This window comes from Aotus nancymaae, unplaced genomic scaffold, assembly GCF_030222135.1.
Source record: "Aotus nancymaae isolate 86718 unplaced genomic scaffold, 86718_ANA_hifiasm-v0.15.2.pri h1tg000076l, whole genome shotgun sequence".
NCBI classification, from domain to species: domain Eukaryota; kingdom Metazoa; phylum Chordata; class Mammalia; order Primates; family Aotidae; genus Aotus; species Aotus nancymaae.
In genome coordinates, this window is record NW_026988491.1 from 6,768,273 (window position 1) to 6,840,361 (window position 72,089).

The 72,089-nt window shown below is 40.0% G+C and overlaps 2 protein-coding genes across 2 annotated transcripts in view; both read right to left on the bottom strand.

The window, feature by feature from the left end:
* Positions 1–7,897: 7,897 nt before the first annotated feature.
* Positions 7,898–44,583, bottom strand: LOC135271229 (RNA binding protein fox-1 homolog 2-like; the record flags this gene model as incomplete). The annotated part of the gene is made up of 9 exons (XM_064367860.1): positions 7,898–15,872; positions 19,585–19,717; positions 20,914–21,006; positions 21,128–21,181; positions 25,173–25,233; positions 28,015–28,107; positions 38,276–38,329; positions 40,745–40,891; positions 44,479–44,583. Coding segments are annotated over 9 exons (993 nt in total), but the record flags the coding sequence as incomplete, so codon positions are not given.
* A 23,433-nt stretch (positions 44,584–68,016) lies between these two features.
* Positions 68,017–72,089, bottom strand: part of LOC135271237 (apolipoprotein L6-like) — a 16,793-nt gene continuing 12,720 nt past the window's right edge. The window contains 3 exon segments of the mRNA XM_064367945.1: positions 68,017–68,995; positions 68,998–69,313; positions 71,769–71,877. Of these exon segments, the coding sequence (XP_064224015.1) occupies positions 68,315–68,995; positions 68,998–69,313; positions 71,769–71,877 (1,106 nt within the window). The 3' untranslated portion in view covers positions 68,017–68,314.

Sequence of the window (72,089 nt, forward strand, 5' to 3'; positions counted from 1 at the left end):
TTATTTTCTGTTACCTTGTTTAGTTTATTTAAGAGAGTGTGTGTGTTTGTGTGTGTGTGTGTGTGTGTATGCGCGCTCACACTCGCTGATGTTGGGTAGTCAAAGGCTTTGTAGACATTGGTTATTCTTTTTGCCCAGTAAACACTTTCCCTCCATTTGGGGGCGCTGTCTGCTCTATAGCTCTTGGTGGGACGTGGCGTTAGCCTCTGACTACAGAAATCAGATACTCATTACCAGCCTCTCTTGATGCAGAGATGCAGCCAAACAGATGCACTCATATTAGACTTCAAATCATGAGCTCCCTCCAGAATCTATTCTGGGGATAATGGCAGCAGTTACATCCTGTTTCCAGAGCCAACAGTATAAGAGGTTCTAGTCATGTATCCAGCATCAGTCACGTTGGTGACAATGGTGCCGCAGTCAGAGCCGTCTGTGCTTAGCGGCGCTTCCCACTAAACCGCTTTTCAATGTGATTGTGGGTGCTGTTCCTGGGTATGTTGCTTCTGGACACAGCTTGTATATAGACCATTCCTCCTTCTCTCCTAGAGAGCTTCAGAGTTACCTAATATTCTGTCATACACTGCTTTTCTGATTGGGTTTGGGTTCATTTTTGTTTGCAGCTAGGAATGCTGATTGGTTCCGGAATGAATTGGCTCATATAACTGAAAAGTCCAGTGATGGCCCTGCTTCAGGTAGGGTTGGTTCTAGGTGCTCAACTATATACTAGGACTCTTTCTTTTTTTTCGGACAGAGTCTCACTCTGTTGCTCAGGCTAAAGTGCAGTGGCGTGATCTCAGCTCATTGCAACCTCCACCTCCCAGGTTCAAGTGATTCCTACCTCAGCCTCCCAAGTAGCAGGATTACAGGTAACTGCCACCACGCCCGGCTAATTTTTGTATTTTCAGTAGAGACTGGGTTCTGCCATGTTGGCCAGGCAAGTCTCAAATTCCTGACCTCAGGTGATCTGTCCACCTTGACCTCCCAAACTGCTGGGATTACAGGTGTGAGTGAGCCACGGCGCCTGGCCTAGGACTCCCGTCTCTTCAGATCTGCTTTCCTCCACGTGGGTTTCTTTCCCAGGAAAGACCTTGGTACGTCAATAAATGAACTTATTCTTTCTCCCTCTTCCCGCCACCCAAGATGCTGAAAGGAAAGAAGGCCAAGGGGAAGAAGGGGCTCCAGCCCCTGCTGTCGTGAAGAAGCAGGAGGCCAAGAAAGTGGTGAATCCCCTGTTTGAGAAAAGGCCAAAGAATTTTGGCATTGGACAGGGCATCCAACTGAAAAGAGACCTCACCCGCTTTGTGAAATGGCCCCACTGTATCAGGGTGCAGCGGCAGAGAGCCATCCTTTATAAGCGACTGAAAGTGCCTCCTGCCATTAAGCAGTTCACCCAGGTGCTGGACCGCCAAACAGCTATTGAGCTGCTTAAGCTGGCCCAGAAGTATCGGCCAGAGACACAGCAAGAGAAGAAGCAGAGAATAAAGCTGCTGACAAAGGGGACGTCCCCGCTAAGAGACCACCTGTCCTTCGAGCAGGAGTTAACACTGTCACCACCTTGGTAGAGGAGAAGAAAGCTCAGCTGGTGGTGACTGCACACGACACGGATTCCATCGAGCTGGCTGGCTTCTTGCCTGCCCTGTGTCGGAAAACGGGAGTCCCTTACTGTATTACCAAGGGGAAGGCAAGACTAGGGAGGACCTGCACCACCGTCGCCTTCACCCAGGTTAATGCGGAAGACAAAGGCGCTTTGGCTAAGCTGGTGGAAGCTATCAGGACAAATTACAGTGAGAGATATCATGAGATCCACCGTCACTGGGGAGGCAACATCCTGGGTCCCAAGTCTGTGGCTCGCATCGCCAAGCCTCGAAAAAGCAAAGGCTAAAGAACTTGCCACTGAACTGGGCACTGTAGAGTTTCGTGTAAATAAAAATACTTAAAACGATTTTAAAAAATGAACTTGTTCTTTTATATCGAACAGCTGCATAGGATAGGGATTAATACAGAGTTACTCGCAAAAGGCAAGAAGGCTTTGAAGAAACTTAGTCTTTAAAAGAGACTATCATTTCTAACATTTTTTTAATAAGAAAAAGAAACTTAAAAACTTTTTACTTTCTACAAATGTTATCATTTATCGTTCTAGTTGTTATCTTAAAATGTTATGTATCATATGATTAACGCAGTTTTCCTATGAAAATTCAGATGAACTCTCGTGAGATCTTTAACACGGTCTTTTCATTCCCTCATTCTCAGGCAGTTACTGTTCACTCTGCTGCTTTCCTGGAAGTGCTGGCAAACCGCTATGATACAGAGTTGCAAGAGATTCATAAAAAAAGCCTCAAGCACAGGTATCTGACAACTTTTACATCACACTGCTGGACCCATTAAACTGGGGTTGTTCTTAGTCCTACAGCCCTGCAAAAGGAAGCTGGATGACTTGATAGAGACTTCAGAGAAACTGCTGCGACAGTTTATACCTGGACGACCTTGGTGTCTGATGCTGTGTTGGCCGCACAGAAAGGTCACCAGAAACCTGATGATATCACCAGAGACGTCCAAGCTGCAAACCAGGAAAAGCCATCAGATTGAAACTGCTGCATCAGGAGAAGAAAAAAACCTGCTATTTTTATGTCAATAGACGCCCAAATCTTGGCCCTTTAGAGATGTAAAGATCAAGTCCAGGTACTCCACTAGATGTGGGAAACACCATCAACTGATCTATTTCAATCAAGAGATTAAATCTTGGCTCTTGGGGACCTTGGTTTCAGGATATTTTCCAGTCTCTTGGCATGACCCTCTCACTAGTCCTACTGATGACGTCCCCTGTGTGTTGATTCTCTCAGGAGGATGGAGCAACAAAAACTGCTTCAATTGGAATTGTCAAAACAAAAAACCGACTGAAACCCTGCTTCATGATCTTCAGAGGCCATGTGGAAGCTGAGTGTAGTGCTAAGCAGTGGGTCACACCCTGAGTCCGACTGAGAGAAGGACCCAAAGTGGGCAACTGTTAAAAAGAAAAAGGAAAACAGACGACCTGGTGCAGTGGCTCACGCCTGCAATCCCAGCACTTTGGGAGGCCAAGGCAGGTGGGTCACTTGAGCCCAGGAGTTCAAGACCAGCCTGGCCAATATGGCAAAATGCCGTCTCTAGAAAAAATATTTAAAAATTAGCCTTGTGTGTTGGTGTGCGCCTGTAATCCCAGCTACTTGGGAGGCTGAGGCATGAGATTCACTGTAACCCAGGAGGCAGAGGTTGCAATGAGCTGAGATCACGCCACTGCACTCCAGCCTGGGCAACAGAGCAAGAAGACCCTGTCTCAAAAAAAAAAAAAAAAAAAAAATGAAAGCCATGGGCCAACTAGCCATGGTCATGTACCTGAACCTGAGTTGATCCTGATTTCCCCTCAAATGCTGTTTCTAACCACACATAAAAATTAAGCTTTTCTTCCTTGCCAACCTGAAAACATTGTCAGTACAAATAGGCTTGCACAGCTCTGTTTGCACGCTAGAGATGAACACGCCTCCTCATTCACGCCTTGTAACTGCTGGGTCTCCTCTTGCTGTGCTCAGTTAGAGGTCTCCTCGTTCACAAGTGATTCTTTTGCATGCACAATAAACCTTAAAAATTCTTAAATTGCATCTGACTTTATTTTTGACAAAGTATGATTTTGCTGTTGGTTTCTGGTAGTTGGCTTTGATGTGATAGTTACTGCTTGTATTTCTAGCTTAATGGACGTTTTATTTGGATTTTATTAAATGACTTTAAATATTTGTGCTATAGAGGTTCATGGCTAGGCGGGCACCATGCAGAAGGGAAGGGAGGAAGGGAAGGGAGCTCTGGAGGAGAAGGGGAGGGAAGAGAGGCTAATGTGTCTAGTGGTGTCTCCCAGGGTCTCTGGGTCGGAGAGCTCCCAAGGGTGGCAGCAGCTTGGGGGCCTTAGAATTTCGAGGCTCCGGCTCATCCATAAGTAACACCTGTCCTGTGAGTTCTCACAGGGTATGCAAAGCAGGCAGGCTCTAAATGGCTAACAGTTTGATTGTTGGGACTATTTTTAAAATAACTGGATTTGTACAAATTTCAGTTTGGCAGCAGTGGGCTTTTGAGCTAACAGATGTGAATCTGTAGTGAAGAAATAAACAACTCCAGGCCACTGTTGGCTCATTTTATAGAATGGCAGCTCAGAGACAGCCCAGGCTTGAAGATTCTAATAAATTAAGGTGGTAAAGGCTCCTTATTACTACAGCGTGCACTGGATTGCAGAGAGGTCACGTGTTTGAGGTTGGAGGAAGTGGAGGTGAAGCCACATGGCCTAGAGCAGCACGAAGAGTTGATGGAGGGCGTGGTGGTGCTCACCTGTAGTTCCAGCTTTGTGGGAGGCTGAGGCAGGAGGATGGCTTGCCACGATCTCATCACTGCATTCCAGCCTGGGCAACAGAGCGAGACCCCATCTTTTAGACATAAAAACGAGCTGATGGAAGTGATGAAGGGCATTGCACCACACGGGGTTATGGACACATGAGCAAGTGGTGGCTGAATGATGCTGATAGTGCAAGTTCCCAGCGTGCGATTTCCTTCTGTGAAACCCCAGTGGAAGAGGCAGGGTTCAGGAGAAAGGCTCAGAATTGGCAATAAAACAGCAACCATGACCAAAACAAGACAGATGCCATCACACAATTACATTGTAGTTTACCTGTGTCAACTCATTTAGCCCTCAAATTGCTGAGGCATCTTTTCCCATTGTGAAGCTGAGCGTGAGCAAGTGGACCATCCCTTCCAGAACCGAGGCTTTGCAGCTTGGGTAGCCAGGGGCGCGGCCCCGTGTCTGGCTGTAGCGAGCCTCTGCTTGGGTGCTTGGCCCTGCCAAGGCGGTGGCGCCAGATGGTGAGCACAGCTGCACACGGGCTGCCCCCAGTGTCCACCTTGCTATTCTTCTCTGTGTGTATCCTAGGCCCACCATGGAGGCCACTTCACCATCCACTGGGCCCTGGGTGGCAGCACCAACGAGTCCTCCCACTGCACTGTGGCTGCTCACAGGTGTCCCAGGAACAGCCACCTCATAGAGCAGTTGGGCTCCCATGATCCACTGCCCGGCAGTCATGGAGAACAACCCCTTGCCCTCAACCTGGAGAGGGTCCAGCATTGGATTGGCTGTGGGGCCCATCTCTCAAAGCCTATGGAAAATCTTCCGGGTCTTTCTGGCTTTTCTCCCTGCATTCCATGATGACCACAGATGTAGAGAGACTGCAGAGAAAACAGGCACACGATGCCCTCTTAGCTTCTCAGAAAACAGATACAGAGGCCATAGAAGCACGAGTGAGTTCACTTCAGCAGGCGGAGCAGTGGGAACAAGACCGAGGACTTCTCAAAACGCCTGTGCAGGGATCTTACTTGTGTTGGATGTAGAGGTAGATAAATGGAGTTTTCTGAGTCACCCGTGCTCTTCTGGCCTGGCCTGAGCAAGGTCCAGGGCAAGATGTATTTTTGTCTGACACAGAGTTGGGTCTTGGTGCTAATGACCTTTCTCAGGCTTTGACTCGGGAAAAACAGCGGCCGTGAGGAGGATTGGACTTTTGGGTTGGGCCCTGGGTCTCTCGGACAAATTTACAATCTATTGCCTTCCAAGACTTTCTTCTTCAAAGCTCCCAGCCAGACTGTCCATGGCCCCTCCAAATCTTTCTGTAACGTTCATGGACATCCCACAACCCCAAGGACAGCTACCTTGCTTATTGATTTTGTAACTGGAAACTATATTGTTTTGCTTAACACGTGTTCTTAAATTTACAAAGGTAGACTTGTTATGAAAATTACTTTGGGGCTGTAAAAACCTACCTTTCAAGAATGAGAAACTTGGCCAGGTGCAATGGCTCACACCTGTAAATCCAGCACTAGGGTAGGCCAAGGTGGAGGATTGCTTGAGCCTAGGAGTTCGAGATCAGCCTGGGCAGTGTAGTGAAACCCTAGCTCTACCAAAAAAAAAATACAAAAATCAGCTGAGTATGGTGGTGCACGCCTGTGGTCCCAGCTACCCAGGAGGCTGAGGCAGGAGGATCACTTGAGTTCGGGAGGTTGAGGCTGCTGTGAACCAAGATCATACCACTGCACTCCAGCCTGGGTGATAGAGCGAGAGTGAGACCCTGTCTCAAAAAAAAAAAAAGAATGAGAAGCTGGAAGAAAACTAATATTGCAAAGCACTTACATAGATCCTAGGACTTTTATATGGAAGGTTATTAGTGAGGATTATAAGGTATCACGAAGGCAGGTAGGGTTAGCTCCATTTCACAGATGGAGAAGCTGAGGCTTAGAGGTGGAACCCTGCCCAGCAATACAGGATTCAGACCCCGATAGGCCTACGTGGAAAGCCCTTCCCCACATATTATGTTGTCTGTAGAGGGAAAATGATAAGCAACGAATGGGGACTTTTCAAGAATTCACTTAGAATGTCAATGATAGAATCATGTGTGGGTATCTTGGGTCTGGCAATATAAATGTGCAGAAGCAAAATATCGCATGACCTGCTCCTGCAGAACTGCCCGGTTCTCCAACCACAAGCATGACTCACACGGCCAGAGTGCACACTCCGGATAACATAGATTTCAAACTCCGGCATATGATGAAGATACGGGAATTTTTTTATTTGAGACAGGGTCTCGCTCTATTACCCAGGCTGGGTTGCAACGTCATGATCTCTGATCTCACTGCAACCTCCACCTCCCAGTTCAACAGCGTGATCTCGGCTCACTACAACCTCTGCCTCCCGGGTTCAAGCGATTCTCCTGTCTCAGCCTCCTGAGTAGCTGGGACTACAGGTGTGCACCATCATGCCTGGCTAATTTTTGTATTTTGGGTAGAGACAGGGTTTCACCATGTTGGCCAGGCTGGTCTCGAACTCCTGATCTCAGGTGATCCACCCGCCTTGGCCTCCCAAAGTGCTGGCATGAGCTACTGTGCCTGGCCTGGTGTCCACATGCATTTAGGAGACAGCTGTTCATGGATGGATAGAATAGTAAGCCACCACTCTAGGCCTGCATAGGGGTAGTTCAAACTGTGCTCCTGCTAAAAACACATGGCCACCTCCACTCAGGGCTCCAGGCCAGAGTGGACCTTCTGTCTGTCTGTCTGCTGCCTACATTGTAACCACCCAATGGGTTTATTTTGCCCTCTGCCAAGATAGAGTTGATTTATCAAGACAGGGGAATAGCAATAAAGAGTTTAATTCACACAGAGCTGGCTGAACAGGAGTCTGGAGTCTTATTATTACTCAAATCAGTTTCTCTAAAAATTCGAGGACTGGGTTTTTTTTTTTTTTGAGATGGAGTTTCGCTCTTGTTACCCAGGCTGGAGTGCAATGGCACGATCTCGGCTCACCGCAACCTCCGCCTCCCGGGTTCAGGCAATTCTCCTGCCTCAGCCTCCCGAGTAGCTGGGATTACAGGCACGCGCCACCATGCCCAGCTAATTTTTTGTATTTTTAGTAGAGACGGGGTTTCACCATGTTGACCAGGATGGTCTCGATCTCTTGACCTCGTGATCCACCCGCCTCGGCCTCCCAAAGTGCTGGGATTACAGGCTTGAGCCACCGCGCCTGGCCGGACTGGGTTTTTTTTAAAGGATCATTTGGTGGATAGAGGTCCAGGGAGTGAGGGGTATTGATTGCTCATGTTGGAGATGAAATCAGAGGAAGTCGAAGTTATCCTCTTGTGCTGAGCCGGTTCCTGGGTAGAGGCCACAAGACCAGATGAGCCAGTTTATCAGTCTGGCTGGTGACAGCTGAGCCACTGTGTCGCTCTTGTCCGTCCCAGTATCCCCAGCGCCCAGCAGTGCTTGGCACATAGCAGGTGTGCTGGAAATACATGTTGAATGACGTGAATGTGGCATTGCGTGGTAAAAATAACACTCCAGATGAGTTGGGAAAGGATTTTTATTTGAAAAACAGTTTCCATTTTCTAGACTCTTCTATGTAGAGAAATTAAATTCCTAGATGTAAAAACTGAAACAAGAAAACTGCTACCAAAAAATAAAGGAGAATTTCAAGATTGATCTTTAATGGAATGATGGGGTAGCAGGGTCACAGCCTGAAACCTGGGAAAGGGCCACATAAGCCTTTGCAGAAGATGTGAAAGCTCAAAAATTCATTCACTCATTGTTCATTCAACAGATTTTCATTAAACGGGGCCTGTGATAGGACCTGACCAATTAGAACTGGGAGGTCAAGGGGATGTTGGGACGTAAGGCTCAGAACCCGTGTCATTGCCCTGTCTTTGGAGCCTTGGACAGTTGTCCAGAGCACTTGTGGATCACACAGTTAATAATAAGACATTTTCTGAGTGAATACTATGTGCCATGCATTTCTAAGCATTTTACATATATGGACTTTTAAAATCCTTACATCAACCCTCTCAAGTAGAGACTAATACTCTCTCCATTTGACAGAGGGAAACGCTGAGGCACGCTAAGCAACTCCTGCAAGGACGCACATCCAGGAAGTGGCAGAGTCAGATTTCAAGTTTAGACAGCTGGGCTCTGGAGCCCATGCTTTACTTCCTAAAAGGATACAGCTTTCTCATGCTGAGTGTATAATGGACTATACTGTTTGCTGAGAGCGACGGTGAGGAAAACCGAGCTGGCCCCCCAAGCAGAAAGCTGCTCAGGGTGTTCTAAAGTAGTAGGCAGTATGTGTACATCATACACCAGTGAAACTAGTTCCACGGGATATGTGACCCTGCCCCCGTGGCTCCCTCGGGGAGAACACTAGTTTGCCTTTGATCACTGGTAAGTAGGCACCAGCTGTTTGCCTGGTTTAGTTTTGTTCTATGAGAAAACACAGAACAGCTGTTTGTTAATAATAATCACCTGTTCAGAGAGAATAAATACATGGGTCAGGGTCTGCTCGAGGCTCTCAGCCCAGAATGCTGTCAGCCCCTGAGGCTGTTGGCTCAGAAGGCTGTTAGCCCTCTGATAGTCCCATTTTGCTGTTCTAGCTTTGTGTCCGTTTCTTCATTCCTTCAGCGCCACCTGGGTGGGGGTCTCTACGACTGAGCTGCTCTCGGTATTCTCAGAGGGAGGAGCAGACCCTCTAGACGTGCTTTCTCAGGCACATCCCTCACCTTTTCTGGGTTCGTGAGCTGTCTTCTGTGGAGCGAGCAGATCTACAGTCACGCTAGCATGTGGTAAGAACCACACGAGGCTCTGCTCAGATCCATCCTAGTCCTCGCGCCCACAGCAGGCCTGGCAGGTCCCACGGACACTGAGGGATGCCTGGCAGCTCCAGGGCTCTGGTACTGAAGACGGAGAGCTGAATACAAAAATAGTCCCAGCCTCAGAGAATTCAAAATAATGCAGCACAGAGCCAAGTATGGCAAGAGTAAAGTCACGCTGCAGAGAGCTCAGAGGGAAGCGAGGCGATGGGGCCGGAACGTGCCGGAAATGGTCAGAGAAATGGTCTTGAGGGAAAATGGGGTGAATGGACAGCCTGTGTGGGAGAAAAGAAAGGGGATTTCTGGCCAGGCGTGGTGGCTCACACGTGTATCCCAGCACTTTGGGAGGCTGAGGCGGGCAGATCACTTGAGGTCAGGAGTTTGAGATCAGCCTGGCCAACATGCTGAAACCCTGTTTCTACTAAAAATACAAATATTAGCCAGGGGTGGTGGTGGGCACCAGTAATCCCAGCTACTCGGGAGGCTGAGGCAGGAGAACTGCTTGAACCCAGAAGGCAGAGGTTGCAGTGAGCTAAGATGGCACCACTGCACTCCAGCCTGGGCAACAGAGCGAGACTCCATCTCAAAAAAAAAAAAAGTGGAATTCAATGGCTGGTGGCTGGACCAGGGCATGCACACCTGCCTCAAGCCAGACCTGCGTGTAGGTCCCTGCCCTTCAGACCTTGGCCATGTCCTAAGTCCTTGTGGCAAATAGACAAGGAAGGCCCCTGCCCTTGTGAGACTTACGGTCTGGTGGGGATGGTCTCTGAGGTCCCTTTCAGTTAGGGCCCCTCATTCATTAGTGATTCTAAGCCTGAAGAGATGGTTTGAGCCAGGACGGGAAGGTGCCTTCAATGCCTGGTGAAGAAGTTTAGAATTTTGCCCACAGACAACAGAAGTCTTCCACAGAGTTGGAGCAGGAGCTCATCTGAGGTGTCTAGGGGTGTCTAGGAAGAGAGAGCTGGCTGAGAGGCACAGAACCATGATCCTTGAATATTTCCATTGACTCCATCATATCCTGGGGCTGCCTCTTCCCTGTATTTAAATCAACGGGCTTTAAGATTAATAGACTTGGCTGGATGCGGTGGCTCGCGCCTGTAATCCCAGCACTTTGGGAGACCGAGGCGGGCAGATCACGAGGTCAAGAGATTGAGATCATCCTGGCCAACATGGTGAAACCCCATCTCTACTAAAAATACAAAAAAAAAAAAAAAATTAGCTGGGTGTGGTGGTGCGCGTCTGTAGTTCCAGCTACTGGGGAGACTGAGGCAGGAGAATTGCTTGAACCCAGGAGGCGGAGGTTGCAGTGAGCTGAGGTCGCATCATTGCACTCCAGCCTGGCGCCTGGCGATGGAGTGAGACTCTGTCTCAAAAAATAAATAAATAAATAAACAAATAAAATTAACAGACTTCATGTTTTCGAGTAAATTTGAGTGGAAAGCACAGAGTGTTCCCCCACATCCTCTCCCCTTACTGTAGACCATCACCATCCAGCACCATGTGGTAACACTTGGTGTTACCTTTATAGAGACGTCAATCTCAGCCTTTTTAAAAACAAGCTTTTCGGCTGGGAATGGTGACTCACACTTGTAATGCCAGTCACTTAGGAGTTTCAGACTAGCCTGACTAACATGGTGAAACTCCTCCTCTAGTTTAAAAAAAAAAAAAAAGCCAGGTGTGGTGGCGCACACCTGTAATCCCAGCTACTTGGGAGGCTGAGGCAGGAGAATCACTTGAACCCAGGAGGCGAAGGTTGCAGTGAGCCAAGATCGTGCCATTGTACTCCATCCTGGGCAACAAGAGCAAAACTCAGTCTCAAAAATAAATAAATAAATAAAAAGCTCTTCTGTTCTCTGTCTCTTGGCACTCTGAGAAGATGACAAGAACAAAAATGCTGTAGTGGTGCACTCCAGCCAGGGTGCACATTAGGACCATGTCTGGCCTCTTCACAAAATCCAGATGCTCAGACCCCACCTGGACTGAATGAGTTGGAACCTTCGGGCTTGCAGCCTGGCTGTGTAAATGGGGTTCTGATTCACTCCTTCATTGAGAACCTCCAATATATGATCTAGAACTGGGTCGGGTAGCCTCAAAAATGGAGGCACCATTTTCCTGACATACTGCTGTGTGGTGCCAGCTTTTGTGACCACTTGGTCAAAATTGCTCCTGTGCAGTTTCTGATCGGACTTAGTGAATGCACAGGCATTTTACGAGAACTGTGTTCCCACAGGAAGGCGGAGTGCTCAGATGGGAGTGCACGACTGGATCAGCCCCATGCCTGGGACTGAGTGAGCATTTGTTTCGGTTTGATTTCCACTGGGAGAGACAAGTTCTGTTATTTAAAACTGGGGTTAAGGGAAAAAACTGCTATGATCAACTTGATATATTCCTATTATTTCTACGGTAGACGAGAGACGATTTTCAATAAATCAAACCTTTCAAACATTATTATTCCACATCTCTCCAAATATTTCCAAAATCTTGCTAGGTAGTCACATAAATAAACTGAATTGTGAAAAGCCATCGACTATTTTCTCTCTCCTAGCATCCGGCTATCAGCAATCTTTCTAACAAGTGTACTATTATCCAAACTCACTGATCTTCTCAGGTGAAAGGAGAAGAGGGCAGGGAAATGCATGTCTCAATTTTTGAGTCCCATAAGTCTAGATTTTTTCCTTTTTTTTTTTTTTTTTTTTTTTTGAGACGGAGTTTCGCTCTTGTTACCCAGGCTGGAGTGCAATGGCGCGATCTCGGCTCACCACAACCTCCACCTCCTGGGTTCAGGCAATTCTCCTGCCTCAGCCTCCTGAATAGCTGGGATTACAGGCACACGCCACCATGCCCAGCTAATTTTTTGTATTAGTAGAGACGGGGTTTCACCATGTTGACCAGGATGGTCTCGATCTCTTGACCTCGTGATCCACCCACCTCGGCCGCCCAAAGTGCTGGGATTACAGGCTTGAGCCACCGCGCCCGGCCAAGTCTAGATTTTTAAGGCAGCTTTAAACTTACGTAGCAGCACAGCCTAATTACTACTGATACTTCACTATAGGGCCCAAAGTGGGATTCAGAAATCCTATTTGTACAGTTCAACTTCCTCTTTTTTCTCTTTTCTAAATTTATAGTCGTAAGAAAATGTCCCCAACTGCTAAGATATAAATATTAAAAAAACAGTTTAACACAGGTAAATGTGACTGACAAAAGAGGTGGCAGTGATGGGACAGTGCATATTACACACCTGGCTGGGATATGTGTCAAGAGGAGAGGAGCACTTAATTTTGGAGGAAGGGCCATTATGTACGGAATGTGACTGTGTGCACTGCTGAGGTAGCAGGGCTTAGATCACACGCTCACAAGTCTTGATTGTCCAAAAAAGCCTCTGTTCCCATCTCTAACGTGGAGCTGGAATGGTTAGTATAATTCAATTTTTTCACTGCAATCCACAATCTGATTGATTGGCAGGTCACACTGGCACTCCTACCTGAGGTATTTTAGCGCTAATGATTGGTTCCTGTAAGACTATTCTATAACAGAACACAGGAAGAGCAGTTCAAAAAACACAGCTGTGGAAGGAAAACAATCATACAAAAAGCCCGCTAAGGGGCCCACCAGCCTTTTCTTTCCTTTGGATGCAAGCATGCTTTTCACAGGAGGTGAATTAGGAGCAGTTTGTTATCCCATTTAAAAAGTGAATTAGGGTGAACTATGCCTTTTCTATTGATCAGAAAGGAAGAGGGAGTGGTGGATACATAATCTAGCCGCCACACTCCCAGATCCTATCACGGTAGGTCTCTTTACAAACTAGGAACACAATTGCTAGATCAGTTCTCCAGAGAGGAAAGTGTCATAAAAGAAACAGAAAGAAAATGGCTAGCAGGAATCACTGTCTAAGGATGGAACAGTGAAAGGGATTACAAAAACCTTGCAAAATTAATAGCCTAAATTAATTTTACTTAAGCAAAAACAGCAATTTAAAATCTTCTCCCTCGTGTCTTCTCTTCAAGCTCCGATTTGGTGCACTTTTTATGCTAAACTCTCTATTCCTTCTGTTTCTAATATGCCTTTCAGAGGAAGGAAGAACTAAATGTATACTGACAGATTTCCACAGATGGGAAAGTTTAAGGAGAGAAGCAGAACAAACTCAAGGCAAAATAAAAGCTTTTTGTTGTTTGTGTGTTTCTGAAGAAGTATCCTTTGCTCCCTCACATGTGGAATAGAGAACACACAGGTTTAAAAGCAACTTATATTAGGCCTAACTCAGCAGTTACCTCATAATGTATTCTTGCTTTTCATGTTTAGGCGTGGATATTATTTCAGCACTAGTGACCAACTTTTTTCTCTAAATAACTCTGCTTTAAGATAGGAATTAAGAAATAATAACATTACTCTTAATTACTTTCATTAACAAGGGGACACTGGTCCAAAAAAATTACTTTAGCAAGAAACACTCAATTACTTGTGTTTAGCTCAGTAAGGTAATCTAGTTAGTAGAGTTAAAAAAAAAAAAAAAATCAAGAGTATTTCATTAACAGGTACAGAAAAATCATGTCTCAATAAAATCTTACATTGTAAAGTAAGGAAATGAGAGAACTATTTAAAAAAATTGCTTGGCTGACTTAACAAGGTTGAAGTGGACAACTCTTTTTTTCTGAGACGGAGTCTAGCTCTGTTTCCCAGGCTGGAGTGCAGTGGTGCAGTCTCGGCTCACTGCAACCTCTGCCTCCAGGGTTCAAGTGATTCTCCTGCCTTGGTCCAAGCAGCTGAAACTACAAGTATATGCCACCACACCTGGCTAATTTTTGTATTTTTAGTAGAGATGGGGTTTTACCATGTTGGCCAGGCTGGTCTAGAGCTCCTGACCTCAACTGCCTGCCTTGGCTGCCCAAATTGCTGGGATTACACACATGAGCCACCATGCCTGGCCAAAGTAGGCAAGTCTTAGTAAAATATAAACAGGTTGTATTTAAGAAAAAAAATCTCCAAATAAGAAAGATATTAGAGAAAAAAACTTGATTTAAGAAATAATTCAAATGGAAAATCTTGCTTTAATAGACCAGATTTCAAGAAAACAAGTTAAATAACATAAAGATGAGTTTCATGAGAATATGGACACTAATGTACATGGGAGAATGTACATGCTAACATTGTATGTAAGTATGTGTACTTAGAAATGTATAATCTGGTATAAAAGCAGGATAGATTCCCCAGTTCTCAAGCTTCACTGTGAATGTAGGAAAAAAGGTATCTTTCATTACTTGTTGAAAATATTTTGAGGAAAGAGGTGGATTTTAATTAAAGTACAAAGAGAGGTAATGAAATATGGATTAGCTGGTTTTTAGGCCTGACTGTATTAATAATTTACGTAATTCTGGGTAAGCCTCTGAGAAATATATCTATACATGAAGGTTGGACCAAATCATGGCTAAGGTTCCTTCAAGGAGTTATTAAATTAAGGCATTCCTTTATAGGCCTACACTAAGTAGTATGGGTAAGTCACCTGTACCTCGAAGAACTGTATTATTCCATCTCTACTTCCTGCAAAACACAAAACCTCTGAGTGCATTCTGCAAGTGCATTAACTTTTTTAGGTTGCTTGAGAATCAACTGGTAGACTGTGAAAACAGTTCACTAAAAAGGTTCTCTTACTGATTTTGGAAAGTGAGGGTGGAGAAAGCATTTCTAGACAATTTTAATCCATCCCCACAGAATCATTTCATGCTGACAAGTTTTTCTTACAAAAATTCTCTCCTGATGACTTGAGTGATTAGATCAAGCTTGCATTCAGAAAAAGTCCATCTGAAGAGGTCATAATAAAAGACTTTAAAACTCAAAAACTTCGACTTTGTCAATTACTTTGTCCACATTTCAAATAACATGTGACAAACAATCATGGAACTTAAGTGATAGCTAGACAGTTTAAATAATGGGTTATATATTCATATTGCTAGTAGAATCAGCAAATCTATGATAGTCAAATGGCTGTAAGAAGAGTCTGGGTTGCTGATTATGCTACTCATCTCCCCCAGTGGCTCTTAAGAACTAAATGTCTGGCGTTTTCTCATTACTACACACTCTTCGCTGGCATCGGTTCCTTATTTCACTATCACAAGGACATGTTCTCTCCAAGTATGTAAAAGAGGAAAATGTACAGATCAGAAAGTTTATTAACCTCTACATAAATCAAAGCTCTAATGATCTAAAGAGGGATGTGAAATGAGAAGAAAAGCAGAAAAAGGAAAGAGCTGGTTTAAGGCTAAGCTAGTCCTGTTATTTTTGTATGCAAATAACACGACAATAATAAAAGACTTTAAACCTGCTGATCATCTCACAAGTAAATTAATGATCCACAGAACATCTGTGGGGTATAGGGAAGGGAAAAGAATATGTCCAGTAGACTGACACTAGCAATGATCAGGAAACCCAAAGGCTTAGTTTTTGCACCCAGGGCAAGTGCAGTGGCAGAGAAGCATGCTTGCATTCTTAAATATATAAATATTTATATATATATATCCACAAGGAAAAATAAAATAAAAATTAAATAAATTAAAAGGAAAAAAAAACCAAACCAAACCAAAGAAACAGAAAAAAAAGGCTGGCTTGTCAGGGGATGGGGTCGAGAAGGCCCCAGTGTGTGTACTTACATAGAGGTCAGCACCGTAAAATCCGTCCTGGTAAACCACACTGCAGAAAATCCACACAAAAACAAAAACAAAAAAAACAAAAGAACAGAAACACATTCCGGTTATTGAGGACGGCAGCATGCACATGCGCTCTACACAGGCAGGTGATGTATGAATACATAACCCGGGCTTGGGGCCTCAGCAAGTTGGTGAGAAAAATGTGAAAATGCACACAAATGTTACACAGCTCCAGGACATGCGAGGAGAGGGAAAGCTGTGCAAAACTGGAATATGCAATCTGGATATTCGGTAATTAAAGTAAGATTAACATAGTAAAAAACATTCCTAAAAGAACCTATTATACCTATCTAAAATCTGCTGGCTTGGAAACAACTTTTTGTATGTGGAGTATTTTTTTTTTTTTTTAAAAAGCTTGCCCTAGGAGGAAGTTTCCTTTTAAAGAGCTTACAAAGTAGGGTAGGGATGAAGAGGGGTTTAACATGAAAAAACAGAACCCAAAGAATTCTACTAGAACAGGGCCTGTATGCAAAGTATGTTTTAAAATTATGTTTAAGTATTTTGTTTTCAGTATTGTAATAATATGTAAATGTTTTTCTGATATCCATACATCACCTGCTTTTTACCCTGCACATTAGACATGCGATAAGATTTGGCTGATCACACAAGCATGCAAAGTATTATTATTCAGCATTTTAAGAACCAATGCAACACCTCAGAAAAACAAGTCAATCAATTCTGACCAAAGTAAACAGAGAAATGTAATTAAAAAAAAAACACAACCAAAAATACCCACAATGCATTGCTTTCACAAGCAGAGATAATGAGCTAAAGGTTAAGGTGATTGGTCCAAGGTCCAAGAATTGAAAGGTGCAGTGGGGATCCCAGATAGTAACAATATAATCCAGAGTGGGAAGGAGTAACTGGAAGATTTTAAGGGTTCTTTTTTGACTATAAGAGTATTCATGGAATTCTGAAAAATACAATTGATAACTGAAGTTCTGGGCTTGACCAAAGATCATCCTATCTTATTTAAAAGAATAAAACTGAGAAGGTAGCTGGTTAAGAATAGAAGGGTTTATTTTCCTGTTTAGATAATGAATTTGTAGCAAACAGACAATCCATGGCTTTTTAAAAAAAAAAAAAAAAACCTAAGCAACACTATATTCTTAAACATAGATTTCCAAACTTTTGAGGTATTTTTGTGCACACAGACTTTCCCCAAAACATTATTTTGGGAACAAAAGACATGGAAGAACAGTAGAGACAAAAGAGAAAACTTTCTTCTTCATATTTGTTAAGTCAAGATCAGGTTGTTCTAATTTAGATAATCTGTTTATTGATTGTTAACTAAACAAGCCGGAAATTTTCACCACTACCTTCTGTGTTACAATAAACAAGCTGGCAAGTAAAGTCATCAAATCATGTTTTTAACTTGAATATGAAATAACTTGTTTCTTATAGGTAACTAGAATGTTTCTTAATTCTATTTCCAATGACATTTGGTTATATTTACAGGATAGTGTGGTCACATTTTGGAACGCCCCAAATACGCTATGCCCTTGTATCACACAACAGGCAAATCAGACTCATCTCTGATGTTTATTTTGCTAAGTCCCTTCCGTTTTCATAGTCTGATATTAGAAAGTAATATGCCTCCTAATTGCATTTTAGTGAAAAAAGACTTGCTCAAAATGAGAAGGCTGATAAAATGGAAAGCATTGAGACCAAGTGGTGATTAATTACACTTCAAAGATCTTAGTAAGGGGATATAGGCAAAGATTTACAAACATGCCTTCTATAAAGAAGTGCTGGCATTAAAAACACGAATATATTTACCCTAAGTCAAATCACTTACTGGGAATATTCATCTAAATTCTAGAAGAATTCTAATATTCCCTGTATCAAATGCCACAAGGAGGCTAGAACATAATGATTAATGATGAAATTAGTTTACTAAGCTGAAAAGCAATTCTGGCCATTCCCATGAAATACTGGACTTATTCCTTGCCATCTTCCATGTAAACAGGTGCTTTAGTTAATAAAAAGAAAACATGGGAAATTAGTGTTCAATGTAATGCACAGAAGTTGACATGATTAGACATAAAGATAAAATGTCTTTGAGTAAATATATATCTGACACAGACTTGGTAGAGAATGGGTTCTCAAGTTTGGCCAATATACTGAAATGACTATACTGAACAGGACTTAATTCAACCACTTTATAAAGTAATTCAGCAATGCTGCAAAATAAAGAAGTCCCATGTTTCTGGTGAGTAGACTCTCTTTGCAAATATGACAATAAACTCTCTTGGATTACAATGGAAGACATTTCACAAACAATTTTCCTAGCGTGTAAAGCTTCCAAAAGTTCGGTTTAATGTTTCATTTGAATATTTCTTAATAAAAATAATACTGCATATTCACTTCTTTAAAGAGATGTCAGAGGTTGAAGGTCAAAGGTCAAGTTGAGAGAAAAAAGGATTAAAATAAAAGTAACTAATGGCATAAGATGGAGACGATGGAATGCATGTGATTTAAATGTCTACAAACTCCATACAGAAGTAAATTTCTGAAGCAGTTCCCTTCCAGTGTCTTTTGGAGCCTGCCTACTTCAACATATTGTGTCTAATAAAAATGTTTTAACTCTGTGGAACAGAGAACTTCTAATGGTACATCCATTTGGTCTATTAATCAATGAATGAATGCTAAATTAGTACATCTCAAGGCTAAGCCAATTTTGCTGTCAGAAAAGGACATACAAAGGAGGCTCCTTCCCTTTATATTTTAACTAAGTAGCAGCCAATAAACTTCTCTGCTGCTACTTATTCCTCCACAAGAATACAAAAAAAAAAAAAAAAAATCTGTCATAGGCAGAGAAAAGATAGAGAGAAATGTCGCATCTGTGATGAGGAAGTCCTTGGTACAACTGACTTCTGAAAGACCACTCTTCATAAAAATTTGCATTTTAGGCTGACACTGAGAAACCACTAAAAGCAAAACCTGCCATCTTCACTCCTTTTCCCCATTCAGTAACAAAGGATTTATTTGTTGCTATGGAATCATTCCACTGCATGAGACACCCTCCATAAAAAAATCAAATGGTGAAGGATGCTCAGCTACAGTCGTCGTTTTACCATCATTCAGAAGCCAACTGCAGTTTAACTCTTCCTACTTCTCCCTCTCTCCCTTGATTCAATTGGACTTGGTTCATCTTAGAATTAACCTCTTTTAATCCGTTTCCTACAAAGAAAGCAAATCCATTGTGGGTAACTAGTTCTGCTGCTCACCACCCGGGCAGTGAAACCAAAGGGGAGGACATATGTGACAGCCTCCGCCCCAACATGGGGTGGTGATAAGGGGGTGAACACAGCAGATGCAGGCTTGTACTACAATCTCGAGCTCCTCTTTTGGTTCTCTGCAGTAATGTTAATCCATATTCGTGCGCTGTTGAGTGAACTTCATGCCAACACACTGCTAGTAAACACAAGACGGTTCTGGCTACTGTCTTAAGCCATTAACATGAGGGCTTAAGGTGGCCAAAATGAAGACTTATATAATGAATTGACATTTCGTTACATTCTGATGATGGTATATTTTGGTTCCTGTCATCAAATCTGTTAATTTGCAAATATTCACTAAATGTCTACTATGTAACACGGCAACATCCCAGAAGTTATGAGAGGGCCATGGTATTCTTTTTTGGTTCAACTGTTTATTTTAGAAACATACTGATTTTGGAATCTAACGCTTACCCTGGATAGGTGGGGATGGCTGTTGGAGGCACTGCTCGGACTGCACCATATACTGTCCGCCCTCTGCCCCTCAAATGGGCTCCTCTGAAAGCAGCTGCCGTGGTGGCTGCAGTAGGGTAAGGGAAGCCAGGAACTAAAGGGAGACCCAAAATACGACAGAAATTTCAACTTGCATTCCTATTGAATACAGGTATACAGTCACAACTTTCTATGAACCAATTATAGAAAAGATGAAAAGATATGAACCACATCTTTCTTGAAAAGGTGGCATGCATTAAATAAACCTCCTACCCTGGGTCTCTCAGTGGGCAAGAAATGGAAAGAGAGACCCAACGTGCAAAAGCAAAAGATTCCATGCCTCATTCATCACAAATCTTGAGTGAGCATTCCCCGTTCTTCTCAATTTCGGCTTTACAAGGCAAGTGAGAAACAGGTCAAGAAGCTCTGGGAATGACTGCCATAACAAGAGACTTTTAATTACTGTGGGCAGTCTAAATCAGATTGACATAAACTCTTCAACCGGTCAGTTATTATTAACCTTGCTTCCAAACGTTAGTATGTGCACATAATAATTATTACTAAAAAAGAACATTATTTTTGTATTTTTACATGGTAACAACCTCCAAAGCACACAATAGTCTTTAGACATTTCATTTCATTAGTCAATTTCATTCTTTTATCTAAAACATTTTAATCCACAAATGTAAGGTGAGGGAAACCACTCCTCCCCTGTCCTTTAAAGAGGCAGACAGTTTCTAAGGGCCTCATATCCAAAGAGGCAGACAATTTCTAAGAGCGTATTTTAAGTGTGCCGTCCTCTGGAAAGCATGCAGAGACACTGATTCCATGTCCACTGAATCCTGTTTTATTATACCTCTTGCTGGAGTAAAATGGCTCAGGTCAAAATGACTTCAGAGAGATCATGAGAGCTGAGAATAATCAATAATACTGGAGGTATTTCTAAGTGATCCTCTGCTGGAGAACCTGTGGCTGACGCAGAGGAAATGTATAATATACTCTACACAGAATTGCTTCTTCTGTTTTCTTTATCATCAAGTACAGACTAAAATATTCTTCATATGACCTTACCCCCTCTACCTATTGCAACTGTTTTTGCTTTGTGGCAATCTTAATATTTGGTCAGGAAAACTCTAGCACAGGTTAAGCAGGACAGGGCACTGGGATAGTATTTAATATTCCTCTCAAGAAATTTTCATTTCAGTTATGTATTGTACTAGGAAAAAAGCAAACGAACAAACAAAAAAAACAGCACATGACGGTTCATTCACAACACTCAAAATCCATGCCAGACCAACATAGGCTACTTACTGATTAAAGGAATGTAAGTGTTGATACCCCCTCTTCCTGATAGGGGCACTGCTGCATCATTGCCTAGAGATACATCTGCTTGAAAGCTGGATGCTGATTGCATTAAAAAAAAATTTAAAAACGCAAAAAGATTAAAAAAGGAATAGCAAATTGAAAAACAACAGATGCTATTACAACCAAATAGCACAAATGGAAACATTAACTTAAATACTACCTGCATATAACTCCGGACCATATACAGCTCCAACTACTGGGCTTAATTTCCAACCTGAAACACACAAAAAGGAAAGTGAGCATTTAAGACTACTTGAGGAAAGGAATGATCAATGCATGGCAAGCTGGCTTCAGCCATGGCTGGGGTTGCCTATTACCGACTTATCTTTAGATTTCCAGCTTGGGGTTTATATGAGAGAGTAACAATAGTAGAACTAGCACACAGTGAAGAGATAATGAGGGGCTGGGTGTGGGGGCTTGGCAGGAGTCATGATGTTGGGAGGGAGGATGATGGAGAGGGAATGAGAGGAGAAAAAATAAATATAAATAAATCCTAGAGTTTGGTACAGTGTTCTCACAGAATTACCCCAGATTACCTATTCTTCATTCAGAAAAAAGAAAGAAGACAGACTATATGTTACTCTGTACCACACTGTGATGCACTTTCCTAACCCTGTTGATTACTCTAGTTGTTTAATAAAGGTATCCTTGGGGGGAACTAAAATTTAACGTAGAGCTTTGACTCCATGTTCAATTATACAATGCTGGTATCCCGGGTAAACTGAAATTCACTTTCACTGAGATTTACTATTGGGATTTTATTGGCGTTCACCAACTAAAAAATGAAAGACAGGAAATAATAAAATTCGAGGTACATTCTCAATTTCTATGCATGTTTTCTGAGGTTTTAATGTTGATAATCACCTTTAAGTTAATCAGACTTTTTAGTTAAAAAAACACCAGAATGCTGTGGAACGTTAGCTTAAATATTTATAAATATTAAGAGTTTCCAAATAACATTATGTTTAATGTCAACTTTATTTCTTCTTTCCCTTTTTTATATTTATAGGAATATGGCAAGTATTTTTAAAAAATAAATAATATATTACTGCCTACTGAGAGTGAATAAAGGTAGAATTCCACATGAAAACTTTAATAACTATTAATTGAATTTTACATATAATAAGCAAAAATATTCTATATTATTTTTCTGACTCATTTGTTTTCTTTTATAAGTCCCTAGCATTGTGCCACGCTACTAGTCTATAAATACACAAATGAAAGGAAAAAAAGGCCAGAATTGGCCTTCTCTCTCTCTCTCTCTTTTTTTTTTTTGGAGACAGAGTCTTGCTCTGTTGCCCAGACTAGAATGTGCTGGCACAATTTCAGCTCACCACAACCTCTGCCTCCTGGGTTCAAGTGATTCTTGTGCCTCAGCCTCCCGAGTAGCTGGGACTACAGGCATGCGCCACCATGCTCAGCTAGTTTTTACTTTTAGAAGAGATGGGGTTTCACCATGTTGGCCAGGCTGGTCTCAAACTCCTGACCTCAGGTGATCCACCCACCTCGGCCTCCCAAAGTGCTGGGGATTACAGGCGTGAGCCACTGTGCCTAGCCAGAATTGGCCTTTTCATTAGAATTATTGACATTACCAGATTTAAATGACTATAAGCAAAGACATGACTCAAGTGAAAACTCATTCAGTCTGATTCAATCCAATTTCCTATTCATCATTTTATGTGCTCATAAAATGCGATGTCTTTTCAATATTCTACATAAAATTTTGGCAAAATCTAGGTTCAAATCCTACTTGAATTGTAAGAGCGAATATTCTGCAATATCAAATTACACTAATACTGTGCAACATTCCTGCACAAATTAAGAGATTCCAACCAACCCAAATGAGACTGCTCACTGAGAATTCATTAGGAGGAACCCAGCACATTCTTCTCAGGACTTTTAACACAGTAGCAGCAGCAGGTTTCTTGACTACTAGGCCTGAATGCTAATTTAGAATAATATTTTAAAAAATAACTTTTCTTTCCTACCAATGGCACTATTTCCTGAGCATTCACTTTAAATCCACAGAATTGGGTGGCACTGTGGCTCAAGCCTGTAATCCCAGCACTTTGGGAGCCTGAGGCAGGCAGATCACTTGAGTCTAGGAGTTTGAGACCAGCCTGGCCAACATGGCAAAACATTATCTCTACTAAAAATACAAAAATTAGCTGGATGTGGTGGTGCACACCTGTAATCCCAGCTGCTCAAGAGGCTGAGGCACGAGAATCACTTGAACCCAGAAAGTGGAGGTTGCAGTGAGCAGAGATTGTGCCATTGTACTCCAGCCTGGGTAAGACTCTGTCTCAAAACAAAAACAAAAACAAAAATTCATATAATAAATATATATTGATATGTTGTTAGTAATACTTTGAGTATATCTAGTTTTAGACAATTTATAATGTATTTTCACAGATGTCCTTTGACCTTCACACACCCAAAGAGGAAGGTAAAATAGATATCACACCTGCAACCTTAGGTCAATACTATACTTTTCTGGGTCTCGTTTTCTAATAATAAGCTGGGAGGGATGAGTTGCAATAATTTCTAAAAAAATAAAAATAAAAACAAACAAAAACCAAAGACAAAACATATGGTCTCAATTTATAAATATGAAAACAGAATTAGGTTAAAAAAAAAAAAACAAAACTGGTCTACTGTCACAGAGTAAATAGAGTCAAACCTAGAAGCAGAATTTCTGTTTTCTGAATTCCAGTCAGAGGGTCTTTCTACCACAGTATTTTCCCTAGATGTACAGAAAATTTGACATTCTTTGCCTCTCCTTTCTATTTTGTTTACTTTGAGTTTCTATCAAAATTGTAGAGACTTGTTTTTGTAAGAGCAGTGAAAAGAAAACAAGAGATAAAGTGGGAGGCAGTGGTAGCATATTTATAAAAGGGGTAGGAAAAATGCAAACTATGCTGATAAATATGCATGATCTATGTGAAAAGCTGGGCTAAATGTATTTATTGAAGACTATGGGGTACAGTTAATACTAATACTTTTCTCCTTGATTTAAGACATTATTGGCACATATAGCCACACTCTAGCAGTAAGTGTAAACTTTTTTTAAAAAATAGCAGAAACTCCCCCCTTTTTTCTAGATATTAATAAAATCTTATGAAGAACCCTAAATTGCTCAGACTAGAAAGTATAGCTGAGACCTTAGGATTCAATCCCTTTGGTTTCCTTTTTCTCCCTCAAACTGGCTCTGCAGAGCACAGTCTGCAAAACCACCACTGGGCTACAGACTAAATTTATATTCCATTTTATTCAGAGACCACAAGTCTAGATTAAATTTGGCAATGATGTAACAAATTATTCATAGAAAATTCCTTCTCGGCCGGGCGCGGTGGCTCAAGCCTGTAATCCCAGCACTTTGGGAGGCCGAGGCGGGTGGATCACGAGGTCAAGAGATCGAGACCATCCTGGTCAACATGGTGAAACCCCGTCTCTACTAATACAAAAAATTAGCTGGGCACGGTGGCGCGTGCCTGTAATCCCAGCTACTCAGGAGGCTGAGGCAGGAGAATTGCCTGAACCCAGGAGGCGGAGGTTGCGGTGAGCCGAGATCACGCCATTGCACTCCAGCCTGGGTAACAAGAGCGAAACTCCGTCTCAAAAAAAAAAAAAAAAGAAAATTCCTTCTCAATGAGAAACACTTATAAAGCTTACTTTATGATACATAATCATGAAATAGAAAATGATGCACACATAACCATACTCATGGCTGTTACCTCTGGGCCTAAGGAGAGCAATGGGTCCATAATTATAAAGTGATTAAAATAACCCACTAACTTATTCCACTTATGCTCAGATGAATGAGAGTCAGTAGTAAAAGTGAGAGTCAGTGGACATCCCGGGGAATTATGGACAAGTCTAACATTATAAAGAACTATTGCAACTGAAAAAGAAGGTGCTCAGGTGAGATCCAATTTGGGTTAATAGGCAACTAGATAGCATGTCTGCACTGTGTAAAAGATGAACTTTACTTAGAACATAACACCTTAATAACTAAAAAACTTAGTTCAATTATAATGACAATGTTATTTTGTAAACATAAAATACTCTCCTAGGTAAAGAGACTACTTCAACACAAATTAAACTGTCTTAAGACTGAAATAAAGGGATTCTTAGAATTTTATAAAAAACTTCATATATTTACACAGGAATAAACACTATTTTGAAGATGATTTATAATTTCCTACCATTTGCATATGGCGTGACCATCTTCTTATTGGTCATTACACGTGCTGTAGCATTATTCACCTAAAAATAACAAGGAGAAAAAAGGGCAGGGAGGAAGTGGATCACATTAGGGAATATAAAGTTGCACATCCAGTAACACAGTACTTAGTTTAAAATGTAAATTTCTGACAGCACTGATTTACATAATTAACACAGCAATATAAAATATTAATATATAGTATTTTAATTAAAGTGCTTATTAAATGAGGCTAACAAGAGTAAAATGAGTTTCTTGGTTTCCAAATATCAGTACTCCAAAGAAAATACATTTGCAAGATCTTTGGACACCTTTCAAACAGAGAAATCTCTGTACTAAGGAAAATATGGAAAAAAGTAAATAGGAAACAACGATATTAGCAATTCACTTTGAAGTTTGTTAATTAAAACAGGCTTGCCACATGGGTCATTAAATAGATTGATGGAAAGGTGATAAAATAAATCTGATTTCACCTGTCCTAATGTTCAGCATTTTTAATATGTTTGTCCGAGAGTTTTACTGTCTGAGGTTAGCAAACAAATATAGAAACCTAAGATTCCCATGTGTTGATAGCCTTCAGGACCATTCTGAAGACTACATTTCTAGACTACATGGTCTATCAATTTAAGAACAAAGCTTTTAAGAAAGCCTTTAAAGTAGGCACTTCAAAGAATTGAGAAAATAAAGTGTTTATTTTGTTTTATGGTACTCTCTACCCTCATTACAGAACTGCATATTTGAAAGCATCCTCAGTGCCAGAGTAAGCAGGTGTTACAAAGACGGTGCTGCTGAAGAAAAGATGAATGGAACTCAGATGCCAGCATACTGCAGTCCAGTGACAGAACCAGTCTCAAAGCTCTTGCAAGGAGGGTAAAGCCGCACCATAGAACTTGACTTATACTGTGTTGTCAGGTCATACAACATGCCAATTGAAAAAAGAATCATAAAATGTAAATGTCTTATTTTTGCCTCTTCAAATTTATATTGTGTTCAATTTGTATGGTAATAAATTTGGGTTATGAAAAGACCAATTTTAAGTAGAATTAGAACTAAAAAAAACCTCTTCTTATGTCTTTTAAGATCTGTACAGTGACACTCCCCCTATATGAGGAAAGAGCTTGAAACTCCATTTACTCTAGTTTTACCCACCAAATAATATAAACATTTCACATTTAAAAAGAAAGAATGGGATACAACAATGATGAGACTGAGAGCATGCAGTTAAAAAACACACACACACAAATAAAAGAAAGAAAAAACAATCAATTTTGGAAAGAAGGGAGAAAGTGAAAAGCAAGGTTCTCACAGACAAGGATTAGAATGGAGCAAGAGCTGAAACCAGCTGCTGGAGCAGAAAGCAACCAAGCACTTAAACGGAAAAATGGCCAGAACCAATCAGAAACCACCAGTCAGCGAAAAAGGGACCAAGAGCTGCGTGTAACTGAAGGGATGGGAAAGGAGAATCGAGAAAAGGACAGGAGCAAGGATTTGGAAAAAGAGAATAAGGTAGGGAAAAAGAAAAGAGAAAGTCAGGAAGGGTGTAACGGGCAAAGAAAGAACAGTCAGAGCTACAAACAGGGGTTTGGGAAACAGGAAAAGTAGGGAAGGAAGTAGGGGCAGGAAGTGCATTAATAAAACCAGCCAAACTGGAGTTCAGTAACTCTGAGTAAGATGTGCAAGGGGAAAAAAATCACCATGAAGTCAGTAATCAAACAGCTCAGACTGCTACAAAACAATATGTACATCCAAAATCCAGGCGGCATTACTCAACAGCATTGAAAATAAAAGGGGGAAAGGAAAAGGAAGAGGAACAACAAGTCAAATCACATTTTGTAGTGTTAATGTGAGATGGCAGATGGACTTTTTCTTTCTTATTTAATTGTTTTGTAATTACATTTTTAAAAGCTTCTTCTCTAGTGCTTTTGTTTCACTTACCGCCAACGGGCACCATCGCCAGCATTGTGTATAGTTACCATGGAAAGAGTGAGTCAAGTGAAGGGCCCTAAATGCTAAACCATTGGAAAGGAGGGGAAAAAAAGCAAAATATGCAGACATCTTACTCAAAATGGTGGCTTTTACATTTAATACTTTTAAAAATTGGGAAAGGGGAAAGGAGCCAGTTAACCTTCGATGTGTTAACAAAAAGGGCTGGTGAATACCAGGTGGTAGACTTAGTCATAATCACAGTACATTCGCCAGCCAGCCATCAAACCCTCTGTTTAAGAATTTTATCCATAAAAATTTAGCTATCAAAATTCTTGGTATTAGATATATTTAAAAGCTACATGAGTTCTGGATTTTTTCCTCCCTCCCCGCAATCTCTAGAATCTTCTATTCCGTGCTTATCATGCGCACATAGAGGCAAACTGGCCTCCCGAGAGAGAGGATATTGGCTGGCCCCTTGATTCATTATAGAACACAGTGTTATAAATTGGATAGTTTTTTTTTTTTTTTTTTTTTTTTTAACAATTTAAACATTAGTTTTGCTTAGGCCTGATCACAGGAATTCGGAGTCTTGCAAACTGAAGCAAAGGAAAAAAATCAAGAGAGCAGAAGGATGAATATTTTGGAGGAAAAACATAAATGAAAAACACACACACAAAGTCAAAATTAAAACCCCCAAACAACCAATAAATGAGGGAGGCAGACAGAAGTGTTACTTTTATACATTTTAGTGCAAGAAGGTGAAGAAGACAGAGATACAAACACACATACATGTGCACGCGCACACACAAGACAGGGTTCCAAATGTGAAATAAGTGAGGCAATACGAAAAAAGAGAAATAAAAATATAAACCAGAAATTGAATTATTAAAGACATGCACCTCGATTTTACGGCCCTCTACCACGGTGCCGTGTAATTTCTCCCTGGCCCTGTCTGCATCAGTACTATTCTCGAAAGTTACGAACCCGAATCCCTGCATGCAGCGGGAGAAGGGGGGAAAACATGCACATTGTTACATTGAAATACTGATCTCTTGGTAAATAGAGAAAAAATATCATAGTGTGAAACTGACATCAGCAACAACTCGGCAATAGTCTCCCAAAGTCACATTTTTGGTCCATGCATATTTGTAAAGGGAAATTAAATCCAATAAAAGAATAAAGAACTGTAATAATAATAATAATAATTAACAGCAATGTAACAATAATAAAATAAAACATAAAGCATATGAGGCCAGACCAAAATTAAGGTACAGAGTTACTCGGGTCAAACTACTCAACCAAGAATCTGAAGATTTTTTAATGTCCTACCTTTCTCTCTCAATTCATGTTATTAATTTAATGCACATGCCCCTTTATGTAATATTAAAAAACACTTAATTAAATCGACTCTCTGACATCCCAAATCTATTATTTCCCAGTAACTGCTACATGAAATCTGATATTCAGGTTCAACATTGCATAATGAGATTTTTTTAAAGTAGGTCTAATCATTTTAGCCCCTTGTTGCTGTTGCGTCTATCACTATTAATTTCTTTGGGAACAGGATAATTTAGGATATAGTCAGTGTATAATTCTGTATGTACTGGGTGTGGAAGAGGAGAGCATTTATGTTCTTCTAAGCAAATAAAAACATCACTAAACAGTGGTCAATTATAGCTTTTCTTCAATGCCCATTTTAAATGACCAGATTGGCACTTAGTGTAAAAATATGTTCAACTGAATTTCAGAAAACTGCTAACCCAAATTTGCCTAAATTATACATTTATTGATATTTATGTCTGCTATTAAATGTAGTAGTAATTTTCTACATATAAAGAAAAAAGAAACAATCAATGGACAATGGGCAATGGGAATGAGATCCACATTAGTGACATCAGTTCACAGAAAAAGAATATTTGTAGAAAAAGAATATCAGAAAACAGCAATGCAGCTGGTACAATGAGTTAGGATTAATTTACTTGTTCCTTGCAAGATACTACAAAAATGGAGTGAAACTTTAATTCATTAAATAGACAAATCAGGAGACCGGGAGTTGGCTGACTTCACTCCTTTGTTCATGTACTACCAATTTTAACACAAGTAGCATTTACGATACACTTATATGACTTTCATAAAACATCATATTAACTTCATTCTAGGCGCTTTGTTCTTATCGTTCTACTTTGCAGCTATAATTTTACAAATAATTTCCATGCTATTTATATCTGCAAAGAAGTAAAGTATTAGGATTTTCTGCAAAGTCTTCATTTGCCAATAACTTCATTGTCCTGCTAGCATTTTTAAAATATTCCACTGTAGGATAACCCAGAACCCTTTAATTTTTTTTTTTTTTTTTTTTTTTGGGACGGAGTTTCACTCTTGTTACCCAGGCTGGAGTGCAATGGCGCGACCTCGGCTCACCGCAACCTCCGCCTCCTGGGTTCAGGCAATTCTCCTGCCTCAGCCTCCTGAGTAGCTGGGATTACAGGCACGCGCCACCATGCCCAGCTAATTTTTTGTATTTTTAGTAGAGACGGGGTTTCACCATGTTGATCAGGATGGTCTCGGTCTCTTGACCTCGTGATCCACTCGCCTCAGCCTCCTAAAGTGCTGGGATTACAGGCTTGAGCCACCGCGCCCGGCCCAGAACCCTTTAATTTTAACTGAAGTTCCGCCTAGCTGTTTAATAACATGAGCACACTTCTCTATATATAAAACATGTTCTTAACTGACATGGCAAACAATGTGCATTGCTCAGTAAGATTTTATAAAAGCAACTCTATTGTTCTGAAGGATCTGATAACTCAGCATTCTAACTGATTATGTGGGTGGGTGGCATTTTGGAGAATTCCAATGGGTGATCTCTACCCACAATTTGGACATCACAAATACTCTTGAAAGCACAATGCTAAGCTGATAGAAAATTTAAAACGTATGTTGCTTGGGATGAAATACTACTGGTAATTTCAGTTAATACTCACCTATAGAATGTGTAATTTGTTGAAAATATCAACAGAAACATATTTTCATAAATGAAATTTTGGTATCAACATTTATAGCCACTTTGATACCACAAGGTATAAAAGGGCACATTAATAATTAGTTATACCATTTGTCATCTACACTAGCACCTGCTGAAGATAAGCTGCCAGTCCTCTAATCCCGGTGAGTCCCCCAGTAGGAAAGTCAAACTTTTAAAGAAAGGTCACAGAGAGTGATGAGTTTTAATATCATACTTTAAAAGCACTTTTGGCTGTATTCCAACTGATCCTCACAGTCATATATTTTATGACTTAGGTTAAATCAATACATTGTAAATTAATAGCTGGATTACTATTAAGTTGTATGAAAACCAAGACCTAGGTTTTTGATAGTAGCATTATGACTATCTGTATCTACACACCCACATACAAATATACATACTTGTTTGTCTTCTTAAATACAACCATGAAATAAAAAGAATAGATATGTTGGCTTCATTTTGAAGGTAAAGAAACTAAGCCAAACTGAGATTAAGTACCCAAGGATATACGGATAATGGTGAGAAAAGCCTAAGCCTTTTCAAATCTCAGTTCAGTATTCTATTTACTAAACTATACTAGTCCAAAAATCCTTCATTTTTTTTCCCAAATCTAATTGCTAAGTATCTTCTATAACTTTCTTTTCTTGAACGTGTTGAAAGAACATTAGTGACACAGTAACTGCATCCAAAAGAATGGAAGGTGGTATGACGAGCACTGAAATTTTAGAGTCAGCAAATGACAACGTTTAACATTAATGTCTACTTGTACAGGATTTTCTCAATAATGACTTTAACATTCTGGAACAAAATTTCACTTTCTTTTTTTTTTATATTTTATTGCATTTTAGGTTTTGGGGTACATGTGAAGAACATGCAGGATTGTTGCACAGGTACATACATGGCAATGTGGTTTGCTGCCTTCCTCCCCATCACCTATATCTGGCATTTCTCCCCATGTTATCCCTCCCAAATGTTTTAAAAGTGTTTTATAAAGAAAGGTGCTTATACACCAAAGGAAATGATAATAAAGATACCAAAAATATAAAAATAAAGCAATCTTTATAAGCATCTTTTCCCTGGGGTGATAGGAGGAAGAAGGCCTTGTTGATGCTTTGGGACTCTTTAATATGCAACATAAAGGTAAGAGGATTTCTTTCTTTGCTTTGAAGATAAACAGACCTTGCAATAGGCAGAATAATGGCTTCCCAAAGTTGTCCACGTCCTAATCCCCAGAGCCAGTGAATATGCTACCTTACATGGCAAAAGGGATTTTGCAGATGTGATTAAGTTAATGATCTTGAGATAGAGAGATTATCTTGGATTATCCAGTTGGGGCCAATGTAATACAGTGGCCCAACGTGGCCACTGTACTGTGCTTATTAAGTGAAAAGCAGACAAAGGAGAGACAGAATCAGAGTAAAGCAGCCTGACAAAGACTTGACTGGCCACTGCTAGCTCTGAAGACACAAGGGAGCTACAGTCCAAGAAATGTGGGCAGCCTCTAGAAGTTAGAAAAGGTAAGAAAACAGATGATCCCTTAGAGCCTCCTGAAGGAACATACATAACACCTTGATTTTAGCCTTCTGAGACTCATTTTGGACTTCTGACCTCCAGAACTGCAAGATAATAAATGTGTGGCTTTCAGCCACCCAATTTGCGGTAATTTGTTCAGAAGTCATAGGGAATTAATACATACTTCAGAATTAAAGTCCATGATTAGGAAGGTGAGAGGTATGACTAAAATTTTTTAAAGTACTGTTCTTAAATACTTTTCTCTCACGTTTAAACTTTAAACAGGTGATTTTTCATCAACCCAAACTTTGTACTTCCTTGTCACATTCACAATTTAGTTTCAATAGCATAAACTCAAATCTTTTTTTTTTTTTTCCTCCTGAGACAGAGTCTCACTCTGGCCCAGGCTGGAGTGCAATGGCACGATCTCGGTTCACTGCAACCTCCACCTACTGAGTTCAAGTGATTCCCCTGCCCCAGCCTCCCCAGCAGCTGGGACTATAGGTGCATGCCATCACACTCCACTAATTTTTGTATTTTTAGTAGAGATGAGGTTTCGCCATGTTGGCCAGGCTGGTCTTGAACTCCTGACCTCAGGTGAGGAGTTCACCTGAGCCTCCCAAAGTGCTGGGATACAGGGGTGAACTACCATGCCCAGCCAACATGAACTCAAATCTTAAAACATTTTTAGAATATACTAATTCTTCAATAAAATTTAGCATTTTAGAAAAGGTACCAGAAACTGCTAAAGATGTTCACAGATTATCCAGGTTTAAAAGTCATCAGCAGAAAAGTTTGTTTACATGAACTCATATTCTGTCAATTCACTCTTAGAACTCTAACTCACATGAAGTTGGTCATTCTGATCTCTTGCTTTGGAAAAACAAGTTAGTAAAATTATGTATAAATCTAAAATATTTTCCTTAGAACAGCTTCCAAATGATCATACAACCTATCAAACACTGAACCTGTCTACACAGTTATAATATACATAACAAATAGACTATATAATCTATAATAAATTTAATCTCAAATTCTGAACAAGAGGAAGTATTTCAGCTATGTAAGCAGATGGAGAATTTTTGTTATCTATATTCCTAATAATAAAACCAGGTTTTAAAAAACTAAACTTTAATTTTTAATTAAAAAATGATTTTGACATGTTTGTCTACACCACCACTATAGACAGAAATATAAGCCACATGTATAGTTTAAAATTTTCTAATAACCACATTTAAAAAGTAGAAACAGGTGAAATTAATTTTGACAATGTATTTTACTTAATCCAATATATTATTAACATTTCAATATGGTATCAATATTAAAACATTATTAGTGAGATGCTTAATATTCTTTTTTTGTGTGAATTCTGAAATCTGGTGTCCATTTTTACCCTTACAGGCACACCTCAGTTTAAACTCTCCACATTTCAAGTGCTAAATGTGACCACTGTACTGTGCAATGCAGGTCTCTATACTTCATACTCCTCTAAGTTCTCAGTCCTCAAAGTCCTTCTATATTAACATTTAAACACACCAGTGTTACATTAATGATTTGCCAGATATCTTAGCTGACTTCTGGAAATTGAAGAATGGTATATTTATGAGGTGTATGGTTTTAGTTAAAACTTCTACAAAATGTGACAGCAATTTCATAGCCTGCCTTGACATCCATTTATCATTGAGGACATACAAGAGCCAAGTAACTGTCACCTTTTTAGTCTGGCCTCAGACTGCAATAAATAACAAGCAATAGAATGAACATTGTAAAAATATTATTAAAATTTGTATAATTTTTTAATTTTTCGATCTCAGAAGAATGAGAAAGAAAATTTACCATGTAACTTTTAAGGGAGAAATCAAAAGCAGACGGATCTCCTGGGTATGGCCAGAACACAGAAATTAAAAAATAAATAAAAAATAAAAATAAAAATAAAGCCCATCAAATGGTAACAAAACAAAAAAAAAAGCCCCTCAGAAACACATGCACTGTTAATTCAGTTTTAAATATGATTAAAAAAAACCATTTCACTTTGACATTACCTACCAAGTTTTACTGAAAGTCACAAAGGCCTACTTAGTGTGACTCCCAAAAAAGTAATTTAATAATGTTTTGAAAGAAATAAATCATTTCCCTTTGCATGAAATTAAAGGCCATGGTAATAGGGAAAACATTACAGCAAATTACTTGTGTCTAAGGAATGGAAATAGAAGTTTTATCTCCTCTAACTACAGCCTAAACTTAAGCCCAACCTAAACCTAGATCTCCATTATTCCAGAAATCTACCTGAGAAGTAATGAGAACATGTTAAGCAGACATTTGCTAGAATAACTAGAATGTTCCTAGAGTAAAGATAAATTTTTAAGGTGATGGCCATTCCAATTACTCTAATTATATGAATGTATTAGATTATCACATATACCCTGAAAATATGTACATCTAATATCTATCAATTTTAAAAAAAGAAAAAAAATTGCTAGAAATCTCAATACTTATTGCTGGGCTGTATAATGTTTGTAGTCTTTTAGTGGGCTTAATAATTAGCACTATCTGAAGAGCTGAACAGCTTCAACATATTCAACATTTTAATATATACCCCTTCAAGAGATGATATACCAAAGTATTCTGGCAAAAATTTATAGAAAATGTAAATGTTACAATCTGTGTATTTCTTTATTTGATAAGCTTGATAATATCACCAAAAATTATTATGTGGCTAAATGATGGTGAATACAATGGTAGAAAGTTTTACTTTTGAAAGAGTGCTTTTTAAGCTGATATCCAAAGGCTATATAAGGAGAGTAAACAATAGTTTATCATTCAAACTGGTACACTCTGAGGGAGAAAGGGGTCATTTATTAATAATTATGCTAAGATAATAGGTATAAATTGGGGCTATCCTAGATAAGCCAGGATATAAGGTCACTCTAGGCATTATTATTTGCATTAATAATCTGTCATTACCAGTGAAATTTGGAGAATTAATAAAGCTATATTAACTCATATAATAATTTCCTCGATTCTATTTGAATAAATTAGTTAATTTTTTAGCAGGAGTACCATTTTCCATCATATATCCTAATAGTACATTTTCAAAAGGCTAGTCTATCTCTATTTCAGTTAATCAAAGAAACTTAGATACAGGTGATTCTATATTTTTATAAAAGATTAGGGAGTTAAAAAGACTAAAATTCACATGAAATAATTAAAATATATATGTATGCATGCATGTACATGAATATGATATATATTCATTCTATAATCTAGGTAAGCCAAATCTAGAATATGAAGGTAAAAGAAGAAAAAAGGGGAAAAAAAAGGTCAACAACAAAGAAAAAACTACTATAGAGTAATTCTGCTCTGAAGGCAAGCTGGAAAAAGAAGAATACTGGCAAATAAGGAGGGCGTGAGCATGGCAGTGGAACACTGTTTACTTATGTTTTCAAATGGGTATGTTCTATAACCCTGGGTGACAGTCTTACTATACAAAATAAGATATGGTAAAGAGTTGCTTTTTGTTTTGGAACAATTTGATTAAACACTGTTTTACATGTAAGTATTGCTATCTTAGAGTTATTTTGTGACTAGTTTTTCTAAAAAAATTCAATAAAGCTAATTTCTGTACAGAAAGGCACTCTGTTTAAAAGTTAGAGCAACTCTTAAACAATAAAACTATATAAAGCCTCCTTTTCTCTGGTTCTTTTCAAAATATGCTGTAATTTTACAGTCAATCCCAAACGTATAAAAGGAATAAGAAACTAAACTTAATTCATAAAATGAAAAGTGCTCATTAATTTATCTTAGGTAGTTCCCAGAGGAGGCATCTATGTGTTTGATTCCAAAATAAATCTCTATTAGGAGCCTCAGAACAATTCCAAGGGCACCCATTCCAGGAAAGAACTTTAGGAAGCAGTTAAGAAAGCTTGGAAGGACAGAAAACAAGGTTTTGTATCAGTCCTTGAAGGCAGATTCAGGGCAATTCTTAATTCTGTGCTTTGTTTTTAAAACATTTACCAATTAGTACATAGTCTGTGCACCCTTTAGCAGCCCAAAGAAAAATGGGGCAGTGAGGACACAGAATCAAGCTGACAGAAGCAGCCTATGCTTTTAGATTTCCCAAAGAGAAAGCTCATGTCATTACTTTCAAATGAAAATTACATGGGAGAAGTAATTGGATCAGGTAAATTTTAAAAAATGTGGAGCCAGGATGCAGTGGCTCACACCTGTAATCCCAGCACTTTGGGAGGCCAAAGCAAGCAGATCACTTGAGACCAGGAGTTTTGAGACCTGCCTGGCCAACATGGCGAAACCCTGCCTATACTAAAAATACAAAAAACTAGCCAGGTATGGTGGTGTGTGCCTGTAATCCCAGCTACTCGGGAGGCTGAGGCACAAGAATCGCTTGAACCCAGGAGATGGAGGTTGCAGTGAGCCAAGACTGCACCACTGCACTCTAGCCGGGGCAATACAGCGAGACCCTGCCAAAATAAAAAAAAAAGGTAGCACCCAAATCCTTAAAGCCAATGAAAGAAGCCTTAAGAAAGATCAATTTCCTTTGCTTCACAATAATTCAAACAAATTATTTTCTTGGTAAGGAGCAAGTCCTTAATGCCTGATGAAACTACATTGGTCTTCTAGTTGTTAGACTCTAGTTAAGAATATTTTAAGTGCATACATTTACAACTTAAAATATTTAAAACTACTACTTCAGATAGTAGTTTCCAGAGTGGTCAATAATCTCCACATATTTATTTTACACTCATGTGCTTCTTATCTCTAAACCACTGTCATTTTCCCACCTTGTAGCAAAAAGGATCACACAAAATAAACACAAACAATGCAACAAAGGAACAGAAATCCACTGTGAGAAAAATTACAAGCATAGTTTTACTGGTTGCAGTCTGAATAGACTTCACTTTAAAAAATACTTACCTAGTGCTGGAGAAAGTTCTGTATAGGCATATTAATCGTTTTTGTTTTAACTGAAAACTGGAACTTAAGAGTATAATTACCTCTTTAATAATTAACAAATAATTGTTATAGTCAGAATTAAACACTTTTAGTGTTGATATATTCTACAAAGGAAGGGAATAATAATAAGTAGCATTAAAACAGCACATACATTTTTATGTGTACACATGGGGGCAGGAGGTATATACTACTCTGTTATCAATTCCCAAAATACGGTGAATTGGGAGTATGAAATTGGAGAGGTAAATATTGGCTCATTTATTGGCTTTATTTAGCTTTCCCTCAAATTACATGTTTAAGAGATTTAACCAAAGCCAAAAGCTATTTTCAAAATTCAGTAGAGATGACCAAATGAAAATTAACTAAAAAATTGCTCTCACCTAACAAATGAAAGTAGCAACAGAAAGGTAAATATTTATAGGCTTGGCTATAGCTAATGGTTTCGGTAGAATGTATTGCACATAATGGGCAGTGAGAAAACTCTCAAGTAAAACGTCCAAAAATTCAATTCATCAAATTTTTCATTTTCTTCACAACACCACTGTAAGACTTTGCCATTCCCTTGTTCCTAAAAACACTGCTGTTTCTTTTAATGCATGGAAATTCTAATTCATATAGATTGGGAATTTAAAATAGTAAATAGGGGAAATAATTTTTTGTTTGTTTTGAAACAGTCTTGCTCTGTCACCCGGGCCGGCGTGCAGTGACGCGATCTCGGTTCACTGTAACATCTGCCTCCTGGGTTCAAGTGATTCTCCTGCCTCAGCCTCCCAAGTAGCTGGGATTACAAGCATATGCCACCATGCCAGGCTAATTTCTGTATTCTCAGTAGAGACGGGGTTTCACCATGTTGGCCAGGCTGGTCTTGAACTCCTGACCTCAGGTGATCCCCCGACCTTGGCCTCCCAAAGTGCTGGGATTACAGGCATTAGCCACAGTGCCCAGCCTAATAGGGGAAATAAATTTTAATTAAAAATTTCAGTTCTTAGATAGAACGTATTTAATACACACGTATAAGTACACACTTACTACTTTCATTCTGATGCAAAAAAATCTAACTCACTGTATGTGTGATTTAAGTGCCTCTACAGCTTGAGGACTGCCTATGTGGGTAGAATTTAAAGGAGGAATCAGTTCATAGTGAATTCCTCAGTTATTGCTCACTGTGTTTAAGTCTTGTCACAATTTTCAAAAGAGACTGCACGCTAACTGAATAATCAAAACATTAAATTTGTTCTAAGTATGCTGTTTTGAAGTTGAATTTTGGCTGAATTGTTCTGAGAGAATTCAGAATAGAATTCTCATAGACTTTCACCTTTTTTAGTTGTTGCACTCTTCCTTTAAACAGAGAAAGCAGAGGCCAAAGTTAAGGCTCATAAAGAACTGTCATCTACATCCTGTGTTCCTTATGTCCCACTCTCCCCTCAAGCTTCTCTGGCTTCCTACTTCATCACCTCCCCGACCCCCATATAAGTATCAGAATAAAGTTTGGCCACGTGGTAGCTTATTTTTAGAGATAATCTAACCCAAGGTGGATACTTAGGATACTTTTATGCAGGCTTGAAAACAGCTTATGTTTTCTGAATACTTGCTATTTAAAAGAACACAAAACTCAAAAAGAAATCAAGCACACTTGATATTGAAATGGAGCTTACCTTAGAGCCTCGTTCATTAAAGATTATTTCCACATCTAGGATTTTGCCAAACTGCTGCAGGGATAAAAATAAAAACACTTACTTACGGTCAGGTTTTTATCCACATATTTTGTTCTCTTCTGAAATGGGAATAGCTTATTTTTCTTCTTCTGTTAACTACTTATTTAACTTCTATGTTTGTATTTGTTGGTAAGTTCCAATACCAGGTTCTGATTTTTCCTCATCACTGAATTGACAGTTTCTCCTTTTCTCACTTCACTCACTCAGGCAATTATCCACCTCTACGTGTGGAAGTGTGTTGTTCAGAGATATTTACAGTGTTAGCCCATTAGATACTTCATGTGGACAAGAAGTTGGAATTTTCCTAACTACGTCTCTTATTTTTTAAAACAGTCTCAAATTTAAAAAGTCTAGTAAGTAGAATAATATACTATAGGAAGCTGTTCCCCTCCTGTTTTTATACAAGCAAAGTATATTCACTATATAAAAAGCAGTAAATAAAAACTACAAGGAAAAGGGAAAACAGAAAATAAAGATCATCTGCAATCCTACCATCATTATGTTTTAGTACACAGCATTCCAGGCTTTCCCTCAGGCATGTAGAGATAAGTAACAATTGACATCAGATATATTCTATATACTAATTTAAAAAAAAAAAGATGGAGTCTTGTTCTGTCACCCAGACTGGAGTGCAGTGGTGCAATCTTGGCTCACTGTAACCTCTACCTCCTGGGTTCAAGCTATTCTCCTGGCTCAGCCTCCCAAGTAGCTGGGATTACAGGTGCCCGCCACCACAGCCAGTTAATTTTTGTATTTTTAGTACAGATGGGGTTTCACCATGTTGGCCAGGCTGGTCTCAAACTTCTGACTTCATGTGATCCGCCCACCTCAGCCTCCCAAAGCATATACTGCTTTTATTTTTTAACTTAGCAATAGATTATGAACAACTATCCAAGTCAATATGTATCTATGCTACCACTTCCATAGGCTACATGCTAGTCACCATTTAAATATTTCGACAATAAACATCAAGAATATTTTAAACAACAGCTCTCTTTATTAATTCTTTAAATATTTTAACATTCAAAAAAGGAAACAAAAACTAAAGACACAAAGCCTAAACTCTATCGTTAGGTAACTAAATAGCTGTGTAGGGGTTACAAGAAATACAGTAATTATTTAGGGGGAAAGTATATATAAACAAAGACAAAACTGTTTTAATCAATGCTTGGATGAAATGAATTGAACGTATATGCAGAAAACTTTCAGATATCTTTTTGGCTCATATTTCCCTCTGAGTATTGGAGTCATACATGATTATCTACTTCACTTGGATTTCAAACCTGACTTTGGGAAATGTGAAAAAAACTGAAAAATAGAGTAAAACAGAAATCATGCTGTTCCATTGGACTGAATCATTACTATCTTTATCAAAAAACTAGTATTAATAACCCAAGTTTTCTACAGTAAGACATACTGATTTGGTTTAATTAAAAAAATCATGAAAAACGGAAAATGTCTTATTTTGGATGGAAGGGCATTTATGCTTATCCTATAAAACTAAGATTTGTATGGTGCTTTGGAGTTTGTTTTATATTTTCTAATGCATTCTTATAATATCCTTCTAGAGTAAGGATCACATTTCTTTTATGGTTAAGGAAAATGAGGCTAAAATAAGCTATCTGTCAAGTTTATGAAGCTAATGAAATGGAGCATGGAATACCCGCTCTTTACCAATGCTACTGTTCTTCTAAGTAACAGAGTCACAATGTGGAAGAAAATAAAGCAACTATTCATCTCTGGTAAGGAAAAAATTACTTCTTTTGTACTTTATGCCTATGAGAAGGGCATAATACATTTCAGTAAATCACTAAGGCAGATCTGCAATGGACACTATTTTTCTGACTCAAGAGAAAACACACCTCTGACAGATGAGAATGTACTCTATTCTCACAGACCTTCAGAGACTAAGATTCTATATTAGCTCTGATAATTCAGTAGAGAGCCTAATAACTCATGGTCCCTAGAAGTTTCTTCTGTGTAACCCAAGTCTTTTATGCTGCCCTTTATTTTCTTTTGTTCTCTTCTCTGAAGAAATGGAAAATATGTGGTTACCATTTTCTGTGTAAAAGCTCTTCAAGTACTTCAAGAACATCATTAAATCTCAACTCTGGCGTTCTCTTTAGTGTGGAAAACACATCCAGGTAGTCAGCTATAAATGACTGAATTTTGCCCCAGTGTCTTTTCACCATGAAGCGGCCACAACCAAGGCTTAAAGAAGATTTGCTTTTCTAATAAAGTACTAGGCAGCTATCCTAATGGAGCTAAAAAAAAAAAAAAAAACTGATTTACCTCAGGATCTTTCTCAATCTATTTGTAGTTTAATCCTAAAGTAATAATGACTAATACATCTGGGGGATTAAAATCTACTTTAATTGTAAAATCCATAAAAAGACTTCAGAGACTTACCCCAAACATCTGCCGGAGGTCAGGGTCCCGGAAGCGGAAAGGAATATTAGAGACATGCAGCCGTTTTGGGGTAGATTTACTCTCTGAATTTTCACTACTTTGTGTCTGTGACTGCTGGCCATCTGTCTGTGCTCCACCTTCTGTCTGCTAAGCAAAGAAATAAACAATAATGTATGAAAAATAAACACAATTACTTTAAAATAATTAAAGTTATCCCCCCACAGTAACCATCTCCAAACAGGGTATGTTTAAGCAAAAATTACAAAGATGTTACTAATGTTCTTAATGCTATTGTCTACAAACAAACCTTTGGTGTTTTGAGTATTTATAGTATGCTAGTAAAATGGGAGATAATAAACACAGAAGTACTAAGTGACTTGCCCAAGATGACATGGAGATACATTAGGATAATTCATCTAGATACAAAAAAAAGTTCCTTTATTCTTAGACTCTTAGTAGAACTTTCTATTTCTAAGATATTTCTGTTTTGAAAATGGAGAATCTGTTGTACTTAGTTATGGAGGTCACTGAATTTTTTGGTCTATTATCTCAGGCTCTCTCAAAGAAATGAAGTAAGGGAAAATTCTTATATTTCATTCCCTCTATTCACTCTAGTATTATTACTATGTTGCTAAAGTATTATATTATTATTTATGGAGAGGACAAACCCAGCAACAACTGAAGAAGCTCTCCTCCCTAGATTATGCAATTCCAGCTTACTTTGGCACAGGGGAAACCATCCTTCTGTAGCCCAGAGCAAAGTGTATTTAGAGAATCTAACTGTTGGAAAAGGCTTTGAGAGACTTTGACTAATCTGCTACTCAACAAAAAAATGCAAGATTTGTACATATCCACAGTTAAAGAGCTGTGGATGAGTGTGGGTATGCGTTTATTTATTTTTTTAATTTCTTTTTTTTTTTTTACTTTTTGGACTCATTTCAATGGGTTGTGCATGGTAACCCAATATGCTTACACACGTACACAAGAATCACATGCAGAAATCAATGCTTCAAGACAGGACAGTTACTATATGTGCCTACACTCTGGTATTTTCTAGTTTGTTTTCGTTTTTCTTACCTAGCATAAGCCAGTAAATTGAATTTATAACCCACTAAGAGGTCACAGCCTGAGGACTGGAAAACAGTGAACTAAACAACCTCTTCAAGCGCTCAGGTACTTCCGAAAACCACGTTTTGCTACAGTATCCTCAGCATCATTCGGCAAGGAGCGAGGCAACTCATCCCCATGTCCCCATGTTACACTGAAGGAGACAGAACAGGGGGCTTCCCATGGGCCACCGATATAAGTCAGTCAGAGCACTTGGACTCAGATTTCCCAAACTTCATGCAATTTCCACTCAATCACACTGCCTTTCCACGTGGCTTTCAAAGTCATTGCTAAGCCTTGTTTCCATGATGCCACACTCAAGTTTTAAGTGAAAATCTATTATGAAATGGAAACTTTTTTTGGAAACTATACTGCTGCAGAAAAAGCACACTGTCAAGAGTCTCCATTCTGCCTGCAGTGGGTGGGAAGAAGAATCTACAACATGTGGTCCCTGTGGTCTACAGGGTAGCTGCCTTTTTTTTTTTTTTTTTTTGAGATGGAGTCTTGTTCTGGTACCCAGGCTGGAGTTCAGTGGCAGCAGAATCTCGGCTCACTGCAATCTCAACCTCCCAGGTTTAAGCAATTCTCTGCCTCCACTTCCCAAGTAGCTGGAATTACAGGCACCCACCACCACGCCCGGCTAATTTTTTGTATTTTTAGTACAGATGGGGTTTCACCATCTTGGTTGGGCTGGTTTTTGAACTCCTGACCTCATGATCCACCCTCAGTTTTCCAAAGTGTGGGGATTACAGGCATGAGCCACCACGACTGGCTAGGATAGCTGCTTTTTAAAAATGAGTTTGAGGGGGCACCGAGAGGGGACCACTAGAACTGTCATTGAACATTCATTTGCTGCTCTCCAATCAGGAGACTCCAGCAGCTGCAGAGAACACCTGGAATCAGAAGTGAACTCCTGAGTAACGACCCTCCAGGACATAAAGATGGTCTTCTGATGAGAAAGCCAGGGACCCCAGACACCGCGTGTCCTACATGGAATGGCTGACTGGCCAATGGCAGGGCCACGAGGAAGCCTGGGACTTTCAAGGATGGCCCTGGGCTATTCTAAAAAACGTTTCCATCACCAATACCCGCTTGAATGGGCCCATGACTGTAAGGAAGGCACTATCAACTCACACCAATTCCAAAGGAAAAAACCCAGGCTCAGGGGCTTCCCAGTGAAGACAGGGACACCCCCCTGAAAACCACACCCCGGACTAGAGTGCATGGTCCTCCACTGGACAGACCCTGTGGTGGGTCCTCAGGATCCCAAAACAGGCTGCTCAGTGACAGGCGCTGAAGGGGGCAGGGACAGGCGCTGGGAGATCCTGCCTGTGCAGAAAAAGTCCTCTCAGGAACAAACCACATTCCCAATCTGGTGAACCACACTCAGTAAAACAAAATCCAGGCCAAACAGCTATGCCTTCAACTCAAAAGGAATCTGAAGAGTACATAAGTTAGTTAAACATTGTAACCAAAGCAGTTAGGGAGCGCTTCCGAGATGATGAAAACCAAGGGGAAAGGGATGGAGATGAACAAAAATGACCTCATTAAGCCAGAGGCAGGCAAAGCCACACCACTTCTAGAAAAGTGTAAAAATAAGGCAAGAACTCAGGTTCCTAGGGAGAGGGACAGGAGTTGAGGGTGACTTGGTACCTGCAAGTAAATTCCTTAACTTTCCTGCCATCCTGGCACCTCATGCCCAACACAACCTCTGGTATTGGGACCAGTGTGGTGTCAGATGGCTGCTCTCCTTCAGGCCAGCCTTGCTGTCCATGCAGGGATGCAGGCAGGCAGTCGCTCATGTAGGAGACTTTCTAAGGATTCCACTGCCCAAGGGCTGCATGTCTGTTTTCAACGAAGACAGACACCTGGTGGCCACTATCTCCATTCTTCTTCAGTCTCGTCCTCCTTGTGGTTGCGGATGCTGCAGACCAAGTCCTGTGGGTTCTTGTCAAACATGTGGTCGATGATGCCCTTCACCATCTTGAGGGCCATCGCGGCGGCCCCCGGGGGCCTCGCCCACTGCCCACAGATCGCTGTGCTGCCAGCCGCTGTGGCGAGGCAGGCTCCCAGACCAGGGCGGCAGAGGAATCCGAGGACCCTGGCAGAGGCGGTGACCCGCTCAGCAGGGGCCACAATCCCACTCTGGGCCTCTTGCAAATGGTGGACATGCATTTATTTATTTTTATTTTCTTTTTTAAAAAAATTGAGATGGTATCTTACTCTGTCACCTGGGCTGGAGTTTAATAGCGAGATCATAGCTCACCGCAGCCTCAACCTCTTGGGTTCAAGTGATCCTCCCACCTCAGCCTTCCAAATAGCTGGGACTACAGGTACACACTATCAGCCTAGCTGAATATGCATTTTTAATCATGTATCTCTTTTGCAACATCCCAGGCATGCATTTATCTAACTTTTTTTCACTAAGTTCTCAAGAAAGTTACATTGAGAAAATTTTTGAGAAATATCTCACAGATGTGACACATTCTAAGCATGCGATTTTGAAGTATTAATCTGGCAGTTGAAGAACCTTGTGTTTTTACTATTCCTTATTAAGTGCATGCCAAACCGGATGGCTTGCTGAGATGATTAAACCAACATACTTTTAAAACAGGAGTGGAACTTACTGTTCTTATTCTCTCAAATGAGACAGAAGTGAGTCCCCAACAGATTCTTCTAGCTGACAGGATGAATCCCCTCCCTTTGACTTTCAGGCTAAAAGAAGCTGTGAATCAGAGATACTTTTGGCTCAGAGATGTTAGCAACCATCTTGAAATGAAGTTTGAAACTTTAAAATATAAAGGATAATCAGGAATAAACTCCAAATGAATACCAGCTTTTCAAGTGTCAATTTAAGTGATGGCAGCTTTTTATCTCATTCCATTCAGGCCTTGCAGATGGCTTAAATGTGCAATGATTCATGTGATATAAAAATAGCAGAAAAGGGAAAAGCTATGAAGCAATGTTCTGTGAAACGGTAAGGTTTTCAATCATCAATCTTGGCACAATGCAGACTAAACAAAACAAATTCCACTTAAAGATGAAACTCACTAAGTTACTAAAACAGCATCAAGCAAACCAACATGCAGTCAAAGCAACAAGCATCAATTACAACTAATGCTCATTCAAGTACCTTCAAACTTGTCTCTTACATCTCAGAGTGGGATCACATAAAACTTTATCTTCAATCAAACTTTAAAACCACCAGAGCTGGTCTGCAAGATGACAATGTATCACTCTAAGGAAAGTTAAAAAGACTGATTCCACAAACTCCAAATTACACCTTTATATATAACTTTATATGCAGCCCATGTTATCTGTCATAGCGTATGTGAAGTGGCAAGATAAATGAAAACTAATGATTACTTCAAAGTATGCTGCCTGAAGTGCTTATCTGTTGCTCTTGATGGTTCTTTGCTTCTCTGAAGACACAATTTAAGATCAGAGGCAAGACTGGTTAATTTTGCAGCGTGTAGTGAACACCCCCCACCTTTTTTTTAAATATGAAATCTGTAATTCTATGTTGATCTGACATGTAGGAAAAGTGACTTAACATTATTTCCCAAATTCTCAAGACTTCTCATCTTAGGCAATTTTTAAACTAAAGTTTAACATGCATAGATAAAAATACATAAATTACAAGCATAGAGCTGAATATTCACAAAGAAAGTACGCCCATGTAACCATCAAATTAGATCAAGAAACTGGATTCCAAGAGCACCCTAGCGGCCCACTCCAGTTACTGTTCCCTTGGCAAAGGTCATGATGATTCTGACTTCTAACTCTCTAGATTAGTTTTGCCATTTGTAAACTTAATTAGAAACATGGAATCATATCATATGTACTCTTTTGTGTCTGGCTTCTTTCATACATTACATTTATGTAACATGCACACATATATTGTAATTTATTCATTCTTAGTCCATTGTATAAACAACAGATTTTGAGCTGCTTATAGTTTTGGATATTAATATTAATATTCCTGTGAACATTCTTGTTTGCATGTCTTTTGGTACATACAAGCATGTATTTCAGATATAGTTATATATATCCAACAGATATATATATATAAAAACATGCATACACACACATATATATATGAGTGGATCTGCTGGGCAAGAATATGTGTCTGCTCAGCCTTAGTAGTACTGACATTTTTTCCAAAGTGGTTGTAGTAACTTATACTACCATCATATTTGTTTTTTTTTTTTTTTTTTGGAGACAGAGTCTTGCTCTGTTGGCCAGGCTGGAGTGCAGTGGTGCGATCTCAGCTTGCAACCTCTGCCTCCCAGGTTCAAGAGATTATTGTGCCTCCAACTCCCAAGTAGCTCGGATTACAGGCATATGCCATCATGCCCAGCTAATTTTTGTAGAGATGGGGTTTTGCCATGTTGACCAGGTTGATCTGGAACTCCTGATCTGAAGTGATCTGTCAGCCTTGGCCTCCCAAAGTGCTGAGATTACAGGTGTGAGTAATCCCATCCAGCTAAGTTCTACTTTTCTCAGTATTATTTTCATTTTAACTCTTCTGGTTAGTGGAATTATATTGTACTTTTAATTTGTATTTCTCTATGATTAATGAAATTGGTCATTTTTTCATAAGTTTATTGGACATTTTGATATCCTGTTTCGTGAAATGTCTGCAAATTCTTTGTCCATTTTCTAATTAGGTTGACTTTTTTTGCTTATGATTTGTAGAAGTTCTTTATAAATTTTGGATATGAGCCCTATGATAAATGTATTGCAAACAATTATCTTTCTATGTGCTGTAGTCTAGCTCTCAGATTTTTAACACAGATTTTTAACTTCTTAGTGTCATTACCACCAAAATGGCTAGTTCAAACACCCATTTTTGAACAGACATTATTAACTTTTCCGTTTGCTTAAAAATCCCTACCATAACAACTGTTTGACCTCACTGGAAGCAACAAACATTGACTTTGCAATTTCCTGTCTCTGAGTCCTCACCTGTAGGTGTTTATTTGCCTTTCTATCAAATTTAGGTTTCAAAACCAGTAGTTTCAATCTCCTTGGTTGAATCCGCCTATAAAAATTGCAACCCTGAATGACTCCAACCATCAGTTTTATCTAAGCTTGAACCTAGGCAGGTACCTGATGCTGGAAGAAGATCACTCAACTACTAAAGAAAAAAATAGATGCCTGGTCACCAAACCAAAAAGGGTCCAACAATCTTACCAAGTTTCTTCAGTAAGCTAGTGTTCCCACTTTCTACAAATACCTTTTCAAACTTGCTTTCCTTTCTTTAAACCTCAGATCTCTTTTTTTTTTTTGCGATGGAGTATGCTCTGTTGCCCAGGCTGGAGTGCAGTGTTGCGATATAGGCTCACTGCAACCTCTGCCTCCTGGGTTCAAGCAATTATCTGCCTTAGTCTCCCAAATAGCTGGGATTACAGGTGCCTGCCACCACACCTGGCTACTTTCTGAATTTTTAGTAGAGACAGGGTTTCACCATCTTGGCCAGGCTGAGTCTTGAACTCCTGACCTCATGATGCACCTTCCTCAGCCTCCCAAAGTGCTGGGATTACAGACGTGAGCTACCGCGCCCGGCCAGATCTTTTCTTCTTTCCACTTACACAGTTTGGTTAAAAAGTGGGAATCTCTATAAAGTAACAACTATTTATTGAGTGCCAGTCCCTGATCTAAACTTTTTAATAATATTTAATAGTTCACTAGTTGCCAAACACTGAACTACTTTACATATTTCGATGAATGTAATTATTTCAACAACTCTACACAGTAGGTACTTTTTTTTTTTAAAGTAAGCAAATAGTAGGTACTACTTTTTCTTCTCATATTTCAGATGAGGAGTCTGATGAACAGAAAGAGTGTTTAACTTAAGTAATGAAGCAAGGATTTGAACCCAGGTAGTCTGCCTCCAGAGTGCATGTTCTTAACCATTATACTGTACTTTACATGTATTATTTTCTTTAACCCTCACAGTAACTCTATTCAACAGGTACTAGCATTATCTCCAACTGAAAGAGGAAGAAGCTAAGTGCAGAGATGTTCAGTTAGTTTCCCAAGGTCACACAGTAAGCAGCAGACTAGGAATTCAAAACTAGGCAGCCCAATTTCATATGTGAAATCATTTTTTTTCTAGCACCATACCCATCCTCTCTTCTCATTAGAAGCAAGAACCCATATGAATCCCATCCTCTCTTATCTTCTTAGGACTCTCATCTGATGTAGCAAGAGTCTCCCAGAGTGGAGACAGGCAGGGGTAAGAGGCAGGGAAGGGTGCACTAAGAGGTAACATGGGTTCTATACCATTTTTTTTTTCCCCAGAAGGGGTCTCCCTCTGTCGCCCAGGCTGGAGTGCAGTGTGGCAATCTCAGCTCACTGCAACCTCTACCTTCTGGGTGCAACTGATCCTCCTGCCTTAGCCTCTCAAGTAGCTGGGACAACAGGTGTGAGCCACCACGCATGGCTAATTTTTATATTTTTTGTAGAGACGGAGTTTTGCCACATTGCCCAGGCTGGTCTTGAACTGCTGAGCTCAAGCGATCTGCCTACCTCAGCCTCTCAAAGTGCTGGAATTACAGGCATGAGCCACTGTGCCTCCTGGGTTCTATACCTTGACAAAAGACAAATAGGTCAGGCTATGTGGAGAAAGGGAAAGGCAAGGGAGAGAAAATAAAACCAGCAAAGGTAGGCTGACATTTAATTAGGAAAAAAGCCAAAGAACTACTAAATTGATGCGGGGACGTAAAAGTGATTTTTCTGTACAGAGTAGAAATAGAAATAGAAAATACTGGTCATGCTATATTAATGTACTTAAATGAGATCATATCTCACACCTGACATTCTCATTTTAAGTTTATCCCAATATAGACTACTAATTGCTGAAATATACAAATCAGAGAGAAAAAAGGAAATAAAAGTTTTTAAGTCTTATCTTTGTGGAAAGTGGACAGTTAATCTGATCCAAGAAAAATCTCATTCTGTAAACAGCACTGGTTTGCATTATTTTCTATTGTTAGCTGCTGAGCACCTTTACTGACCATATAAACAACGCTTCCAAGTTGTGGTTTTCCCTTTTGTGGTCATTATCCGACCTAATATATCCACTGGGCAAGGGATAAAACAGAAGAGGCTGGATGGAATCCATTCACCAACAGTTTACAGCGAGGACTGGCAGCAGTGCTGGCCTGATGCAATCACACAGCTAAAGCCTATACATCTACCCTTCAAACAACTCATCTTTCCTGGTGCAGCTGAGCTAGCCGTCAACACTACATACACAGGAGGCTGGTGCCAATTACATTTAATAGCAAATTAGATTTTTAAGTCTCAAAATCTCATCCTAGAAATAAGGACTAAACGTTTTTTCTTTTTTTTTTTATGAGTTCTAACTTTTAAAATATTTATAACTAGGAAATAGATTCATTTTTCTGACTCCTCTATGAAACAATGGAAATATTTTAACTATACATTGTGACCAAATGTTCTGTCATAATCTAAAGGGAATTCTGAGTGATAAGATTAACTTTCCAAGTCTATCAGATTAACATTAAACACATACTACTCTGAGACAGATACTAAGGAATCTCTTAATGAATTCAGAAATACTTTTACTTATGAATTATCCATTTTCTTCAATATTTATTTTTCCTCTTTCCCCCATAGAAGTCTTCATTTCTTATTCTCATCTCTTTGAGGCTAACAGAGAAAAAAAGTAAAAAAGAAAATTCAGTTTAGCACAGTACATTTTTTGAGAATCTGATTAATGTCTGAAAATACCTAGCTAACCATCCTACTTTAATGATAGTTTGGCTGGTCACAGAATTCTAGGCTGGAAAAAAAAAAATCCCTTCAGAAGATGACTCTCAACTGCCTTCTAGCTTTTAGCCTTCTAGCTGAGAAATCTGAAGGCATGATTCCCATCTCCTTGTGACTTTTTTCTCTCTTGTAGCTTGTAGGACTATCCAAATATGCCCAATGGTCTAAAACAGTATCCATAGTGATATGCCTCAGTGTGGACTTATTTCATTTTTATCTATTTTATGGAGAATTCTGTAGTCTCTTTCAAGTAGGAAATTAATGTCCTCAGTCCTGGAAAGTTTTCTTGAGTTATCTGGTGATGATTACCACTCTACACATTTATCTTTCTTTCTGGAAGCTTTATTATTGGATCTTCTGGACTGGTCCTCTAATTTTCTTATCTATTCTCTTGCATTTCCCATCTCTGCCTTTTGGCTCCATTTTTCTGGGATATAGGTCCTTAATCTCTTATCTGAAATCTTTGGGGCCAAATCCATATCAGAATTTTTAGAACTTTAGAAAGATAATAAAGAATATAACCCATAATGTAACACCCACCCCTCATCCCACCCACATACAATGAGATCTGAGGCAGTGATACTTCTTTAGCAAAATCTATAAATGCCAGAAATAGGCTGTGTTGTAAACTTATGAAAAATATAACTTTCAGAACTTTTAGAATTGTGGATAAGAGACTATAGGCTGGGTGTAGTGGCTCACATCTGTAATCCCAGCACTTTGGGAGGCTGAGGCAGGCGGACCACCTGAGGTCAGGCGTTCAAGACTAGCCTGGCCAACATGGTGAAACCTCATCTCTACTAAAAATACAAAATTAGCCAGGTGTAGTGGTGCACATCAGGAATTCCAGCTACTTGGGAGGTTGAAGTGGGAGGATCAATTGAGCCTGAGAGGTAAAGGGTGTAGTGAGCTATGATCATGCCACTGCACTCCTGCCTGGGTGACAGGGTGAGACCCTGTCTAAGAAAGAAAGAAGGGAAGAAAGAAGGGAAGAAGGAAGGGAAGAGGGAAGGGAAGGGGGAAGGGAAGAGGGAAGGGGGAAGGGAAGGGGGAAGGGAAGGGGGAAGGGGGAAGGGAGAATGGGGAAGGGGGAAGGGAGAAGGGGGAAAGGGGAAGGGGGAAGGGAAGGGAGTTGTAAGTTTTAAAAAAGAAAAAAGTAGGCCAGGCATGGTGGCTCACGCCTGTAATCCTAACACTTTGGGAGGCCAAAGTGAGTGGATCTCCTGAGGTCACGAGTTCGAGACCAGCCTGACCAACATGGTGAAACCTCGTCTCCCCTAAAAATATAAAAATTAGCCACCTGTGGTGGTGGGCGTTTGTAATCCCAGCTACTAGGGAGGCTGAGGCAGGAGAATTGCTTGAACCCAGGAGGCGGAGGTTGCAGTCAGCCACAATTGCGCCATTGCACTCTAGCCTGGGCAACAGAGCAAAAACTCCGTCTCAAAAAAAAAAAAAAAAAAGAAAAGAAAATATTTTAGGATGTCAGATTCTGACACCTTAAATATTAAAACACTAAGAATGTTTAACTGGTTTAAAGATTACATACAGGCACAAGTGTAAACAAATATTAATGTTTGCATTTAGAATGTGGTTGGAACTCTTAGGAAACTTAGAAAGAGACTGAAAAGTACATTCATTTCACATTACAGGTGTGATGAAGAAAAAACCCACACTTAAATCTAACATTACCATTAATCCATTTCACAGTTAGAAACAGTTTAACTTATAACTCTCATGATTTTACATACAAAAAAAACCAATTACATAAAACTTAATCTCCTGCTGCATTCTCCCTGAAGACCTCATGGTTTTACGAACAAAAATATCAATCGCTCCTAGTTGGGCTCCATTTATTTTGAATGGGGTGGTCATCTTCAGACAAGGTATGTGAATGAATCCTTTCCATAAACTCAAATAGGTATTTTCATAGTATTATGAAGTCAACATTTAGTGTAAGGGACAAAGTTCCGAAAACAGTGTAATTCAAGAATAAACCTATAAAAGGTCAGTAGATATTTCCAATAACTGTTAAAAGTACATCTGTCAAGTGAATTGCCATGCAATTCAAATAGCTTTCAAATTAGGCAACTATCAGCTGGGTGCGGTGGCTCACGTCTGTAATCCCAGCACTTTAGGAGGCTGAGACAGGTGGATCACTTGAGGCCAGGAGTTCAAGACCAGCCTAGCCAACAGGGTGAAACCCTGTCTCTATTAGCTTGGCGTGGCGATGGGCACCTGTAATACCAGCTACTTGGAAAGCTGAGGCAGAAGAACTGCTTGAACCTGGGAGGCAGAGGTTGCAGTGAGCTCAGATTGTGCCACTACACTCCCGCCTAGGTGACAGAGGGAGACTCCCTCTCAAAACAGACAAACAAACAAACAAAAAAATAGGCAAGTATTAACAAAGTTTTCATCTGGAAAGATTCACACTGAATCAAAATTTGCACAAAAGTGAAACTTCATTCACTTTTTATATCAGATTTTCAAATCTGAATGATTTAAATTTGAATAAAATAAGATTGTGACATATTTAATATTCAAGGAAATGAAATGGAACCATCATAGCCTACTTGATATTCATTTTCTCATCTAATTATGAAAACAACCCTAGGCAGAAGGAACTATTATCACCATTTTTACAGATGAGGAAAATGAGCATTAGAGTTATAATTCTCTCATGGTTACACATTCAGCAAACAGAAGGAGCTGAGAGCTGAACCAGCTCAATCTGATTTACAGGGTTATACTCCCTAAACACAATATTATATAATAAAAAGTCTTTTTTTTTTTTTTAATAAAAAAGCTTTAAAAATTCAATTTTCCTTACAATATTTTACAAAGTCGGCTGGGATACTTTTCATTATGCCACTGCATAGTATCTTAAAAAAACAAGAACTACAATCCATTTAGAACATCGACTAGATTTGTTAGCACTTAAAGTAATTTTATCTTTTAATTTTCTCAGAGACGGTGTCTCCCAATGTTGCCCAGGTTGCTCTTTAACTCCTGGGCTCAAGAGATTCCCAGGCCTTAGCTTCTCAGGTTACTGGGATTACAGGTGCATGCCACTATGCCTGTAATCCCAGCACTCTGGGATGCTGAGGCAGGCAGATCACCTGAGGTCAGGAGTTCGAGACCAGCTTTGGCCAACATGGTGAAACTCCATGTCTACTAAAAATACAAAAAAATTAGCCGGGCGTGGTGACAGCCACCTGTAATCCCATCTACTTGGGAGGCTGAGGCAGGAAAATTGCTTGAACCCAGGAGGCGGAGGTTGCAGTGAGCCGAGATTGTGCCATTGCACTCCAGCCTGGGCAACAAAAACAAAACTCTGTCTCAAAAAATTAAATGTATAAATAAAAATGTGTATGATGGAGTTCATGATGGGTGAAAACTTGGTGGAATTAAATCATATGTATTCCTTCTCAAAGAGTACAAAAGCGTGATAACATGATAAAATATTTTTCAAAAAAGTAAAATCTTAGCCCACATGCTTATCTACTGAAAATCAGTGTACTTTATGGTGCTAAAACAATATATAAGACAATTACAATATATTGAATATAAGATTATTTTATCTAATATCACCACCAACACAATTTTTTAGACATAGAAAAGTCAATTTACATTTACTTAGATTAATTCCCTGCTTAAGGATAATTACTTTTAGATTTATTTTAAAGAGAAATGCTTAAACATTTCTTCCGCATAGTTGAATATTGTCATGGCAAGCCAAATTCTGAGAGTCTAATCCTGTTTGGGCATTCAAATGTAAGCTAACATTTTTTTAATAAACTAGTAATTCAATTTCTTCTGAAAATATGTGGTTGCACTTTCTCAGAGTGTCAAAGTGCCACAAAAAGGAATTATGAAAGGCATCATTTGTATATATAACATGATCATGTACTGATTATCAATGTCACACTGTGAAACAAAAACCACAGCAATTCATTTTTTAAAACAGGAGTAAGAATTATATAAAATTATATGTAATATATAAATAGTGACATGCACACAGAATATCACCTCAATTTTAAAAAACTTTATACCTGAATTATTATTTTAATGTTCATTTTAGAACGAGAGATTTGTTAGTATGTTTAAGCTAGAGTTATTAGGTTAAAAGTTGAAGAGTAAGTGGAAGCTAAGATGGTAAGACGCTCTATGAATGTCTTTTTTTTTTCCAATCACCATTTGCATGGAGAAGCAGGAAAAAAAGCACTTGACTGAGAGAGAGCAAACTTCCAGAAGCCCAGCTCTGTAACCAGCTAGGTGTAACTTGCTCAAATCACTTAACACTACTGACCTCAGCTGTACAAGGGAGGCATAAGGTGACTTTTACAATGCTTTTTAGCTTTAAACTTCATCAATTCTGATCAGAGTTTACTCTCTTCAAGAGGTAATACAAAATAGTCATGAAAAATGTAAACAAGTTTTTTAAAAAACATGCCCCTAAATAATCCTTACTGCTTCCTCTTCCTTGCCCTAAGCTGTGAGAGCAGTAAGGGGCAGCGGAGCACAGCATTAATGTGCCTACCAACTTTTTAGTTTACTTTCTTTTGGGCATTAGAAGTAAATAAATAAATAAACAAACCAAGGCATGCAAAGAGAAGAAGCAACAGTCATGGAGTTAGCAATATAAACAATGTGCTGAAAGGATGTCTTGAATGTTATATGATCCAAAGGGCAATATTCTCTATCAAAAACTAACCATGGATAGTCCTAAATTTGGTTTTCTGTGGCAACTCTCACATTCTGAAACCAGGCTATATCTTCCTTATGGATCCAGCTTGGAAACTGTCAAACTACTCATAGGCATCAAAATATTGGAGCTGAAGGACAGATGTAATTATTTTTAAGGGTAAACTGATACAGGATATATCTATTTTATGTAGGCTCAATGTATTCTGCCTTTTATTACTTTGAGGGAAAAATAAGAGCCACTCTTGGAAAAGTGGATGGCTGGATGAATAAATTCCTCTAGTTCAAGACCTCTATGTCTAGCCTAGAAATAGAACATGCTAATGATATCTACACTGTGGGCTGAAGGTAATATGGCCCAACAATGCAAGGTATGATAGACTGGAGCCTCATTTTTTCCCACTATGTTCTAGAAATACTCATTTGGGCAAATGATCCCACTGTTAAGGGCTATAACTTCTTGGCTATGTTTTAGTGGGTCACTAATCTGCAAGGCACCTTCAGGTATTATCAGATAAAGGAGTCAATGGGCAATTCCAATTGATAGTAGAGAAGTGAAAGAAAAATTGGCTTAAACTCCAGAGAAAGGGTGTGTAGAAGAGCACAAAGAGTCTCTGAGCACAATAGGCAACAGGGGCTTGCCAATAAGGAGGGTTATAAAATCTACAGCTGGGCCACTAGGCTATTTCCTCAAATCTCTACTTGCGACTCACCAACAAGTATCTCAAAGGATCCTGAGCTACTTAGAGTATAAAATTCCAACTTCTTTGGCCTTGAATTCAAATTCTTTTACAATTTTGCTTTATCAGCCTCTCATTATTGAGTGTTATTGCTTCAGAAGAGCCTTCTGTTCCAACCAAAGATACTGTATGCAAAACATCATGCTATACAACAGCATAAATATATACAATCTTACTTTTCAATTAAAAAAAAAACTTCTTAATTTTTATTTTTTTATTTGGGGCCTTGCCATGTTACCCAGGCTAGTCTCTAACTCCTGAGCTCAAGTGATCCTCCCACCTCAGCCTCCCTAAGTGCTGGGATTACAGGTATGATCCACTGTGCTTGGCCTACAAAGAAAACAACTTTCTATTTACATCCCTACCTCCATGTGGGAAACCCTTTCAACTCTTAAACACAACTGAGGATTCAGAGAGCTTTTTGTTTCTTTGGGTAATATCCGTTGTTATTTAAAGCATTAGAAATTAAAGCTGAGATAATTTTAAATTATTTAAAAATTAATTTTAAATAAGCCAATTACATGCTAATATAAATAACATATTTGAAAGAAAATTAACTGTATTTTCCAAAATGTAATAAATTTACTTAGAAGACTGGTACTCCCTTTAATGCATGCATTTACTCTGTTATAATATGTTATTTTAACTTAAGTATACAAAGAAAAATCTGGCCTCACAGATAACTGGAAAAGGGAAAAGTATTTCAATAGCCTTCTCAGATAACTGTGGCGTCTTTGATAATACAACAACACTTGGCAAGTGGTACTTTCTTAAAAGGTTAACTGCAATGTTGAATCTGAAACCTTATCAGCAAACTTTTCATGTTATAACACTAAAATCCACTGGACAATCATGTACTTTGCATGGATCTTTTACTTATGATTTTGTAACATTTAAACATCAGTCACATTTGTAAAATATTGGCTTACTGAGTTATGGAGCGCTTTCAAATGTCAGCACATGTCATTATACAAGACCACATTTGTTACTATCATCACTGATCTCATCAGAAAATCTTTAAGTATTGAGAAATTGTCAAGCTCACAGTGGAGGATATAAATTTTTCAAAATTCTAATTTTTGCCAGGTGAGCTTACATTTTACCAATGGAAACAAATAGTGTCAGTTTTTTCCCTGAAGTGACAGGCCCACTTCATTTTCAAAAAAATGTTTGCCAGATACCCAAATCTGAATATAATTGTTTGTCCGTTAGTTGTTCTTACAAGAAAAAAAATGGTGCTCAATGAAAAAAAGCAGCTAGTTCAACTTGCAACTCAATCACACAGTACTTTTCCTTGAGACAATGAAAATATTTTGATATGTACCATAGTGCTTTATGAATACTTTTCACTTTGCCATGTAGAATATGAAAAAGATAATGTACTCAATGGTGGGAAATTAATAAAATTAATACTTTTTACTGCTTCATCAAGGACATTCTTAAGTGAACATGATTTTTTTTTTCCTGTGAGTTTGTGACAGTGAAGAATATAATGACTGCCAGCAGTACAGTTTGGTGCCATGGCCTTGATTCAAGCTAAGGTGCTAGCAATGTTGCCCACCATTGCTTTTGTAATGACTGTCAAAGCCAATGTAGTGAAAACAGTGAGAATGTATTGATATTACTATGAAAATAATGCCTTGCATTGATTTCATAGCCCTCTCCTCCACCCAGACTCTGAATAGTTTAAGAAACTGCCAGTGATCTGTGGACCATACAGGAAAACTACTGCTGTAGAGTACTGCTCCTGTCTGTAATGTCCTCTACTTCACTGCAGGCCATGAGTTCACTGTTTAGGGGAAATAGTACCTACCTTCTAAAAGCATCTCTTAATGAACTCGCTTCATTACTCTCTCTCCCTCTAGCACTTACCTGTACTTTGTTTTTCTTTCTTTTTTTTTTTTGAGACAGAGTTTCGCTCTTGTCACCCAAGCTGGAGTGCAATGGCATAATCTCGGCTTACCGTAACTTCCTCCTTCTGGGTTCAAGTGATTCTCCTGCTTCAGCCTCCTAAATAGCTTAGTATATTACAGGCATCTGCCACCATGCCCGGCTAATTCTGTATCTTTAGTAGAGGTGGGGTTTCTCCATGTTGGTCAGGCTGGTCTTGAACTCCTGACCTCCTGCCTCAGCCTCCCAAAGTGCTGGGATTACAGGCACTGTGCCTGGCCTTTACTTTGCTTTTCTACTTGAACTTCTATAGGTTCAATGAGGGCAGGGGCTTTATTTTACCTTTTTAAGAACACCTAGTGCCTAGCACAGTCATGTGCACATGACAAATATATATAAAAGTTGTTCAATATAATTTATGGGAAAAAATTCAGGCTGTTGGAGCCAGATAACCTGTATTGAAATCCTCACAATGACATTTATTAGTTGTGTGATCTTGGACAAGTAATCTTGAATCTCTATAAGCCACAATTTCTTCATCTGTAAAAGAAGAGTAATAATGATATCTATTTTACATGGTGGCTGTGATAATTCAATAGAATTAACACATAAAAAGTGCTTCAAACAATATCTGGTACAGAGTAAGCACTCAAATATATTAGTTTTGTTGTTATTACTAAGTAGTTATTGCCCCTATATATGTATTTTAAAAAATTATTTAAGGACTGATACTTTGATTTAAAATAGGGTAGCTCTAAATTATGTTTTAAAGAGTATGTAAGGGGAAATAAATGTATTTTATTTTCCTAATTATCCAGTTAGGAAAACCTTATATTTAACTGAAAGACTCAATAACATGCTTTGTCTCCTAAGTAAATGATTCTAATTGTATCAAACTAAGAAGAAAGTATTTACATCATAAGGAAGAACACTGGAGAAATAAATTCTGTTACCTAAACTGATGTATTAACTCAGTGTTTTTAATAGTGTCATGCCTAACACCTTTAGAACAACTATAAGCCTCCCCCACCATTAGAAAGCACTAATAAGTGTCTGTATCCATAATATACCAGTAGAGGTGATAACAACAGAGAAAATATTATTTCCTGCCCTCAAGAAAAATATAATCCAAAAGGTAGTTAGAATATGTACACAAATGTAAACCTCACATCTGAAGAGTGTTCACTAAAGCTTGTCTACTTCAAATTCTTTGGCTATTGATACCTGCTGCCATTTAGAAAAGTAACCTAAAGATACAGGAACTGAGATCCTTTTTTTCTCTGCAGGTAGGCCCAGGTGGTAGACTGCTAACTGCTACCTCTTTTACTAATGCACAGTAGGGGACCAACTGACTATCAAAATTAGCTCTCAGCTTAAGAGCAGAAGCTTCTAACTCAAGGTTAAAATAGATTTCTAAAACATGTTTTAAAAATAAAAATTTCAGATTTTAATGTTCAGTTCTCATTTTTGTGTAAGTTCTTTTTGTTCTCTCCAACAAGGTAAGACTATCCAACATAAACGAAATCTGAAATGAAGCTGTCGCTCACAGTAACAAAAAGCACAAATAGTACAAATAGGGACAACTGATTTTAAAAGACTTATGATGGTTAAAAATAATTACTTTGGCAGGATGTGGTGGCTCATGTCTGTAATCCCAGCACTCTGGGACGGTGAGGTGAGAGGACTGCTTAAGGCCAGGAGTTCAAGACCAGCCTCAGCAACATAGGGAGACCCGTTTCTACAAACAATAAAACAAAATTTGCCAAGTGTGGTGGTGCACACCTGTGGTTCCAGCCACTCAGGGGAGCTGAGGCAGGAGGATTGCCTGAGCCTGGGAGGCAGAGGCTGTAGTGAGCCGAGACCACGCCACTGCACTCCAGCATGGGTGACAGAGTGAGACCCTACCTCAAAGATCCCCTTCCCCCTGAAAAAAAAGGTAATTAAGGAACTATTTAAACAAGTAATTTTCAAAGAATTTCTTAATTTATTCTCACCACAATCCTGTATAGTCAGGTCGATTATAAACTTCATTTGAAAGATGAGGAAACTGAACTTGGGAGGTAAAATGGTTTATTCAAGACAATTATTACAGTAAGGATGGCGCAGTCTTTGTTCTACCTCTTGTTTTACTCATCCAATCAGCTGTCAAATCCTCTATGCTCTACCTTCATAATGTCCCCTGAATTCATCCCCCTCACTACATAACCACTTAAGACTGTTTCCTAACCATCTGTCTGCTCCTCTATTTATCCTGCATTTGCTGTGACAGATCAATCTTCTCTGAGCACAACTCTGCTCACTTCATTTACTCATGCAAAATCTTCAATAAAGTCCACATTTCTTAGCCTGGTATTCAAATACTCTTCCCAATTTGTACTCAACTGACCCTTTTTTCACTTTATTTCCCACTAGTCTAAGCCAAACACCTAAAGCTTCGGTCAAGTAGAAATCTATGCTTTATCCAGAGACATTTTGATCTTTCTCATCTTTCTCATCACTTCAACTTTGTATTGAGAACTGACATACTTAACTCTTCGCACTACCATCTATGCTTACTTGAATTCTAATTACCATTAATACAAGGCCCAGATCAATGCTGTATTCTCAAAGAAGCCTCACCTTCTTTCTCCTCAGAACTGCCATAGTACACTTGTACCTAGTTTTATTTTTTTTCCCCAAGAAGAAGCATTTACTGAGTATCTATTAAGTGTCAGGCATTGTGATAAGTCAGGGAATGCAAAAATGAACAAAAACTGCCTTTTTCTTTAAAAACTTACAACTTAGGAAGACAAAAGTGATTTTAAAAAATCACAATTTATATGTTATATAAACAGTGGTCAGCTTAGGGTTCTACTTGAGCCTAAATGAAGGACACACAAATTTGGCTTTGCCTAGAAAAGTCCAGGAAGACCTCTGAGCAGAGATGAGACTTGGGCTGAGTGGAAAAAGATGCTAAGTGCTTGTGAAGAGGACAAGTGAATCCACACAGCACACAATCTTCTTTCACTAAGTTGAATATGAGGAGTCAGAGTGGTAGTGTGAATATCAAGGACTTAGAATTCCTTAACTGTAAAAGCCCTAATATACCCCAAAGGGATATTTTATAAACCACAATAAAATATTGCTTGTGAAAGCAATTTTTAAACTGAAAAGTGAGATATAAATTTAAGGTATCAATAATAAATCTGTAAATAACACCACTTCCTATCTAACTTTTGGATTTAATGGGCCACATGAATTACTAGACCATTGTTTTTAACTGATGAGTAATAAAACTAGATAGACCATTTTAAGAGACATATAAGAAGACAGTAAAAGTTTAATCAAGCCGGGCGCGGTGGCTCACGCCTGTAATCTCAGCACTTTGGGAGGCCGAGGCGGGTGGATCACGAGGTCAAGAGATCAAGACCATCCTGGTCAACACGGTGAAACCTCGTCTTTACTAAAAATACAAAAAATTAGCTGGGTACGGTGGCGCGTGCCTGTAGTCTCAGCTACTCAGGAGGCTGAGGCAGAAGAATTGCCTGAACCCAGGAGGCGGAGGTTGCGGTGAGCCGAGATCGCGCCATTGCACTCCAGCCTGGGTACTAAGAGCGAAACTCCATCTCAAAAAAAAAAAAAAAAGTTTAATCAAATAATCTAAATATTGTCAAATCTAGGTTTTATGATGTACTGCTCAACTGTTCAAACTCTCTCTATATACAACACATACACACATACACTCTCTCCAAATGTAAATAAATGGCTTAAGAGCAGTAAATTCACCCTCACATTTAAAGTATACACTTTTGGGCCAGGCACAGTGACTCACGCCTGTAATCCCAGCACTTTGGGAGGCTGAGGTGAGTGGATCACTTGAGGTCAGGCGTTCGAGACCAGCCTGGCCAACATGGTGAAACCCCGTCTCTACTAAAAATACAAAAGTTAGCCAGGCATGGTGGCAGATGCCTATAATCCCAGCTGCTTGGGAGGCTGAGGCAGGAGAATCGCTTGAACTCAGGAGGCGGAGGTTGCAGTGAGCTGAGATCACGCCACTGCACTCCAGCCTGTCTCAAAAATAAAATAAATAAAATAAAATGTATCTTTTTTTAAAAAAAGAAGCATCTTTCAACCAGAACATCCTAAAAATTTCTCATTTTATTGTTACTAACTTCCTGAAATTATAGAACTTGTGCTATCTCTGTTCACATGCACAACTCAAAGTTCTTCCTCAGCTGTTTTTGGCAGCAATAAATTTACAATCTATACATATAGATTTCTATTATTAATTCAATATCTCTTTAGGAACTCAAATTGGTTGACATGCAAGATTACATGGTGAACAGTTTCAGGTATAAATGGAGGAACAAAAGTCTTAACTATATATACCTTACATTAAGGAACAGAGCTTGCACTTAATCATTGTCATTAGAAATATACAATCGGAGAGCTGAAACAAATGGAAATAGTAGCAATAAAGGAAAATAGAAATGGGCAATGAAGAGGAGACATGTAGTAAGTAATTATAAAATGCCATGCAAGGATTCAGGGAAGAGACTTCTGGCTATGATGGCAAGAACAGATCAATGAATTGTTTCCTCAAAAGAAAATGACAGTAAGAAAGTTGGACAAAATTGTCAAAAACAGGCTATTTCAAGATTCTGAAAATCAATCCAAGGCAGACAGACAATAAATAGGGGAATGTCCTGAGAAATTGCTTAAGTTTAGGGGCAAGACATCCAGACACAAACTTAATGCCTTAAAACTTTACTTACGTCTTTTTTTTTTTTTATTTTTCTGGTTCCTTTTACCTTGTTTTATACATAACTTATAAAATAAGCTTTTAATTAGGCAAATCTCATTCACCTTTTTCTTTTCTTTTTTTTTTTTGAGACGGAGTTTCGCTCTTGTTACCCAGGCTGGAGTGCAATGGCGCTATCTCGGCTCACTGCAACCTCCGCCTCCTGGGTTCAGGCAATTCTCCTGCCTCAGCCTCCTGAGTAGCTGGGATTACAGGCACGCGCCACCATGCCCAGCTAATTTTTTTTGTATTAGTAGAGACGGGGTTTCACCATGTTGACCAGGATGGTCTCGATCTCTTGACCTCGTGATCCACCTGCCTCGGCCTCCCAAAGTGCTGGGATTACAGGCTTGAGCCACCGCGCCCGGCCACCTTTTTCTTTTTTTAAAAAAAGGGCAAACTTTTTTTTAAGCAAGACTGTTTTCCTACAAGATGCATTTATTAAAAACTACCCAAACAATGAATTCTCTATTATTTAATTTAATGTGACTTTATATTCTAAATTATGACCAGTTTGTCTGTATTTATCCCATTACATAATTATTTCATTTTAATTGTTTATCTAGATTATTATGAAAACTCTGATAGTCATGATTTAAAGTTATGAAACCGCTACTGCAAAATTACAACTGAGACAGTGAAAAATGATTTAACCTAACTGACTCCACCTTGCTCTCAACCTCCAAGCCCTCCTTGTTCATCCCTGGGCAAAGGCCAAAGGAATTTTGGGAGGAACCTAGTTTATAGTTTAGCTTTGAAACAATGTCAACAACAGTCCTTTTCCAAAACAAACCTCCTTATTGTCTGTGGACTAACTGCCTAAGGCCATAGGATTAGAAGTTATGGTAATCTTACTAAATTCGAGGTGCAGCTATTTTCATGAAACCCATATCAATTTATTAAAAATTATACAAGCAAAGATAATTCTGTTTTGGGCTGGGTTTGTAGTTTTGTAATCCCTGTGCCAAATGTTGACACCTTATGGCATTTGTCAGGGATGAGTATAAAATTGCTTGATAAATATAATGCAAACAAAAAAGTATGCCAGAAATTCTTAAGGCATTTCTAATATTACTTTACCAATAATTTTAAAGCTATTTATTAAAGATTTCACTTGTTACATAAACTTGAAAAGCATTTGACTAATCTTTTCTGATTTAAGCATTTTTATTTTTCTTTAAGCCAATTAGAGCTCTTTTATGTATTTTTAGTACTAAAACATCGTGAACACAACACATAGATACATATAAGGACATATTAGGCATGCCAATAAAGTACATTTATAGATTTATAAAGCCCCTCCCCTTTTTTCCCTATCTTAGACTTCCAGATTCTTGATAACCTGTTTTACAACATTAGGCAGGTGTCAGCTAAATAGCCTTAAATTTGCACAGTAAAGGAAACAACCCAGGTGAAAATCAAATAGCCAAATTTACATTATAAGGTACAGAGAGAAAGTCTGGTGTTGTTAGAGGGAGATACTTTTATTTTTCTTTGAGCCAAATTAAACATAAAATTAAACTACATTCTTCCTTAACCCAAGAGTAGCCTCTGTTGCAATAACGATGTTAGTCAAAAAATCTGGTGAAAACAATTCAGTCAACTGAGAAGTAAAAGAAAAAAAAAAACTTGCTACAAAAAAAAGACAAGGTCTTAGGAGAGAAGAACGAACAACAAAAAAAAAACATGAAGGCCTTTCAAACACAAACACGCACGAAAACATCTTGGCTGTTAGAGTTTTAATTAAGCAGACTTTTAACCATTGAGCTCCTTAAAAAACTTCGTAAAAAATCTTGTTACCATATCTTAGCTAGGACAAAATGTTGCCATTTCAGCATTTGCTCTTTCAGCCGTTGGTCTTTCAGTTTGGTCTGGCTAGCAAAAGGTGGCCTTGTTATGCAGATAAAACCCCTATAGTAATTAACATTAAAAATCTTTTCTTTTCTTTTTTTTTTTTTTTGAGACGGAGTTTCGCTCTCGTTACCCAGGCTGGAGTGCAATGGCGCGATCTCGGCTCACCGCAACCTCCGCCTCCTGGGTTCAGGCAATTCTCCTGCCTCAGTCTTTTTTTTTAAGCTGGCTGTTTTCCTCCCACTTCAGAGGCCTCGTTCCCCGTAATTTAGGGTTCCCCTTCGGATTTGACCCAGACAGAAACAAACAACAAAACAGTTAAGCGAAACTAACAAGAATCACACAATGTATACAATTTCTGAGCTAAGTGTAAGCAGAAATTAACACCAGCTGGTTGTTAAGTGCTAAATTTAGTCATTTAAAAAGAATTTGCAAGACAGAATCCCAAAACAGTTTCTTACCTAGTTTGGGTGTAGGGTCCGAAAGAGATGGGCCTCAGGCTGTAGACTGCCCTCTACCATCCTAGAAGCAGGGAAGAAAAAAAAAACACCCACTGGAAGCCAGTTCAAACTCCATTAAAATCACCTGTCTTCCATCATCATAGAAGCAGGAAAACTTGCCTTCCTTGTTGGGAGCAAGTAAAACTCCAAAAATAAACTTAAACTTCAGAGCTCTACCAGATTTTAAGAGATCAGGGATTTTCTGGAGGGAATCCTCTCAGACTTCAACAAATTGTCCTATTGGTTTGAGCCATAAAGTTAGCTCATGCTGGCACCAAGCACTGATAGATTTGTCAAGGGTCGGGGCATCTCCACTCAGAATCCATTCATGGTTTCCAAAATTCGATCCCAGAAAATACGAGACAGGTGTCAATTAATTTAGAAAGTTTATTTTGCCAAGGTTGAGGACACACCTGTGACACTGCCTCAGGAAGTCCCGATGACATGTGGCCAAGGTGGTCGGGGCATAGGTTTTTTTTTTTTTTTTTTTTTAAAGATGGGGGTTTCTCCATGATGGCCAGGCTGGTCTTGAACTCCTGACCTCAGATGATCCACCCACCTCGGCCTCCCAAAGTCATAGTTTGGTTTTATACATTTTAGGGAGACATAAGGCATCAATAATATATGTAAAAAGTACATTGGTTCAGTCTGGAAAGGCGGGACAACCTGAAGTGATGATAAGAAGACTGGAAGCCAGGAAGGGAGCTTCTAGGTCACCTGCAGGTGAGACACAAAGGGTGGCATTCTTTGGAGGTTCTGATTAGCCTTTCCAAAGGCGGCAATCACATATGTATCTGTCTCAGTGAGCAGAGGGATAACTTTGAATAGATTGGGAGGCAGGTTTGCCCTAAGCACTTTCCAGCTTGAATTTTCCTTAGTTATTCTGGAGCCCCAAGATATTTTCCTTTCATAGTTGACAGCCCCAACGTGATAGTGTTTGGGGCTCAGAAAAAGATACCCTAAAATAGGGTGCTTTGGCATGCCAGGTGCTTTGAATAAAGGAGACTGAAGGGCCTCAGAAATAAGAGAACCAAGGTGTCTCTGATCCACTCCTGTCCACTTCCCTTCCCTTCCAAAGCACAAGGGAGGGGCTTGCTTTGAAGTTCTCTTATTTGATTAAGGGAAGTTTCTCCAGAAGGAAGGCGATTGTCCTGGACACCCTTTACTAGAATCTACATCAATCAGAGAAGATTAACTCATATTGCAGAACAGGAAAATAATTAAAAGTTGCTCAAGACACCACACCTAGATAGATTTTTCTTTGCTTGTTCTTTCAACTATAGTTATATGTCCAATAACAATGTTTTGGTCAACTGCATATACAATTATGGTTTGATAAGTTTATAGTGAACTTGAAAAATTCCTATTGACTAATATACTGAAGGAAGAATTTTTTTTTTTTTTTTGAGACAGAGTCTTGCCCTGTCGCTAGGCTGGAGTGCAGTGGCATGATCTCGGCTCACTGCAACCTCTGCCTCCCAGGTTCAAGTGATTCTCCTGCCTCAGCCTCCTGAGTAGCTGGGACTACCGGTGTGTGCCACCACGCCCAGTTGATTTTTGTATTTTTAGTATAGACGGGGTTTCACCACGTTGGCCAGGATGGTCATGATCTCTTGACCTCATGATCTCTTGACCTCGTGATCTGCCCGCCTTGGCCTCCCAAAGCGCTAGGATTACAGGTGTGAGCCACCACGCCCAGCCAGAAATTTTTTAAAAATGTATTTAGGGTACCTTAAATGTGCTGTGTTTATAAAGCCTATGGTAATATACAATAATGTCCTAGGCCTTCACATTCACTCACCACTCGCTGACTCTTCTGGAACAACTTTCAGCCCCACAAGCTCCATTCATAGTAAGTGCCCTATACAGGAGAGCCAATTCCTATCTTTTGTGCCATATTTTTACTTTCCTATCTCTGTTTACATGTGTTTAGATACACAAATACTTCCCTTTGTGTTGCAATTGCTTGCAGCATTCAGTAGTCACATGCTGTACAGGTGTGTAGGCTGGGAGCAGTAGGCTTTCCCATATAGCCTAGGCGTGGAGCAGACTATGCCATCTAGGTGTGTATAAGTACACTCTGCGATAATCGCACAACAATGCAATTGCCTGATGACAAGTTTCTCAGAATGTAACCTCATCACCAAGAGATACATGACTGTAAGGCCAGGTGTGGTGGCTCACGCCTGTAATCCAAGCACTTTGGAGGCCAAGGCGGGCAGATCACCTGAGGTCGGGAGTTCAAGACCAGCCTGACCAACATGGTGAAACCCCGTCTTTAAAAGATAAAATAAAAAATAAAAAAGAGATACATGACTGTATTCTTCTTCTTCCTCCTCCTCCTCCTCCTTCTTCTTCCTCTTGTTCTTCGATGAAGTCTTGCTCTGTGACCCAGGCTGGAGTGCAGTGACATGATCTTGGCTCACTGCGACCTTTACGTCCTGGGTTCAAGTGATTCTCCTGCCTCAGCCTCCCAAGTAGATGGGATTATAAGTGCCCTGCCACCACACCTGGCTGATTTTTGTATTTATAGTAGTGACAGGGTTTGTCATGTTGGCCAGGCTGGTCTCAAACTCCTGACCTCAAGTGATCTACCTGCCTTGGCCTCCCAAAGTGCTGGGATTACAGGCATGAGCCCCTGTGCCCGGCCAATGACTATATTCTTCTAAGGGCTGTTACCTGAGAGACTTTATCTGTGTAATAAGACAAACTTTGCTCACCACACACTTCCTCCCCCTACCCCCTCCCAAGGCTTGTGTCACTACCTCCCCACCTCCCCATCAGCAGCCCCTTTTCCTGTAGCTTGGGGTGCTATTTAAGCTTCTGCCATGTGGCTCACATTAAAAAAATTATAAGGCTTTTCTCCTGTTAATCTGTCTATTGTCAGCTTGTTTTATAGATTCAAATTCTTAAACCTTCAAGGTCTAGAAAGGAAGTTCCTTCTACCCCTCCAACAGTATAAAGAAGAAGAGCCTTTTGGTAGGTGATAGAGTCATGAGGACTCTGCCTTTAGGCCATAGAATTAGTGCCTTTATAAAAGAGGCCCAAGGGGACTTGTTTGCCCTTTCTGCCATGTGAGGACGCAGCCAGACGGTGCCATCTGTGAAGCAGAGAGTGAGCCTTCACCAGATAGGAATCTGCTGGTGCCTTGATCTTGGACTTCCCAGCCTCCAGAACTGTGAGCAGTACATCTCTGTTGTTTGTGAATTACCCAGTTTAAGGTATTGTTATAGCAGCACAAACAGACTAAGACACTTGGCAAGTGACATAACCTCCCTGGCTTAGTCATCTTTGGTGGCTATCACAAAATAGTAACAAACTACTGTTGGGTTGCTTACACCACGAAATGTATTGTTTCACAGTTCTAGAGGCTGGAAGCCCCAGATTGCACAGCTGACTCATTTACTTCCTGGTGAGGGCTCTCTTCTGCCTTGCAGATGGCCGCCTTCTTGCTGTGCCCTCAGATAGCCTTTCTTCAGCGCGGCTGTCAGCAGGGGTGGAGAGGCCCTCTTGTGTTTCCTCCTCCTCTTATAAGGAGGTCAATTCCATCGCATTAGGACCTCACCCTGATGGCCTCATTCAACCCTAATTACCTCCCAAAGGCTCCATCTCTAAATGCAGGCACATTTTGGTTTAGAACTTCAACATATGAATTATAAGGAGAAGACAATTTAGTTCCTAACTGCCCCTGTGGTTCAGTGTCCTCTTTGTTAAAACTGGGAAGACTCGGCTGGGGACAGTGGCTCACGCCTGTAATCCCAGCACTTTGGGAGGCCAAGGTCGGTGGATCACTTAAGTTCAGGAATTCAAGACCAACTGGGCCAACATGGTGAAACCCTGTCTCTACTAAAAATGAAAAAAAAAAAAAAAAAAAAAAAAAGCAGGGCATGGTGGTGTGTGCCTGTAATCCCTGCTACTTGGGAGGCTGAGGCAGGAGAACTGCTTGCATTCAGGAGGCAGAGGTTGCAGTGAGCTGAGATTACGCCACTGCACTCCAGCCTGGGTGACAGAGACCCTGTCTCAAAGCAAACAAACAAACAAACCGGAAAGACCCTTTGCCCAGCACATGGGCCTTAAGAAGTGTTGAGGGAGAAACAGAAGGCAGGCCCACGTGTGTCCAGGACAGGCACCTCATCTCCAAGATGTACTTGATACTGTTTGGACCTCCAAGGCCATTGTATACCCATGTCCTGAGGAGCATTCATGTAAACATGACAGACACACAGACACACACACACAGACACGCACATATCCACACACGCTCCCTTAACCCCTTCCAGTAAGCCTTGGTTTCACAGGTCCCCATTAAAGCCTTCCCCACCCCTCTGGCCCTTGACCTCACTTTCTGCTGCAAGCTCTGGTAGAGCTCGGTGAGTTCTGTGAGGTTCCTCTCCAGCTCCGAGGCCTTGGCGCTCAACTCCTCCGCGAACCTTGTCCTTGCTCCTTCCTTCAGGTGCTTCCATTCTTTTGAGAGAGCGGCCAAGTCATGGCCAAGGGAGAAGGCGGCCATCGTAACTCCCAGCATGCGAGCATTTTTGGTCATTGCCAGTGTTGTCCCTGCAAAGGCCTTTTGTGCCTGTGCGGTGCTCTGGGAGGAGACTTTGCCAGTGGTCAGAAGATGCTTGGAGGCATTGGCCAAGCGTGGGTTGGCTCTGACTTTCTGAAATGCACGGACGTTTTGTGTGGCTTTCATGTTGTTGTTAACATTACGGATAATCTCTATTATTAGCATAGCGACCCTGACATAGTCTGCTTTCTCTTCCTCAGCTTCCCTGTCCTCCTGGTCATGGGTGGGCAGTATGTCTTCAGCCTGAGCTTGGGCTTTTTTATTTTGGGAGCGCTCCAGCATACCGCTCACAGTGCTGGTGACCGTAGCTGCTGTGTATTCCTTGCTGTGAGGATGCCGCTTTGACCAGCGGCGGAGAGTAGCAGGCTTCCTCCTCCTGTTGCTGGGGCAAGGGCTAAACCCAGGAGGCTCACCACCCCAGAGACGACAGCAGTGGAGCCGGCCACCAACTTAGTCTTGGTGAATTTCTTGTGGGTTTTGTCAATATCCTCTGCGAGGGCATGGAGCTTGTCAATGTTACCTTTTAGATCTTCTCTCATTCTGGGAAATTCTCTCAAAAATATTTTTTCTTTGGGGGACAGATCTCCATCTTGCAGCTCCACATCTTCATACAGAAAAGCATCATCCTCGTCCCTGAGGAAAAGTGAAATAAAGATTTTGCTTCAGTTTCCAAGCTGGGAAAATCCATGTGGCTCTTGGATATTCTCGCCACTCTCGACTTTGAATCCTCCCTGTACCTCCCTCCAAAATCCCCTGAAAAGTCTCAGAGCATTGTAGAGGAGTTCAGCCTTTGCTGAAAGCTACTGGTTCCATGGAGGAAAAAAACACACAAGAGGGGCACGTGGAGGGACAAATGTGAGTCACCCCAGCCTTGGCCAAGGAATGGGGAAGGCAGATTAGTCCTGAGGCATGTTTTCAGCCTGGTTCACAGAAAGCAGGGCACTGCCGCAGAGGAGGGCCGTAAGGAAATGTTAAAACCCTACTCAAGATAAGAAACTTGGGAACAGGTGCGGTGGCTCACGCCTGTAATCCCAGCACTTTGGGAGGGTGAGGCGGGCGGATCACGAGGTCAAGAGATCGAGACCATCCTGGTCAACATGATGAAACCCCGTCTCTACTAAAAATACAAAAATTAGCCGGGCGTGGTGGCGTGCGCCTGTTGTCCCAGCTACTTGGGAGGCTGAGGCAAGAGAATTGCTTGAACTCGGGAGGCGGAGGTTGCAGTGAGCTGAGATCGCGCCACTGCACTCCAGCCTGGCGCCTGGCGACGGAACGAGACTCTGTCTCAAAAAAAAAAAAAGAAAGAAAGAAAGAAAAAGAAACTTGGGAACAATGGCCGGAGAAACCCGGGAAAGTAGGAGAAAGAGAAGACAAGGTGGTGGGCAGGGGATGAGAGTCCCAGATGTGTAGAAGTGAGCAGGAGACTGGAGGGGGCCTCATTGCGTCATGCATCCTCCACTCTGATGACCTTGAATTTGGCTACTATGGGGTGTACCTTTGCTTCCATCAGAAGCTGCACGTTGAGAGTTGAGATAGATTATTATTCATATCCTGAATGCTCTCATTGCTCTTGGTCAGCTTTACTTGACCCTTCAAGCAGATGGGGTTGGTCCTTCATGGAAGAAGTTTGGGACAAAGAGACCCAGGCCCCTCTTCCTCCAACATTTCACAGGACGAAGTAGGAAGGGACCTTTGCCAGCCCAGTTGGCTTTGACCTTCAAGGGAGAGCTGCATCAGGGTGAGAGCAAAGCCTATCACTTGGGGCATTTTCTCATGCAAGGTACCACTTGTGCATTTCCTTCAGGGCGAGCCCAGGGGGCCTGGTGATCACAGACGCCCTGGCCCAAAGGAGAACATCAGAACTGGAGGGAGCCCCGGAGAGGATCTGGGCCGTCTCCTTTACGGTTCAGTGGGGTCCTCAAGCCCAGGGAGAAAAGAGGACGCTCCCAAAGGAACATGCAAGGTAAAGATGAAGCTTTGCGTGGGCTCTGAGACCTAAACTCGGCGCTTTCTGCCCTTCCTTTCACCTGTCAGTTGATGTCAAGGCTTCCTTGTTGACGTATATGTCTGTCCATAAATGTATTTATCTTTTAAATCTCTGTCTCCACACCCACACACACAAGTCCTCAATGGGAAAGATTAGAAACAAAATATACCATTGAGAATATGTTTTAAGTGTTGATGAATTAGTAAATTTGGGCCCAGTTATCCATTAATCCACAGATGTGAATCAGTTAACAGAGCGGAAGGTCACCAAGGCTTGCAGTGGGGAAGGGGTGGGATGAAGGCAAGGGGAGTGGCCCTGACGAAGAACCCTAGACTTAAAAGATGCCATAGTTTAGCCCCCCTTATCTCTCTGTTTCCTCAAGGAGTGCTGGACAAAAGGAAACAGCCAATAGATATGCAGCTGCCAAGATCAACAACACCACTGTGTATTAACTGTAAAGTTTGGGTTTTGGCCTGGTTGATAACTAACAGAAGCTTGACTTTGTGTGTTTCTTAATTAAACCAAGCATTTCACATGTGGCCATCTCTGCCCCAGTACATCCTGTATCCTCTGGTGATGCCTACCGGCACTGGATAACATTCAGTCCAGTTCCATGAGATACTACACATAGAGTTCCCCGAATTCACTCAGCAAATATTTGTTACTTGCACACGTTCTGCAGGTGGCTGGCGGGGCCACTTCTGCTGACTTACAGATAATTGGGCTTAAATTCATTAACCTGTTAACACCAAAGGACTTCCTCCCTTGGTGGTGTATGAGCTGAATAAATGGAGTTCCTGCCTCCAAGAGATTTACAGAGATGAGGCCCCAGAGTGGAGCAATTTCTGTCTTTGGAGTCCTACTGCTCAACGCCGTGCACCTGACTCCATGTTGACTTGCTCTCAAAAATATTTACTCTAGCTCGGTCAAGTATTTTTCCCTAGGGGAACATATTTTCATAAGCATAATGGAGACCAGTGGGAAGATAAGGCCCACTTTGCAGCTAATGCTATCAGAGCACGTGTATTCCTTGCTGTGAGGATGCCGGCAGCGTTTCAACAGAACCAGCCCTCTCCCTGGGGACCACGCTCTTTGGGTTACCTTTGCAAACCAACACCAGCCTCGCCTTCTTGCTCGCATTCTTTCTCTGCCTGGTTGTCCAGCAGCCTCTGTGGCGCCAAATCCGTGTCCTCAGGAGTCAAATGATTTTCTGGACAGGAATGCGGAAAACAACGTTACTGCACATACGATGAAACCTTGTGAAATTCAGGTGTGGAGGGACTTTGGATTATGCGGCATCAAAATAACAACCACATAGCACGCTAAATATTTGCAAATGATTATTTTAAAATTGTATGTTGAGGTGTAGCTTACATATAATAAATGCATGCAGGGAAATACTCAGTTCAATACATTTTGACA